A 72,089-nucleotide genomic window follows, 5' to 3' on the forward strand; every position below is an offset into this window, starting at 1 on the left:
AAAATTTTATTAACATCTAAGGCCTATTATAATATGAAAGATTATTTGAATGATAAAGATTGGTAGTTGGAATTAATGTTCTAAATTTTGTTAATGAATATTGTTATAGTCATTTGAATGCTATTGTAACTTTTGTACTTCATCCTGACTTGCACTAAATAACTTATAAAGTTTTACAGTGTATAAAGATTTTTTGACTTTGACTATGCATACCTCATAAGTCATGCTCTGAAGTCTGGACTGTCCAACCTACGCTCCTCACCTCCAGCCTTCCCCCAAAGAGTGCGATAGGCACAAATGCAGCTCCGACCGATTTTACGTACAAAACTTTGACCAAATAGATTTCGTATTCCTTTCTTCTCCTTTGATAAATAGGTTTCGTATTCCCCCTACCTAGAAAAAGCCTATCAAAAAAATTTGATCAGATATTTTCCGAAGTAACGAGTCTATGTCCCTACGTTTTCCTTTTATCTTAAAAACCATTCAATATTGTTTTGTTCTCGTCTGAATAGGGCGGTATAAAAATGGCATTTTTACGATGTTTGAAGAGTCATTTTTTACTTCTGTCGTTAGTTGATTGAAAAAAAAAGCGTTATACATTATCACACCTAGATTTTGTGCGAAAAAATCACTGCTCTAGAAGCATTATCCAGGGAGAAAAAAGAGAAATTGTATATCGCTGCTAGCGTCCCCTCTGAAGTAGAAATTCATAGAATTTTAGGTCTATTGGTTAACGTTATAATTATCCTAAACTTAATTTGTATAAGACTGTATGATTCCTAACTAAACAATATATACAAATAATCGTATGTAATGCAGTATTTTCTTTGATTAACTTGAGTGTTACACATTTAAATAAAACACTTTTAAAGGATTAAAACGCGTGTAATTGTAACGGTTTTACATCAGATGTTTGGTAAAAGAGAATAGATTTCTACCAAGACCGGTACGTGCCATCGACATTAAAAAACACCCAAATTTTAATAGAGAAGATGGTCTAAAATTATCTAACACCTGGGATCCAATAATCTCTAAATTAAAACCCATAACTACACATACCAAAAAAGAAGAGGACACTGTCAGTAAATTTTGCCAAAAACCATCTATATACAGCAAATACCAACTCCGAGGAAATAAATGGCGCTAAACTTAATAATGACAACTATGACAAATACTATCTTTGACTCACTTCATCTGCAGTCCCCCTGAAAACGAGATCTGGAAAGGTCTTGAAACGTCGGGTTAGGGTTGTAAAACCGTTACAATAATTACACGCGTTTTAATCCTTTAAAAGTGTTTTATTTAAACGTAGGTAATACAGTTTAATCTCCCAAGACGTAGATAGAGTTATAGGAATAAGTTTTCTAAGAGCTTCATATAATTAGGGCTGACTCGCAAGTTAGAGCAAATAATAATATAATTGAAATTCAATAACTTCAAGTTATCTTAGATTGATTTGTTTATTGTTTGTATACACATATCATTCTTGTCTGTTTGTAACATTAGTTATCCTGTAATGACAGTTGCTATGTGTGGTAAATAAATAAATTAAGTAAGTATTTAATGTAGAGCTATTATCATTATTTTATAAAGATACTAGTTAAATAAATTCCGGAACATGCGTGATTACAAATGAAATGTAGGCAAAGTATCGGGCAGAATATCATATAGTTAGCTTATCCATTAGGTAGTCATATGTATACACCAAATTTCATCAAGATCGTGTATGCTAGCTAACTTAAGGGTTAAAAAAGACATACTTATTAAAATTTCGGTCGATACGTCACTCGGACAGTTGCCTCAGTTGGTAAGAGCACTCGGACGGAACCCGAGAGGCGCGGGTTCGAGTCCCAAATCGTTCATAAATTTTGGTACAAATTGAACCAGACGTATTATGGAAAAGCGTGGGTAACGCAATAGGCGTTGACTCTCATCTCAGTACTCCCGGTTCGGTCCTCTTTCACCACATACCAACGGTTTTCAAATTCATATGTATGTATGTTTATACCTGGCCAAAATCTATGGTCCTCTTGATTTTCAATCTAATGCCCTTATATATTTTAGGTACCCTTAAATTGCTATAAGTGGACTGTGTATTTGCCATCAGATCATAGATCAGTTTGCGTCGCAATAAAATATTTTACAAATGCCGTTGTGCGTTGTGAAAATGTGCAAAAACAATGCTATAAAGGTATTTATGGTATATGATTATTTAAGGGAGAAAAAATTATGTAACTGGTATACCCCGTAACCGCACACACACTAGCGTAAAGGTGCTTCACTTGCTAATATCACGGCGCGGAGTCTTTCTTTTTTTACTAGTCCGTGGCTTCGCATATGCAAACTGTAGCCTACCTACCATAGGTAGTAAAACATTAGTGCTATCCTCGTTTAGGTTCGTAATGAGGTAGGCATTGCCTATATGATATGCACGCCACTGTTTGCTTGTAGGTACAAATGACAACATTACATAACCTAGGTCGGGGAGAACTACCACAACAAAAGAAAGGATTCAAAAAGTATAACTAATGTACATTTACCATAAGGACCAGCCTACACACATCATAATATATTTTTAATATGACATGACTGATGACTTAATATATATAATATATGTCAGAGAATTAGAATATAAAAGTAATATGGCCTGTATGATTATATTCTACTCTGTGTATTGGGCTGAACTGATGGCGGAGGTTATCTTTCAAAGTGTGTTTGAAGTTGTCACTGTGTACGTCACTGTCGGTGACGTGATTGAAGTTAGTTATTATTGTCCATCAGTGGAGCGCTCATTGAGAAGTCGCATTCGTTATTAAGCTAGCGCCCGCGCCGGTTGTGCGTACTGATCGATTTAAAACCACATGGAGGATACCAACACCGTGACGCCCGATTTTTGATCCAAATTAATCTCCGAGATATATACAGGTACTGACCCACAGAACAGAAAAAACAAGTAGAAGTGGCATCATGTCATGTATACCATGGAAATCAATGTCGCCAAACTCACACATTTATCTAATAAATATTTAATACGCAAACATAATTCCGGCTTTATGATAGGCCTAAATTCACAATCACGAAAAGACCTAAATGCAAATTTATTTACATAAATTTCGAACTTAATACAATTACGCTATTCTCATATTGTTTAAGTGAATATGACAACCTCAGAAGTTTTTCTTAAATTACGAAAAATAACATATAAAAACTTGAATTAATAGGAAGCCTGTAACCATAGATTTGAGTTTTGTCAAAATACCTAGTGTTGTACGAAAATGAATAAACATATCGATAAGTAAGTGAATACTAGAAATGATGTAATCAGGGTTGATAAAGTATGTTATCGATAAAGTACGTCGTAAACTAAAATAATAATAAGCCAATATTTTATCTTTGGTATAGTTTTATTTGAAAGGATGGACAATATTTAGCCCAATTCAAATAAAATTAAGACAGCGTACACGAATAGTCTTGGAAAGTTACAATATCAATATAAAATTTAACTGGGAAACATTACGTAATGCGCGTGCGGAAAGAAAATTTCTAAAACAAGCAGCAAGGCATGATTAATAGACTTATTACCGTTACGTAACTTAATTACGGGCAGAATATAGTAATTATGCCATTATTGTAGCCTATTCATTAGGCGATCATCCAATCTTAGTGCAAGCCAATTTTTATAAAGTTCGTCTAAGCCGTTTTTAAGTTAGGTACCTAAATAGGGTATGGAGACAGACAGACAAAAGATTAAAAATAGTAGAAATTGGTGTGGGAGTTATGAAACGTTTATTTATCACAAAATAATATTACAGATTACAAATACAAAATTTATTTTTCAACACATTTGCTCGTAAAATGTGCCTTATTATATCGGACTTAGGGCATTAAACCGAACTATAACACACACGTGAATACATAAGACTAAACGAAGCATTTGCAGTTTAACCGTTTGTAACCGTAATTACAATATTTTTTATAACAACATAGAGGTTTTATGCCACTGAAAAATTATTTAGATTTTTGGAATAAATGAATGTGTCTTTATGTCAAATAACTTTTATTTTTATCAAATTACTAGCTGACACGACAGACGTTGTTCTGTTATTATATATAAATAAAATAAAGTTTTTTATTAATTTGTCAATAATATATTTACGATATTATCAATCTATATATTACCTAGTTAGTTGTCAAACGTCAAATTTTATGGTTGCGTTCAGAAAAATATATGAAAAAACTTAAGATTTATCAATCTACATAAAAATAATCGGATAGATAGTTAACAACTGTAGCTTATCTACCAACTATAGTTAGCTAAAATTAAGTTTAATTTTTTCCTCCTGAGAAAGTTAGAAAGAATTAAAAATTCTAATTAGTTATTCATGTTAAATTATTCTTTCAATTTGATTTTTGAATAACGGAGGACACATCAAAGGAAAAACAAAATCATTGTTTTCATTTCATTCTATTTTCATATTTTTTCACCTTTTAAACCTTCCCTGGACTTCCGCAAATAATTTAAGACCAAAATAAGCCAAATCAGTCCAGCCGTTCTCGAGTTTAGCGAGACTAACGAACAGCAATTCATTTTTATATATATAGATTTATAATTTACAATAAATTTGTATAAAAAAATTATAATTTTGATGTAGGCTGTATGGCTATATTATGTAATCAATCAATCCTTACATTTGGGGCATGCAAAAAAAATCTTGCGCGCTATTTCCTGTAATCAAACCGATTTATGGAATACCCTTTTTTTTTCTCGGAAGTGTGTTGAAAAAGTGCTTAGGAAGTAGGAACTCGTGTGCTCAGATACTCGGCTGATTTACGCCCTCGCCTGTCACTCGGGTTTGCAACCCACAGCCTCGGGTGTAATGAGCAACTTAGCTAACTTGTATCAATATACTATTATGCTATAATATAAAAGTTGTGAAATCTATGTACCTTGTGCCTACTTAAGGGTACTCTTGTATTAAGTTATAAAGTAATTAGCTAGCCTAACATCTTATAATCATATCAATATTAAAAATCTTTTATGGTTTAAATAAATAGATTAACTTGGCCTGTATGTAAAATGTATCTCACAAGTAATATATAATATTACATTAATTAACATTGTTTATTACGATGGCCAAGTCAATCTATCTCATTTCTTTTTGTAGGTAATCCAACTTTTTTCCTTTCAAGACTTGTGACTCTCAAAAGTGCCACGTAAACTTGTAACACAAACACCAACTGCATACATTACTTTATAATCGCATATATAATATATGAAATTATAATAAATACATTATACATGCGCCTCAATAAGGCTACTGGAAACCCAAGCGCTGGCAGCTATTTCGGTCAACGGATCAGCCTTGCTATCCAACGGGGTAATGCTGCCAGTATTCTTGGTACGCTTCCACGTAATGATAGTTTTAATTTTATGTAGTCGTAGTATTGTAAATATAGTTATAAGATTTGTTTTGATTAAATATATAATATTCAACAGTATTGTACATTGTATTATACATGTTATTAAGTATAAAATTTTTATGATTTCTCGAAGATGTACGATTAGAAAATTTACGCGGACAAAGTTGTGTCATGCCTATCCATTAACCAATCACATGATTTAACTACACGAAACGTGCAAAACGTCCGCCATCTTTGCTCTCATTCCAATTCGCTTTCAATTTTTAGATGAGCAACATGTTGCTTAACTAAAATCACTCCGTGTGAACGCGTTGTCACTGAGTAGCAGCTCTTCCGTGAACTGTCCACCGGCAACGGGGCTCACGATGGCTTGCGATCTTCCTCCTCGAGGTCGCGGTCATCATCATCCCCGCCGCCCGCGTCCCCGCCCCCGCTAGACGATGAGGCTGGGCCGCGCGGCCATAGACTCGCGTAGTTCTGTTGTTCAGCCAGCAACGCCTTTTCCGCGTCGATCACGGCGCCGAAAAGCGCCTTCTTAATGCTTATCTGCGTGTGATACGGGAACCGCTTCGTTGACTGACACATGCTACTGAAGAACATTTCGAGGGGGTCAGGGTGCGCGGAGGCGGTAGCGACGGCGGTATTAGGGTGTGGACCCACATCGGGCGGCTGCTGCAGTCGCGTGGAGTGCGCGCGGCACAGGAAGTCTAGCTTGCGGTCGATGAGCATGAGTTGGTCAGCATGTGGAGTGCGGGGACGCGGACGCGTGCCTTCCGCCTCCGAGTCACTAAGGTCGGAGGAGCGCGAGGCAGCAGGCGGCGCGACCGGCCTTTTACGCGCGTTCATATGCGGCTGAAGGAACTGCATTTGCGCGAGATACTTCCACGAGTAGCCCTTCCTGGCGGCGCCGTGTGGGTCTCGCGCCGCTAGTTCACTCTGTCGCTTGAGGGCGTCGCGGTAGCTGTCCCGCAGCTTCTTCCATTTCAACTTCACTTCCTTCACTGTTCAAGGAAAGAAAATCAAAATTAAACAACGTTTTTGTTTGCTAACTAATCCAACAATCATCTATAACTACGTCTTGCTCAGTTGCTTAACTATAAATGAATATGCCGTTCCTCAAATGCGGATAGGCTAGTAAGGAAACAGGAACGAATGATGACTGCATACAGGGCCCGGATTCCCTTTGCCTGATGATTTGATACGATAGGCAAATTCTACCTAATGTCGGAAGATCTCTTAGTAGGGAGATTGGTTTTCTAACTGATCTTACCTACAACCTGTGTTGAAAAAAATATTATCAAAGAAATTATGCCAGGTCTATTTCACATGAGTACGCAATCAAGTATCAAGAATACCTTACCTAATTACCTAGTCTAATTGTCAGGCACTAAGGTTTTATAGTAGCATAAAAACTAATATTTATTTGTTTTTTAATTAAGAAACAAAACAGTTTTTTACAATAGCAAATATACATAAACTAGAAGACAAAACAATTCCATAAATTAAATACTAATAAAATATTTTTTTAGTTTACAATGGACTATAGTGAAAATAACAAGAATAATATTAAATAGTAACATCAGCTTCGTATTGAGCTATCTTATATTATATATGTATGTACTTACATATACATTTTGTTTTGTTTCTGTACATGTGTTTGCAAATAAATAATATCCCTCTTATATATATATATATATACGTGTTACCTAGGTACTTATCTAAGCGAAGTAAAAATATTTATAATTATAATATATAAATATAATTCTACGTGGGCAAATTTTCGGTGCTCGTCAGTATCACAACATATTATTATTAAACAAAGTCATAAAGCAAATAAAAGAATAAGGATAACATATGAAGTATATACATTTTGTTACTTAAAACAATTGGCAATAATAAATCGGTAATGTAAAAGCTGTTAACACAAATACTATATTAATCGTTATCATATTTTATTACTACTTAAATCATTTTTTTTTTCTATTGACAGAACAGCGTCTATCGGGTCAGCTAGTTGAATATAAAATTCAAAACTGTGCATCAATAGTTATTTATGCAACTATTGTGTAATAAGGGGTATTAAAACACGAATGTGATACTATTATCACATGAGTGTTTTAATACTAAATTATCAACAGTTGCATACAAGACTTTATCTACGCCCAGAATATGAATCCTCTAAAAGATTCTGAAACAGTTAGCTTACTGCTAACATTAAAACACCAGTCTTGGTAGTAACCTAATATCATTCATTACTGATTATATGCAAATAAACTAAGTATTAATGAAACAATTATTTATTTTAGTAGTAATTTACATTTTGTATGGTGCAATAATTAATATTCACTCGAATATAGGTAACGTTTAAAATGAATCGCTCATTTTTTGTAAACAAAACAATAAAAATGGCGGGGATTTTACTTTTTTTTACGGCACGCGACTTCTGGTAGTGTGGAAAGCGCGTAAATAAAAATGTTCTTTTTTTGAAATTCATACAGATACCACGCATCGAGCAATAAGAATGTGGCTGTCTGTTGAAACTCTGGGCATGAGGGGATCGAAAAAAAAACATAGGAGTGTTGTTATGAAATTCGAACATTGGGTGTTTTAATGTTGGCAATAAGCTAACTGTTTCAGAATCTTTAATAGAGGATTTAAAGCATGGGTGTAGATAAAATATTATAATGTACCTATACCTTAATAAGGGTACAATAGCTATCATCAATAAATGCAATCAGCGAAGCTAAACGCGTATTACTTTGGGCCGGGGAGGTGTAGGTAGGTGTCCGCCACTCGGCTTGCACCCGGCCACCTATAATATTATTTATACAAAATGTACTCTGTTGCCACCTACTGCTTGTTGCAGCGCGCTGTCTGGCGTGTGTTTATCTCACCTCATCATTATGTAGGTAAGTAAGTAATTCAGCTGAGTGTAAAACAAGTGTGTTGACTGTTGAGTAGGTGAGTGAGTGTGCTAAATGCATAATACTCCTAGAGTCCTAGCTAGTAACTAGGGCTGCCAATATATGTTATACCAAATTAGTATTTTTGGAATCAGTGCACAAAAAAATATAGCAGACAGGGAATTAGTACAAATCATTTAAATGAATATTTTGATAGGATTTTATTATAAAGGAACCCTTCCTAACTAACATTACAATCTAATTTTAAGTTACAAAACAACATTAACTCTCTTTTAAAGGCTTTTGTGAGGCCGATACTGGCACTACTGCGCTCGTCTCTCCACATTGTTCAACACAGACAATGCGCTCTGTATGCTAATAAATAATAAAATATAGTAGTTTAGCCTACTATATTATACTTTTAAAATAATAGACACTTTAGTAGGATACTATATTTTATAGTAGCCTTGGCAACCCTAGTTAGTACCTACTGTATTCGTGTAGCCGGTCGCGGTGTATAGTGCGCGTCGCGCGATGTTATTAATACCGGCGGGCCTGTCGAGTACGAGACTTACCGGAAGCGAGTTCAGTCTCCTTGAGCACATGTAGCCAGGCCTCATCCTTGAGCTCCTGGTCGCGGTAGGCGGCGGCGCCCGTGTCCCACAGGCATGGGTAGCGGTGCACGCTCTCGATAAGGCGCTCCATGATATCCACTGACTTATAACAAGCTATGTGCCCGGCTGACGGCTAGCGGCTTACTGCGGGGTCGGCGCGGCGCCGCAATTCGCCCGCCTGGCAACAGCTGGCGTGAGTCGCGACTAGCTGGCGGCCCCGCACCACCCCGTACCCCGCACTTGACAATAGCAGCTGCCCGCTCCCGAGCCAGCAGCTTTACCAATTACCAGCAGATTATTCTTAGGCCTAACATTGCATTATATAATTTTATCTACACCCATGCTTTAAATCCTCTATTAAGGATTCTAAAACAGTTAGCTTATTGCCAACATTAAAACAATGTCCTAATAACCATTACATCATCTAAACGAGTGTCGTATTGAAATTCAGTACAACATTATTTCATCCGTTTTCATAAAAACACTCCTTTGGATAATGTTATGGTTACTAGGATTGGCTTTTGTAATCTAAATATTTCAGAGTCTTTTATAGAAGATTGTAGGTGTAGATAAAGTCTTGTAGGTATGCAACTGTTGCTGTTATGTCAATAAAATTAAAATGATAAGTATTTGGGAATAATGTAGTCTAAAGCCATCGGAAATGTGTAATCAATGTTAAAAAATGAAGCAAAAACGTAGGTACCTATTTCAGATTGATTTTATAATATTATGTAGTAATAAAATGATGAGGATTTATAATAATGTGTTTGTGTAAACAACTTTTACATTACCGCATTATAATTGTCAATTTTTTAAAGTATTAAAATGGATAAAGATTGTGATAGAGATAATTATATTATAGTAGATAAACAATCCCATCATACCTACATTATTTTGATATAATATATATATATATGTCGGTTTAGGCAGCGTTTTCGTTGAAAGCACCCAGACTGCTTATTTTTTTCCGGCACCTCCAATAATTAATACTTATCGTTAATGTATACAAAAATGTATACTAAATCTAAACAAATGATATGCTATAACCTTCTTCGGAAACCACGCTATCCATTGGCGCAGCATTAAAATCTATGTTTTTGAGTCAATCGCAAACACACAGACAGACAGATAGGGTGGAGGACTTTGTTTTTTAATATTATTTAGTGACTAGCTAGTGACCGGTGCGCTTCGCTTCATCCACAGTCACACCCATGCATATTAGGTATATCCGTATATACCACAGAAGAGGTAAAAGACATCTCTTTAAATTATTGTTCTGTGGTATATATACAGAGTGTAGCTTATTCCAGATATAAAAAAAAACTTTGAACTGTTATCTAAAGTACGTTCCGTAATCAGTAAAATGATGTCACATTTTAAAAATCCAAAATTTTTATATTAAACACTCCCATTTACATTTAGTATACTTAGTAGAAAGGTTTTAGTTTCTTTATTTTATAAGGTTATTTTAGCTTAGTATATATTAAAGGAAACTGTTTATTAACCTAACAAAGCAATTAAATTATCTTTTAATTGAATAATTTTGTATTCAAAGTGACGCCTTCGTAGTGCGATACATAATATGACCTTTCTACTAATCTCATACTAAATGTATGGAAGTGTTTAGTATGAACATTTTCGATACCTACTCCCCGTTTGATTCTTAAATAATTACTGGTGTCATTTTACTGATTAGGTAGGTAACGTTACTTTACGGTACATTCTATGTCAGTTTAAAGTTTTGTGTTACCTGTAATAGTTACCAAATAATCTCCTTCAAAGTACTTACTATTCGTTTTGCAACTCACCAACAAGGGCAACAACGATATACAGTTTTTTTTTAATTTCTGTCTGTCTATCTTTAAGAAATCGAGTACGAATTGACCGATTTTGATGACAATTGTATATTATACTGACAATAGGTAGGTATGTGATCGCTCAAATAATAGGTAGTGTTTATGATGTTAATACGCCTCATAGTTTAATAATAATTATAAGACATCAAAAATCACTTAGGTAAAAATAATACTAATGTAAAAGATATACATATATATACGTACCTATTTATTACCGTTTACCATACTTGGTAAAAGTTCAGCCTTAAGAAGTAGAAGGAGTGCAAGAAAATATGGTTCCTTTATTTACAGCTTAACAAACTTTACATTATATTTTTATGTCTTTACATCTTAATATATATAAATTACGTGACACGTTGTTTGTCCGCGATGGACTCCTACACGAATGAACGGATTTTAATGGGGATTACTTCATGGAGTGCAGTTTGGTCCAACTTGAGAGATAGGATAGTTTATATTTCGATTTGGGACCCATAATTATTTTTATTTTCAATATTTGTTTTGTATGGACATATTTTCTATGAGAGAATTTAGTGACGCACGGTTTGATAGTTCTGCTATGAAACAATTTCATTATAACAACAGGGAGCATTTTTTACGAAATAAGTCTTGATGTTTTGAAATATTATTGGCATATAAATAAATAAATTAACAATAAATTCCTATAGAACATTTTTTTTTACTATCTGCAGAACAACGTCTGTCGGGGCAGCTAGTACTTAGATAATAATTAAATAAAATTCATAATTGGTTTTAACACATTCTCCTTAAGAAATTTGAGAACTTTATGAAACATGATAAATCGCGTGTATGTGTGTGTGTGTCTGTTTTAGCGTGTGTCGTATGAGCAACTCAGTATTATCATAATTAGTGGTAGTGTTTACATTTATGGGAGTTTCTATTATATGTAACTGTTTGTTACACTGCATGCTAGAGAACTCCGTCCCAAATGGGGCAACTTTGTCTTTCCTTCGTTTGTGTTCATAATTAAATTATATAGTTAGGTATTTAGTTCGTACTTAAATCGTAGTTGCACAGCACAATTAATGTGCACTGGTAAATTGGCATATAAATATTTAATTGTATGTACTTATTAAAAATTATCCGATTTATTGTAGTATCTGTATTATTACTGTATCTAGGAAGATTAAAATATCATTCGGTAATAAATTAATTATTGACATTTTCCCAAAATTATGCGACGTGGAGAGATGTAGAATGCAGCAACGTTTTATTTTCTGATGAAACCAGAATTTCTTTCTTTATTTGGTGAGGACCAACGTCGTAAAGTGCTCAGAAAACCAGTTGAGCGTTATACAGAGGTGTGTTTTGAATTAGATTTATTAGATTGGCCGCCACGAAGTCCACCCGACGCCACAGAATATCCGAGAGTAATTGCTATTAGGGCCGATTGGCCAGTTTCAGCCAGTGGAGGCCACACTCGATATTATTTTTTTAAATTTTATTGTTTGTAACTTTTAGTAAAGAATAATGTCAATTGAAGTAATCTTATTTTTTTACGGCCCTCTAAGAAAATTGAAATTTTTTGTAAATCAGGAAGATATTGAATTTTTCTCAAGAGATCTCTATGTTCTGAGGTCCTAGGAAGCTTCCCTGACTACTCTCGTGAGGCTGTCACTAAGTCTCTCTCGCTGTGTGTGTGTACTCTATCCTATAACTTTTGAACGGTTTGACCGATTTCATCGTTGGCGATCAACGTTCGGACTGGTAGATTTGAAAAATCTCAAAACTACATTTTTTTTTCAAATGTTGTTTTACCGATCAGTTGGTTCCAAAAAATAATCAGCTTTTAACATAAAACTACGTATTGACGCGATTGCGCCTTCAAGGCAAAATCGGTTGATTTGTTCGAGAGATATCCATATCGAAAGAAAACCGAAAAAGTGTTTTTTTGTAATTATTCCAAAATTCTTATCGTTCAATCAATTTAACATTCATTATGAGGCCTTAAAACTGCCTCGAATGCCACTAACCGCGTGAAAATCGGTTAATACATTCAAAAGCTATTGCGGTTTGAAAATTAAATAGTGTTCTATGAAACTTCTATCAAACTTTTAAGCTCGAAGATGCATAGAAAATCTGTTTGAGCTCAGACAGCTCAGAATAATACATAAATTGCATTTCTGAGCTCGAAGAACTCCAAAATATCATAAGTGCAATACAATTTTAATCGCCTAGCTATGGAATTAGCTAGAAGGTGCTGGGTTTTGCTTCAGGGTCAACCGTTCTCCTAATTTTGTTTAGTAAAATAGTTGAAAATCGAAATAATTATATGAGTAAAATCGTAAGAATTAAAATGAAACAAATTAAGATCGATTTATTAGCAAACAAAACTGTTCTTAGATTAGAAAATGATATTTATTTTATTTTGTTGTATCAAATCCCTTTTACAACAGCTGTGAATACTTACTAAAAGTAAATACTTACTCCCACCGTATGAAATGATTTAGTTGTGAAGAGTTATCTTTCAAACTTCCAATTTGACAAGAAGTAAACTGAAATCGCAGGCTGAAGAGCTACTGTTTTAAAGAAAAAAATTATGTAGTATAGATTCTGGATCAGATGTGCAAATTTCATGCTTGCGTCAATGGCGTCTTTGATTTATTAATTTACTTACTTGCCTTTATCTGTGAAATTTTCATAATGCATAATTATTGCAAAATTCTTTCTAATTCAATTTAAAAAAATCTAATTCGAGAGATCTTAGTCTTCAATGAAGAATCCTTCTAAAGATTTTATTTCATTAAAGGTGCGCATGGGCTTGTCTTGCAGTGAAGCTTAGGGCCCATAAAACACGGCGGTAACCGGTATTAACCTGAAAAATTGACCGGAACTCTTCGCGTGATAATGTGCGGTTGACGATGCACCCCTACGACGAGGACGAGGGACCCTACATCTGTATGGAAAGTCAAATAATTCAGCCGGCTAATGATGACTTGAACGTTGAAGGTTAGAGATGCTTCTCATTAGATGTAAAGAAGTCGAGCGGCCCGGAGCGCATTTCTCCCATCGTGCTCAGAACGTCTGCCCCGTTGTCTATCTGAGTTGACAGCGGTGCTAACAATTTTGGCACGGATAACTACAGGCGTACTATGCTATTACCTCTTTGCTCTTTGTTATGCAAGTGAAACTTTAGCTTCTTTACTGGGTGCAGCATACATATGTGATATCTCCGGGGTTACAAGATAATGTGGCGACACAATCACTTAACATCGGGTGACCTGTAACGCTCGTTTGTCCTCCTATTCCATATAAAATAAATAGTACAGTGGGATTCCACATTAACCACTTCTGTATATACCCTTCTACTTATATTTCGAACGAGAGCCCAGTTTTTAGACAATATATGTACGTAAGTGGCAAAAAGTCACTTGCACTGTAGACAGCTTAAAATTATTACTCCATGCTCACAGCTGTTTTGTCCACAATTGTCAAAAATCAGTCAAACAGGTGACAGGTGTGTCAAATGCGAATGAAGAAAGAGGAATGTTTTATTTACTTTTACACTAAATTGTAATCATTTTTAGCATCATATGTTTGTATTTTGTTTACAAAATAAATAGAATGAAAACAATTGTAATGCAATAACTTAATAATTAGCGAGACCTCCATTCAATAAATTAATAATGTTTGGGGTACTACAAAATGTTTGAAATATTGTATTTGATTGAGGGCTCGTCACATTGTGTAGCAAACAAGTAGTGAAATGGATGAACAAGAATGGGCTATCTTCAGACCATCACCAGAACAAGAACAAGAATCGTATGTATTTAACATGAAGTATAAAATAATAAAGTACTCTCTAGAATTTATAAATAAAATATATGTCACCTTTGTTTGTGTTAAGTATTTCTGAAAGAAGAAATTTTGTATTATCACTAATGGGTCTAAACGCATTTCACAATAAAAAACAAAACACATATATTAAACTGAACTCATAAAAAAATAGAAATACAGACATCATTTTATTTCAATATTTTATATGGCAACAGTCCGTTTTGTAAACATACTTTAATAGTAATTTTAAACCATTTACAGGAGAAATGGACTATATTAAGAATGTGGAAAAGTGTTGCAAAGAGTATGAAAGAGAGGCATTTACAACCTCTAGCTACAGTTACGGATGAAATGATACCACTCCATCATCGATACTACTACATGATACTAGTATCAAATCGAAGTTTTAATACCACATTTAATACTTTATTATAGTATCAATACTTGTGAATACTCAATACTAATTTAGTTTTTAACAACATAATTAAATTCTTATGGGAGGCTATGCCAAATTGGCCGCCTGGCTGGCTAAAGTCTCGGCTCAGGCCTGAGCATGATGGCGGCACCAATCAATACTATACTTTCGTTTGAATTAAAGTATCGATACCATATGAGTACTCAGTAGTATCAATTCTTCTCTAGCTACAGTTGCTTATATTTTTGTGATTGATTTGATATTTTACTTGTTAGTTTTATATATTACTTATGTTAGAATCTTATTCAGGTTCTATTATGTAAAGTATCCTACTACAAAAATCTATCTAGAAGCTTTTGAACTGGCGACTGGTATCAACTCTCAAGTGGCAAAACCAAATAATATAGTCTTTACAATTGTTATTTTTACTTTATTCAAAATGGCGTGATTGTAATATTTGTAAATAAAATAGATTTTATGTCATAAAATGTAAAAATGATGAATGAATAATTATTTTAGGACTGAGACAATATTAACTTACCACCAATAATAATAGTATAATCGATCATGTAATCATGTTTACAGACAAGAAGGAAGTGCTGCAGAAGGAGATGCAGACAGAGGTCGATACAGGTATCAAAGTATATTATGTTAAATTATATATTACTAGCTGACCCAACAGACGTTGTTCTGTTCATATTAAAAAAAACTCTTATGGGTGGAATTTCGTAATCTGTTCTTAGCTGACCTCTACTCGGCAAATGGAATATTCCTACCAAATTTCAAGTCTCTACGCCTAATGGTTCCAGAGATATTCTGATGAGTGACTATATATATGGAAATCTCATATATATATATAGATTTTTTATTCACCTCCTGTTCTGAGGGCAATATGTAAACATGTAATTGTTGTTCATACCATTGATAACCTTGCGTCATATTGTTATTGATAATGTTGTTGTTAAATGTTACTAAACATATCATAAAGAGATATTAATTGCTTTTCTTAATTCATACATTTACCAATGGGAGGCTCCTTTGCACAAGATGCCAGGGAGATTGTGGGTACCACAACAGCATCTATTTCTGCAGTAAAGCAGTAATGTGTAAGCATTATTGTGTTTCGGTCTGAAGGGTGCCGTTGCTAGTAAAATACTGGGCTAATGAGACTTAACATCTTATGTCTCAAGGTGACGAGCGCAATTGTGGTGCCACTCTGAATTATTGGGTTTTTCAAGAATACTGAGTGGCACTGTATTGTAATGGGCAGTGTCTATTAATAACCACGAGCTGAACATCCTGCCCATCTCATCACTTATTGTCATAAAAAAAGAGGTCCTAATGGGCATTATGATGTGATAAATATATTGAATGAACCTACTTGAAAGAATTTAGTAACTAAATCTGCACAAAATGTCCTGTTGACTGACCTATTTCTTAGCCTTATTAATGCCATACTAAGTACATAACATACACCCATGGAGCCTTAGCACAGGGTGGTGGCTATGTGGGTACCTCAGCAGTCTTCTGCTGTCACTAAGATGCCGTGGATAGTGTTACTGAGTTAACAATATTTTACTCATTATGTCTGAGTGCAACTCCATTGCCTTTCAGATTTTGGTTCTATCATGGATCTTGAGCGAGTTGCTATTCGACTCTGTCTATTACAATGCAGTGTAGCGACACTGTGTATATCAATCAAAATGGACCCAACTATGTTGTGTTATTGCAGAAACAGGAGCCCCATTACTATTAGACAGGGTGTATGTCTTTACCATCGGGCCTATCACTTATCATCTCATCTCTTAAAAAAGAGAAAATTTAGATGTAATATGCATTTGTCATGTTGAAGGGCTTAGTCCTTAAATCTAAAATGCAACATTACTGTGATTCCTTTGGTGTTGGGTAGAATGGTTTAGGAGAATGTGGGTGGCGCTGCCCAGTTCACATCAAGTTCCATAAAATTTTTAAAACCTTGAATTTGTAGATTATATTTATAATCATTACATTGAAATTTAATGATTTTTACAATGCATAGATGATTATTAGATTATTAATGCTTTATTTATTATAATAATTGAGCTCACTAACATCAAATAACTAGGTAATAGAGAAACTTGGTGGTATAAGGGTTATGTAACAACATAAAATTATTTTGATGTGACAGCTTAATGAACCGGTGTCCCTCCCAGTCGTCTCTCGATGAGTCGTCTCAGCGGCGCGAAGGGGGGGAGCAGGAGGCAAGCGCAGCACACGCCACGCAACTACTGGACGCGCTCGCGAGGTTACGGAGAGATGCGCTGCTCTGTGACGTCAGAATTAGGGTGAGTGGGGCCGCCATCCTGGAACACGCGTAAGAGGAGAGCAAGAGGCTGGCGCAAGACGCGCTCGCAAGGCTCCGCAAAGACGCACTGCTCTGTGACGTCAGAATAAGGGGGAGTGGGGCCGCCATCCTGGAACACGCGTAAGAGGAGAGCAAGAGGCTGGCGCAAGACGCGCTCGCAAGGCTCCGCAAAGACGCACTGCTCTGTGACGTCAGAATAAGGGGGAGTGGGGCCGCCATCCTGGAACACGCGTAAGAGGAGAGCAAGAGGCTGGCGCAAGACGCGCTCGCAAGGCTCCGCAAAGACGCACTGCTCTGTGACGTCAGAATAAAGATGAACGCACACTTATTCGGCCGAATGAGTCGAAAGAGACGAATTTTAAAATTCTGTCTATGAAATCTCTTGCAGATTCGGACGATTAGACATGGAGAAGTGTGCGAGAGAGATTTTTTTATACAGAATTCTAAAATTCGTTTCGTTTAACTCGTTCGGCTCGGATAAGTGTGAGTTCACCTTAGGGGGAATGGTGGCGTCATACCAATTAAAATAGTGTATAGGGCACTTAAATAATTATCACATTTACTTAGCAGGTTGTTATTTATTTGCAGGCGCAGAGTGAGGCGTTGGCAGAGGGTTGTGGAGGAGCAGGCGCGGGTGAGGGCGAAGGGGAGGGAGTGTGGGCACACCGCGCGGTACTGGCCGCATGCTCGCCGTACTTCCGGGCGATGTTCACTCAGTTCACGGAGCGCACGAGGCCCACCATTACTATTCAGGTCTCGTAAGTCGTCCCAACCACAATCTTATCTTTTTATAGAAATACTAGCCCGCCCGCGTCGCTGGGCGAATTTTAAGAGGAAATAAATTAGTGAAGGAACGTTGGGATTCGATAAATAAGTAGCCATAAACCATCTAGGATAAATTTCGCATCGAACGGTGGTAGTTTCATTTCGATTTGTCAGTGGTTTAGCCGTGATTAATCCGAGTCCATTACATTCTCTTCTAAAAGAAAACGACATTTTTTCATTGCCATGCACGAGAAATGGGGAAAAATGCTTAAGACATGTGTGTTGAAGATTGTTTATAGACACACTCATGATTATGGTCATCAATTATAATAAGATCACAGAACTACCGCATTCCTGGACTCTGCAATCAACTCGCGCGTTAACCGTACTTCTTTATGTGATCTTTGTCCGGTACTTGTCTTCTTTTACATTGGTGTCTCTCTTATCGGTGTCAGGAATAACGTTGGTGATTAAGGTTAGCGGTATATAAGGCTAAGTCCTCATTCCATTTATAATCAAATTGAAGAACCTTTTACGTCAAAAAATAACTAAAAACAGGTTTAATTCGAACTTATTCATTCTACCACCTCCTACCAAAACTACGGTTTAGTTGAGAAGAGATTCAAATTCAAATATTTTTATTCAAAATAGGATTTATAATCACTTATTGAACGTCAAAATCTACCACCCATTCAAAAGAGACTGCCTCAGACCTGAGAAGAATGGGCGCAAGAAACTCAGCGTGCTTTTTTTTATATAAAATATGGATTACAATTTAATATCGTACAATAAACATTAATAATTCAAGAGCCTGAGCGTGTTCGCTTTAATCCCAGTCCGTGGTGTCATTAAGAAAATCGTTTATGCTATAATAACCTTATAGATAGATAGAGAAAAAATAGAGAATAAAAATTTCCGTCGTCTTTTTACTTTCACTTATAGTTGAGTGTCCACAGAATACTCTCAAAACATTTTAAATGTTTATATATACCGTATAGTGAGACAAATCACAAACAAGAATTAATTCTTATTAAGAGCATCTAATTCCATAAATAAGCATAGGCTTTCCTGAATTTGACCAGTTTAATTCATCTACTAAATACTTATATCATAACTCATAACATTAGAATATTGTACGGTCGTTTCGAACCCGCATTACGATGTATATAACAAACGCTTAGAATCCGTTCAGAAGAGGTTTCTCTGGCATTTATCCTATAGCTGTAATCTAGCGAAAAAAATTCCTTCTTATACAGGTACACTGCAGTATTTCCACCTTAACCCACTTAAGTCCCGTAGAACTTTGCTCGACAGTATGTTCCTCTTTAAATTACTACATAATATTATTGATTCTCTTCATCTTATATCGGAACTAAACCTCGCTGTTTCAAAAACTCAACCGAGAGCGTGTAAGAAATATAATCCATTTCTCTGTAATTATGCAGGATCTAATTTAGGTTATTTCTCTCCATTGAATAGAATTACCTGGGAATATAATAGTCATCACGATGAAGTCGACATATTTGATCATAACTTACATAAATTTGAAAATACATTAAAACGGTTCTTTCAAGGGAGGGATGATCTCAATCGTTATTTTTCGATAATATTTTGTGTAAATTTATATTAAGACTAGTGGACCCAACAGACGTTGTCCTGTCGGAAATTTCGGACACACGTCTTAAATTTGAAAAATCGGTCCATCCGTTGGGAGGAGTCCACTTAAACACACATGAGCAGGATAATTATATTATATCGACGGAATTGAGAACCTAAACCAATCTCAAATTTACTGGAATACACAAAAAAATCATCAAAATCGGTCCAGCCGTTTAGGAGGTAGTTCAATTGTGAATCTAAACCATTCTCGAATCCTTTTGAATACACACAGAAAGTTTCATTAGAATCGGTCCAGCCGTCTAGGAGGAGTTCAGTAACATACACACGCACACAAGAAATATATATATAAAAGATTGTATTCATAGATATATAATACATTAAAGTTCTTATTTTATTTTGTGACTTAATTTAATTAAATAGCATGTCATTTTCGCCTATAATTGAGGCATCACTTACCATGTGAATGTTATTGTTTTTGTATTATACTGAGTTTATATTAGTGTATACCTTGTTGGCGGAATTTAATAAATAAATACTTAAATAAATAATTAAAAATTAATAAAAAATTGTTTGATGTGTCTCCCTACGATGTTTGATGTGCGAAAGTAGTATTTATTACCAATGTAATTATCATTATCTTATATCTTTAAACGAGCAATTTTTGTATACATATATTCCGAATTTCGGAAACGGCTCCAACGATTTTAATGAAATTTAGTATACATGTAGTTTCGGGGACGAGAAATTGATCTAGCTAGGTTTAAATTTTAAAAAATGTTGTTTACTGTATGTTTTAATGAGAAACAGCTACAATAACATTAGAATACAAAGGTAAATTTGGCCACTATATAGAAGACTGTAATAGCTCAGATGGGACAGAAGACCCCGGTTCGAATCCAGATGTCATATTAGTCGTCCGGATATTAATTATTAATGTTAATACAATTAATGTTCTTTTTCATCAAGTGTACCTAAAAATAGATTCAGTACTTATTTGAAAACTGTTGAGTGGTGTTTTTGTAATTAAATAGTTTTGACACTGTATTTTCCAAATAAAATAACTAATAAACTAATTATCTTCTATAAAGTTTTGTATTAAATTGTGTGACGGTCTCTTCAACAGAATGTTGAGCCACAGGCGTTAGAGGCCATCATCGAGTACGTTTACAACCCGGACTCACTCGTCATCACAGAGGACAACGTGCAGGTGACCTCTTTTTTTTAAATGAAAATACGGGACGAAAGGAGCAGGATGTTCAGCTGATGGTAACTTATTGATACGCCTTGGCCATTACAATACAATGCCGCTCAGGCTTCTTGAAAAGCCCAAAAATTCTCTGCACTAGAACTCCGCTCGTCACCTTGAGACGTAAGATGTTAAGTCTCATTTGCCCAGTAATTTCACTAGCTACGGCGCCCTTCAGAGGAAAATACAATAATGCTCACACATTACTGCTTCACGGCAGAAATAGGCGCCGTTTTGGTACCCGTAATCTAGCAGCAAAGGAATCTCCCACTGGTAAATTTAATTTGATATGTGTCATGCTGATTTGGGCGCTCTAGTATAAAGTTTAAAGTACTGTTCTGTTACTGTGTTGTATATATTTTTTTTATGGAATAGGAGGACAAACGAGCGTACGGGTCACCTGTTGTTAAGTGATCACCGCCGCCCACAATCTCCCGCCACACCAGAGGAATCATAGGAGCGTTGCCGGCCTTTAAGGAAGGTGTACGCGCTTGAAAACCGCACTGTGGAGGACCGCCACACATCCAGATGGTGAGGATGATATCCTAACTTGTGGCGTGTCGTGTGAAGGTGGAATTCGGCGGCAGGAATCAGGTTAAACAGCTCTTCGGAACACTCCCCGTGATAAATGCGATAGACACACAATGAAGCGACTTCTCTACGCAACGCCAAGTGATCCAGCCGTTCACAGAGCACTGGGTCCCCCACAATTCGAGCTGCTCTACGTTGCACGCGGTCAAATGGATCGAGCTGATATTTCGCAGGGCCTGCTCTCGGGTGCGTCCCTAGTGCAGGTAGCCGGCGTGCGTGGAGCATGTTGCTCGTTTCTGTCGGGAGCGCTGTCTCCGGACAACGCCCTCGGAATCCGAGCCTTCGCAGACCTGCACGCGTGCGACCAGCTAGCGCACGCGGCCACCAACTTCGTGCACAAACACTTCCCCGAGGTAGGTTCTTAACTGTATTATATATAACTAACTAGCTGACCCAGCAAACGTTGTATTGCCATATATAGTAATAAAAAAAATGGGGTATAAAAAATAGATGCAACCGATTCTCAGACCTACCAAATATATCGTACTACAATAATTATTGCATTCGATTCCCATCTTGCAAGCCTATAGCGGATTTGTGGATGGAACAGAATAATATAAAAATCGCGATACAAAAATAGTTGTAGATCGAAGACGGGCGAAAACTTGAGGTTGTATGTATTTTTCAATGCTGAATCCTAATAAAATATAAATAAAAACATTGTCAAAAAATATATTATTTAGGGGTGGGTCACCCTTATCATTTAGGGGTATGAAAAATAGATGTTGGCCGATTCTCAGACGTACCCATGCCATATGCACACAAAATTTCATACAAATCGGTTCAGCTGTTTCGGATGAGTTTGGTAACAGACACAGGGACACGAGAATTTTATGTATGTATTAGATAAAGCCACCGAGCAAGAAGACCTTATTGAAATTATATATATAAAAAACGGGCCTAGTGCAAGTCGGACACGAATGGTTCCGTACCATAAAAACGACAAATAAATCACGTTTGTTGTTTGGGAGCCCCATTAAATATTTATTTTTTAAGTATTTTTTTTATAGCAACAGAAATACTGTCTGCGATAATTTCAACTGTCTAAGGCCTCTTTTCCACGTCACGGTTGAAGGGTGTAGGCCGTGAAAAGAAAAGATTTGAAAAGGATCAAACTTGATCTATTTTAAATATTTTGGGAGCACACAGAAAAACGCAGTGAGTCGATGGTCAGTCGCAGGCAGAGAGAATAGACGTTTGACAGAAGTAAAGATAATACAACACCATAGAAAACCACCTACTCCATAATGCTTCGTTTACACTTCCAACACTGGCCCTTAAACGAAGCATTCACAATAACTTACAGTTATATACATTGTGTACATGATATTATGTTATGGTCATTAAACATTAATACAATATTCAACATAAATACATAATGACCAAACAATATTTCACCTAATACATAAGCAAAATCTTAAGTTAAACACATAATTCAACCATAGAACATACTCTAATAATAAATTATGAAAACTTAAACTAAGTTATTCTTAGACAAGCCCAACTGATTTACAAATTTTTCAGTTTTATACTGAGATAAGGGCTTAGTTAATATAACACAAATTAACTATACCTTTATTTATAATTTCCCGAATAAAATGATGCCTGACATCAATATGCTTTGTTCTTGAATGATACATGGGATTAGTACTAAGTTTTTGTGCAGACTGACTATCATTATATATGGAAATCTTACAATTTATACCTAAACATTCAAACAAAAAAGATCGTATAAATAAAGCCTCTTTACATGCATCCGATAACGCCATATATTCAGCCTCAGTACTAGACAAAGCAACCGTTTTTTGCTTCCTACTTTCCCATGATATTGTTGAATTACCAAGTTTAAATACAAAACCTGAAAATGATTTTCTATCTAGTTCATTAGAAGCCCAATCCGCATCTACATAGGCACTAAGTTTCATACCACTTTCAACATAAGTAAGACTTTCCAGTGAAGTTCACTATAACAATCATTAAATTGACTTAAAATACTAACAGCATTAGCTATATCAGGCCTAGTACACACTACAATATACATCAAACAACCTATCAATTCTCTATATGGTAAATTTAGACCATGATTACTATTACATTTCTCAAATTTTTATCCAGTCTCCATGGGGGTGTTGGCTGGTTAACAATCTGTCATGTTAAAACGGTCTAACACCCTACGAATGTATTCTGGCTGACCTAAAGAAAACATACCATTCTTTCGACATAGTCGCATACCAAGGATGTGATGGGCTGGCCCTAAATCTTTCATCTCGAACTGAGTCATTATCTGCTGTTTAATAAAAGGTTTCTCTTTATGGTTATTAGTAAACAAAATAATATCATCAACATAAAGAGCCAAGATTGTCATGGTCCCATCATCATGATTCTTAATGAATACACATGGTTCTGAGGAAAATTTTCTAAAACTCATTTTGTTTATCAAAATAGTATTAATCTTTTCATACCAACTTTTAGAAGCCTGTTTGAGACCATAAATTGCATTATTCAAGCGATAAACCATATGGGGCTTTTCTTTATCTATAAAACCTTCTGGTTGTTCCATGTAGATGGTTTCCTTAAGATCACCATTAAACAGAAAAGCTGTTTTTACATCTAAATGATCTATCTCTATATTTTTCTCTGCAGCTAAAGCAAGTAAAATTCTCAAAGTTGAATACCTTACAACTGGCGAATAAGTTTCAAAGTAATTAACACCATGTTTCTGTGTGTATCCTTTAGCAACTAATCTAGCCTTATATCTAAAAAATTCTCCAGTTAATCCTCTCTTCTTTTTGAAGACCCATTTACATTTGACAGGTCTTTGACCCTTAGGCAGTTCAGTCAATATCCAGCAGTTGTTATCAACAAAAGATCTATACTCATCTGACATAGCGGCTCTCCATCTCTCAGAATCTCCACCCTGCAAGGCCTCTGTCACCGTCTCTGGTTCACCACAATACCAGCTCGCACTGGCTGAGTATGCAGACAGCTCGGCCAGAGAAGCTTCATAGTAAGATTCAGCAGATTCTGAAGAGTCTATTGTCGTTTCACCTGGAATGTAAGTTTCATCGAGCGGATCATCTGATTCAATACTGCTCACAGATATTGGGCTTATTTGTGTAGGCTGCCTGCGACTGACAACCGGCCTTTGCCGTTGTGACCTTATAGTAATATTTCCATCAGATCCCGCATTACTGGGGCTCCCCCTGTCATCACATGGAAATACAGGTCTACTAGGTGGATCAGATGGGTCAGACTGACCATGGGTCTGAGGATTTTTGTGTAGTGACACTTCTACTGTGTCCGTAGGTTCTGGTGTGACTGATTTGTAAAATTCATTTTCCAAAAATGTAACATTCCTAGCTTTTATGCACACCTTAGGATTAGTTGGATTTAGTAATCTGTATCCTTTGGTCTCATCACAATATCCTACAAAAATATATTTATCACACTTTGCATCAAATTTCTTTCTCTTCTCAGCTAATGCATATGCTAAACAGCCAAAAGTTCTCAGGTGAGTCATATTTACCTTTTTATTTGACCATTTGTGCTCAGGCACAGTGTCCCTCACCGCCTTGGTGGGCGATCTGTTCTTCAGGTACACAGCCGTATTCACAGCCTCCGCCCAAAACCGCTGGTCGAGACCGGCATCGAGAAGCATGCATCGTGCTTTCTCTACGATGGTGCGGTTGGCTCGCTCTGCAACACCTTTCTGCTGCGGCGAGTGAGGCACTGTGGTCTGGTGGCGAATTCCACACTTCTTTAGGAACTCCTGAAAGATATTATTAATATATTCTCCACCATTATCGCTGCGAAGAACCTTGACCTTATTCCCTGTCTGATTTTCAACTAGGGCTTTATATTCTCTAAATTTATCAAAAACCTCATCCTTTGATTTAAGAAAATATACATCTACAATCAAGGTCTTTCTACTGTAGTCATCTATGAATGTGAGGAAATATTTACTTCCACTAAAAGATGCTTGAGGCATCGCACCACATAGGTCTGTATGAACTAACCCTAACTGTTCTCTAGCCCTACTAAGCGACTTCTTGGGAAACGGCAGCCTGGTTTGCTTTCCATGTACACAAGAGTGTGAAAGTTGAGTTATCAAAATCAATACCAAGAGCCATACCTTTTAGTAAATCCATACTACGCCTGTTCAGATGTCCCAGCCTGCTGTGCCACACCTCCTGCGACCCCCTGGACTGAGGTGCCGACACTACCTGCTCAGAGTTTGGACCTGTGGACGAGCTATAACATTCCTGCCTAAGTTGAGGCTTATCTAAAATGTAAACACCATTTGTTTGTGTAGCTTGAGCGACAACCTCATCCCCATCTAAAATCCTACACAAGTTGCCCTTAAATGTACAGTAAAACCCTTTTTGGTCATCACACTAACAGATAATAAATTCACTGATAGGTGAGGAACATACAGTACATCACTTATGGTCCTTAGTAGGGGAATTTCTACCTTTCCTCTACCCGATGACATCAATATTTCACCATTTGCAACTTTGACAGCAATAGGAGATTCACTCACATAATCAGTTAATGAATTGAGGTTATTACACATATGATTTGTCGCTCCGGAGTCCACATACCAAATATCACTGCCTTAATTCACTGACATCGCACAAAACAAACTTTTATTCTTCTTCTCTTCCTTCTTTGCTCCCTCAACACAGTCCTTGAATCTGTGCCCGGGCTTTTTGCACCGAAAACAGCGGATAATATTATTCCTCGGTTTACTCACAGCTAAATCCGAATTAGTGTCATCTCTCTCAAGCCTCCGTTGATACTCCTGTGTTAACCGGGCTCTAACTGACTCTGTGGTGAGCTTCTCTGAAGAGTTTTCCAAGGTCATTATGAGCGGGTCGTAGTTGGATGACAGCCCACTCAGCATAATGACAGCCAGAAAGTCATCCTCCAATCCAGCACCGATGTCTTGTAGCTGCTGACCGACGTCGCTTATTTTATTTAAATAAGTCTGCATGTCCGTGAATCCTTCTAGTTTTAATGCGAACAATGTGCGCAACAGCCCTAGGCGCCTCGTTAGACCTTTACCTTCGTACACATTTTCGAGATTTTTTCCACGCCTCGTTTGCAGTTTTTGCGTTTCTAATATGTGTCAACACGGGGGGCTGCACGAGCAAACAAATACGCGCCAGCGTCTTGAGTTGCTTTTTGTCGTCTACACCTTCCGTTTTTTCAACGGCGTCCCACATATCCTCGTGGATTAGTAACATCCGAACAAGGAATTTCCATGTGGAGTAGTCTTCCATACCTCTGTCAATTGTGGCTCGCGATATCGACTCCGCCATTGTTGCGTAGTTGTAGATTTCACCGCCGATATGTTGAGGTTATAACTAACTTGTTATTTAACAAAATATGGATAACTACTATTGCCTGAAGGGCTGGGCCCATAACCTGAAGGGTGTAGGCCGTGAAAAGAAAAGATTTGAAAAGGATCAAACTTTATTTATTTTAAATATTTTGGGAGCACACAGAAAAACGCAGCGAGTCGATGGTCAGTCGCAGGCAGAGAGAATAGACGTTTTACAGGAGTAAAGATAATACAACACCATAGACAAACCACCTACTCCGTAATGCTTCGTTTACACTTCCAACAACGGTTGAAAAAACGTGCGAGCTTGTACATGGCACGGCAAAATCACCGGGCGAGACATTGGCCAGGTACGGGCTAGTAGCGGCGTTTTTATCTGGGGCTGTGTCGGACGTGCTGTGTCATGAATTTTCTTACGAAAAAAAAGATTATCGTTGCTTATTACATATATAGGAAACGGAAAATAGAAAAAAAAAAGGGAAAGACGGTTTTGGATACATCCGATTTTAGAAAAAAGGGAAGAATATGGCCCGTTTCATACCCTTGTCAAGAACCAACTGAGGGAAGATGAAGACAAGTTTTACAATTATTTTAGAATGCAGAAAACTACATTCGACAACTTGCTTCAAAAATTATCCAAGAAACTAAAACATCAAGATACTATCATGCGACAGAGTATAGCGCCCGCAGAAAGATTGGCTGTAACTCTGAGGTAAGTACAAAATCAAATGACATACTTTAGTTTAAAATTATTTATTGCACACAAACAAAATTGTACTGAATTTGAATTATTACTTTAAGAACATATAAATAAAAAATACACTACGCTGAATATGCTACTGGAATGCGGTTCTAAAATCGAATTCGTCTTCAATAGAACCTTGAGAATTTGCCGAGATACTTTCCGCATTTACACTGTGTGCAGATAATTGCGATTCGGGTCGGTAGTGTATTGGCTCCATACCAGAACCCTGTCCAAAATCATGTGAAGACGTCTGTGGACGACTTATTCCAAAGCACGATCTAGCAGCTGTAGAATATCCATGTGACGATTGCGTATTTGAGGATGCTGCACCACTTAGATATCCTTGATGGCCTTGATCCCATTGGTTTGTTGATGTGGGTATATACTGAGAACACTGTCTTTGTTAAATCATTTTAATTATTGAAATTACTTGAAATTGAAACTCTATCATATTTTCATCATTGAACTTGTCAACTGTTTCAGTAATTCCTCGAAAAAAGTTCATACTACGGCTTTTCTCTGTCTCATCTCGTTCTGTAGAATCCATAAATTTCATGAACCTAATGTCAACTTCACTTGGTTCATTTTTAATCTTTTTTAATTTTTTAGCCCTCTGTGTCTCACTCCTTTCACTATTTCCCAATCTTGATTCATTCGGATCTGCACTATCATTATTGAGGCTAGAATCATAAACTTGTTCAGACATGTTAGAATCGGTCTTGCGATGCTCAACAATTTTTTTAGGAACATCATTTCATCATAAAACTTGTATTTTCTTATTTTTTTTGCTCCAGAGCCAGACTTACATTCATAAATTTTTTGTCATATTTTATCAAACTATCTTTCATATTCGTCCACTTCTTCATCACCATTTGCCCTGAAAATAAATAATATATTAATACTCGAGTACGGTGAAGCCAAGAGTTAATTATTACTTAGACCGGTATGTTTGTATTTTGTATGTATGTACATATGTTTGTGTGTAAGTAAGTATGAGTGTGTACTGTGTATGTATGTATGGATGTGTCTGTGTGTATGTGTAATAAAAGTGCATATAATTAATATTTAACCCTCATTTAAAAAAAATACAAATAATTATATGGGTATCAAGTATTAAATACATTAAAATATATATTTACTTATTTACACAATAAATATTCTATAGTTTTTCAGATGAGAGTAATTTATATCTGTACTAATGAGGTTTTGTTTTATATTTCAGGTATCTAGCAACAGGGGATACCTTTACTGACCTACACTACAGCTATAGAATTGGAATAAAAACCATAAGTTGCATCGTACGTGAAGTATGCCACTACATTTGGTTAGAACTCTATAAAGAATATATGAAAATGCCATCTAAAGAAGACTGGCTACAAATTGCTAGCAAATTTCACGAATCTTCCAACTTTCCGCTGTGCTTAGGGGCGGTCGATGGAAAGCACATCAGACTCATTAAGCCAATCGACAGTGGCTCAATGTTTTTAAATTACAAACTTTTTTTTTCTATAGTTTTGATGGCTGTAGTAGATAGCGATTACAACTTTATATTTGTTGACGTTGGCGCCTACGGAAAGGAGTGTGATTCCAGTGTTTTTAAAGAAACACCATTTTGGAAAAATTTAACAAACAACAGATTAAACCTACCCAATACAACACGTTTGCCTGGAACTGATTATGATTTGCCATTTGTGTTCGTTGGAGACGAAGCCTTTGCTTTGCGTTGCCACTTACTTCGTCCATTTGGAGGTCATCATCTCGATCAATTAAAACGAACTTTTAACTATAGACTCACAAAAGCACGAAGATTTGTTGAATGTGCGTTTGGAATTTTATCCAATAAATGGCGCATTTTTCACCGGCCAATGAATGTGTCTATCGATTTGGCAGTTGATATTGTGAAAACCTGTTGTGTTTTGCAAAATTTTATACATAAGCAGGAAAACTTTCAGTTTTATAATGCGAGTGAAAATGAGTCCACCCTTGATTCAGAATCGAAAAACCTATGACGAATGCAGTTCGCGGAAGTTGAGTTGTCTAACGAAGGTCGCCTCTCTTATCAAAACAACTATGCATAAGTAAAAAGTTAATTCAATAAATATCTGTAACTTACCAAACTTGTTTTTTTTCATCACCACTTAAATCTTCAAATGTGGGCTTCAAATGAATAAATACATCTTTCCAGGAATCATATTTAAGCCTCTTATTTTTATAATCATCGACGGTCTTATCCCATATAATAGGCCTTTCTTGAATCAATGTAATTAATAATTCTTGATTTATGCTCATTTTATTACAAAATCGGGAATCAGCGTATGTAAACCGTCACGAATCCGTGCAAACGTCCGGCGCCGTCGACACGCTCCCATAGACTGCCATACAACACTGATGAAAATCGCGCCGTGCGTAGACGCGGCGCGCCGAGGGGCAGGCACGGCGCACACGGCCGCGGCGCCGTGCCGTGGCGCCACCGTGCGCGTCTACTAGCTTTCATAGTAATCCATACAACACTGACGACCGTGCTTACACGCGGCGAATTAACCGTACATTTTCACGGCGGTAAACCGTGCGTGTACAAGATATCTAACTATCATGGCCTCAAGATACAGCCTCGTGACAGACGGACTGCGGTGTCCTAGTAATAGGTTTCGTTTTTCCCTTTGGTGACGTCATCCTAATAAAGGGCGCAGGGCGAGTAACGCACGCCACGAGATATATCTTTATATATATAATTCTTCTGTACGTGTGTTGACAGTGTACTCCTCTACACGGCTGGACTGATTTTAATGAAATTTTCTGTGTGTGATCAAGTGGATTCGAGGATGTTTTAGATTCACAATTGAACTACCTCCTAAATGGCTGGACCGATTTGATGATTTTTTTAGAGTGTTTCAGTGAATTTGAGATTGGTTTAGATTCTCAATACAGTCCACATATAATTCTCCTGCGTATGTTAGTAAACTCGTCCTAACGTCTGCACCGATTTTTCAAATTTAAAACGTGTGTACAGGACAACGTCTGTCCGGTGAGCTAGTATATATATATTTATATACTAGCGTACCCGACAGACGTTGTTCTGTACATAATAAATAAAATACTGTTTTTAATGAACTTATCAATAATATTTTATAACATCAAGAATTAAATCTTAAAAAATTCACCCTGTTGTTATAATTAGATTGTTTCACAGCAGAACTGTCAAACCTTGCGTCAATAAAACCTATAAGCCCTTACAAAACAAATACTGGAAATAAAAATAATTGTGTGTCCCAAATCGAAATAAAAAAACTATTCTATCTCTCAAGTTGGACTAAACTGGACTCCATGAAATAATCCCCATTTAAACCCGTTCATTAGTTTAGGAGTCCATCGCGGACAAACAACGTGACACTTCGTTTATATATATTAAGATATTTGGACTTTATGTTGTGGATGTGGTGTCGGCAGGTGCTGGAGACGGAGGAGTTCCTTACGCTCGACGCGGAAACCCTGGCGCGTCTGCTGGCCAGCGACCACGTCACGGTGAGCACTGTCCATTACGTGCTTCTTCTAGTCGCTTATTTAATAACATAATATAATAATACTGACACACTCTTACACAAATTGTCTAGCCCAAAACTAGGCATAGCCTGTACTATGGGCACAAGACAACGATGACATATTTCATACAATAAACTTACTTAAACATACATAAATACTTATAAACATCCATGACTCGGTAACAAACATACATATTCATTCATATAAGTGTTTGCACTTACCGGTATTCGAACCCGGGACCTCTAGCTCAGTAGGCAGGGTCACTAAGCAACAGGCAATAGGGGCCGTCTATTGTAGACACACAAACAAGCTAATCTAAACTTTACAAAATTAACCAACACACTATCTGCAACATTATGTACCGGTTAGACTTCTTATAGGTGTTTAGCCTGTTGTACTAGTAACAAGAAAGTAAAATAAAAAAAACTTATAGTATTTTTAAATACGATTTTGTTCTCATCAAATCAAATAGAATTCATTTCAGTTACTTTAAAAGAATATACTTAAATCCCATGTAAATAATGGTCCCGTGTAGGGAATAGATATCAGGCAGTTGTTGTCAGCACTAACATTTCAGGCTGGACAGGTTTCCTTTCCGGCATCCCTCAAGGGTCTCTATTGGGACTACTTTTACTCTTAACAACTGCATCACAAATCTATGTGACGCTTTTGCTCTGCATATAGACCCGTCTTGTTTAGAGGGGTATTGTATTGCTAATAATCTAGATCTTAATCCCTATTAGTGCTCGGTCTCATCCTTTAATCGAACATGAAATATAATTTCTTTTGTTCATGCACTTCCTGATTAGCTTCTTAATAGATAAGGATCTGTACGTGACCTCGGAGAGAAAAAATATTTTTATCTACACCCAAGATTCTAAAACAGTTAGCAGCTTATTGCTAACATTAAAACACCCAAAGTCCTAATAACCATTACATCATCGAAACGAGTGTTGTAATGAAATTCAGTACAACACTACACCATCCGTTTTTATAATAACACGTCTTTGGATGATATTATGGTTACTAGGACTGGCTTTTTTAATGTTAGCAGTCAGTTAACTGTTCCAGAATCTTTTATAGAGCATTCATATTATGGGTGTATATAAAGTTTGTCTCAATACCTAATTATCAACAGTTGTATGCAACTGTTATTAAAACAATTAGTGATACTATTATCCCACATTCGTGTTTTAATACCCTTTATTGCACAACAGTTGCATAAATAACTATTACATCCATAGTGATTAATTCATTAATAAACCCTTCAAAGATCTTGGGTCAATAATAACATATAAATACTGGTAAAATATTACATTAGAAGGATTGTTTACCATGTGGGAAGATTGCCGAAGAAGCACATGCCGTTTAGATTTTCAACAGTCAAGCAGCACAGAACTGCTTGCAGCCTTTACGTTATTTGTCTTCTCATCAAGTCGGCAAAATTAGTTTTTGGGGCTTACCGGCGAGAATTTTAATAATATACTTTAATAATATTATATTTACACCTCTTTAATACTAGTAGCTATTTGAAGAGTTGCTTTAGATGGTTAACAGATTCCAAGGTATTGTTTAATTGTTGTTTTGTTTTGTTTTTCATCATTATTTTTAATATTTGTACACAATTTCTGCAACTGCTGATTTTTTGATACTTTGTGACTGATAAGTTATTAACTTTTGTGATCGGCAGGTCCCCAACGAGGAAATGATCTTGGATGCCGTGGTGCGCTGGGTGCAGCACGAGCCCCAGGTATGAGACGCAAAGTGCGGGAGTGTTTAATATCAAAATTTTGGATACTTTTCGTTTGATTTTTAAGAAGATATTGATGTCATTTTTCCATTTTGTCCTGATTAGGTACTTTCGATTTCAGTTTCATATGTTTTTATTTGATATCTGTCATGGTTAATGAATAATCGTATGGTCACAACTTAACGATTATACTATGTATATAATACATAGTTCGACGGACAGATGGCCATTTTTTTTTTTTTTTTTTTTTTTATGGAATAGGAGGACAAACGAGCGTACGGGTCACCTGGTGTTAAGTGATCACCGCCGCCCACCCTCTCCTGCAACACCAGAGGAATCACAAGAGCGTTGCCGGCCTTTAAGGAAGGTGTACGCGCTTTTCTTGAAGGTACCCATGTCGTATCGTCCCGGAAACACCGCACAAGGAAGCTCATTCCACAGCTTCGAGGTACGAGGAAGAAAGCTCCTTGAAAACCGCACTGTGGAGGACCGCCACACATCCAGATGGTGGGGATGATATCGTAACTTGTGGCGTGTCGTGCGAAGGTGAAATTCGGCGGCAGGAATCAGGTTGAACAGCTCTTCGGAACACTCCCCGTGATAAATGCGGTAGAAGACACACAATGAAGCGACGTCTCTACGCAACGCCAAGTGATCCAGCCGTTCACAGAGTACTGGGTCCCCGACAATTCGAGCTGCTCTGCGTTGCACGCGGTCAAATGGATCGAGCTGATACTGGGGTGCGCCAGACCAGAGATGACAGCAATACTCCATGTGAGGCCGGACCTGCGCTTTGTAGAGCGCTAGAATGTGGGCCGGCTTGAAGTATTGCCGTGCTCTATTTATGACGCCCAGTTTCTTTGAAGCCAGTTTGGCTTTGCCCTCCAGATGGCCACGGAATTGGCAATTGCTCGAGATTTCGAGACCCAGTATTCCGATACTAGGCGAGGCTTTAAGGGAAGTGTTCTCGAAGAGCGGTGATACGGCAAATGGGGTTTTTTAGTGGTAAACGCGCAAACTTGAGTCTTCTGGGGGTTAAATTGGACAAGGTTCAACTTACCCCATTCCGCGACCTTCTCGAGAGAGGACTCGATACACAGACACAAGTTTCACCCGGCACTGGTCGACGTTTTCCCGAGAGAGACCTGCATGGCCCGTGTATACGGCATCACCAGTGCTGTCGTCTGCATAGCAATGCATGTTGGCGGTGTCCAACATATCATTGATATGCAGAAGAAACAGCGTGGGAGATAGCACACAGCCTTGGGGCACTCCAGCGTTCACGGGCTTGGGATTCGAGCAATAACCGTCGATAACGACCTGTATGCTGCGCCCAGTGAGGAAGCTGGAGGTCCACTTGCATAAGCTCTCGGGAAGCCCAAATGATGGAAGTTTTGCGAGGAGCGCCTTGTGCCATACACGATCAAAGGCCTTCGCTATATCCAGACCAACTGCCAGGCCTTCCCCCTTGCTTTCAATAGCCGCCGCCCATCTGTGTGTTAGGTATACCAGAAGATCACCAGTCGACCGACCATGGCGAAAGCCGTACTGCCGGTCGTTGATCAACTGGTGACCCTCAAGATATACCAAGAGCTGGCGGTTAATTATGCTCTCCATAATTTTGGAGAGTAGGGAGGTAATAGCAATAGGCCTGTAGTTTGCCGGATCCGAACTGTCTCCTTTTTTTGGGATCGGATGGACAAGGGCTGACTTCCATGAATCAGGGACTACGCCTTTTGAATAAGAGTGCCGGAATAAACGCGTTAGCACCGGCGTCAACTCAGGGGCACACGTTCTAAGCACGATTGGAGAAATGCCATCCGGCCCGCTCGACTTCCTGACGTCCAACGAAAACAGAGCTCGCCTAACAGTTTTCTGTCGGAACTGTACTTCAGGCATGGAGCTCTGACACCGCGGGATGGTCGGCGGTGTTTTTCCGTTGTCGTCAAGAGTCGAGTTGGAGGAAAAAAGAGTGCACAGGAGATCGGCTTTCTCTTTTGCCGTATGGGCCAGGGTGTCATTCCTCATGTGCAACGGCGGCATGGACGGCTGGTTGAAGTTACCAAGAGCAGCTTTCGACAACGACCAGAACTTGCGTGTTCCGGTCGGGTAACTGGAAAGCTGCTCGCCAATTTTGACGACGTGCTTCGATTTCGCACGGGCGATTTGCCGCTTAAAAAATCTGGAGGCACGGTTATATTTCCTCTTCAGAACTTTGCAGTTCGGATCCTTTGAGCCCAGCGCCGCAACCCAAGTTCGATACGCCTGTTTTTTGCAGTCAGATGCTGCTTTAACTGACGCATCGAACCAGGGCTGTGATCTGCCACCGATCGGTACTACAGAGCTTGGTATAAAAATATCCATGCCCTGCAGTATCACATCGGCTACTGCAACGGCGCAGGCACTAGGATCATCCGAAAGGAAACAAACCCTGCCCCAAGGGTAGGATGCAAAAAAGGAACGCATCCTATCCCAATCTGCTGACTTGTAGTGCCAAACGCGGCGGGTCGCTGGTGGTCTGCGACGTTGGCGTCGGATAGGCACTACACTCCTGACCAGGCAATGGTCGGACGTTCCGAGAGGGGCGTCGACAGAGACCTGGTAACCATCGGGATGTGTAGTCAGCAGAAGATCTAATAAGGACGGCATGTGGCTATCCACATCCGGGAGCCGCGTCGGCGACTTAACCAATTGGGACAGACCATACGCCAATGCAAAATTATGCACAGATCGCCCTGCGTAGTCTGTGGTACGTGATCCAAGCCATTCGGCATTGTGCCCGTTGAAATCACCCAAGACTACGATTTCAGCGGAGGGGATCTGAGCAAGCACGTCATCAAATGCCGCTTGAACGCAGCCCATGAGGTGATCCGTTTCTGCGTTACCACTATGGGACCTGTAGACACACGCATAGATGCGGACGCGGTCCTCTAAATCTACGCGGAGCCAGAGAGTAGACAGGCCCCTACCCTCAAAATTGCCGAGACGGCGACAGCAGATATCCTCCCTAACGTACACACATACCCCGGCATGAGGCATGAAATTATGCTCAATTTTGTACCCGGGGTACGTTAAATATGACGTATCGCTAGGTCGAGATATCTGCGTCTCCGTAAGGAAACACAAGGCCGGCTGCGCCGTCTCAAGGTGGTGGTGGACGGCGTTTAAGTTGGAGTGAATTCCCCGGATGTTACAAAAGTCCACATTAAGCGTGGAGCGGGGTGCCGTGGTGTTGCTGCCCTGTTTGTCCTGTGACATACGCGGTACTGTGCCCTCCCCAGAATACGAGGGGCAACCCGAGCGCGAATGCTCGGGGAGGGATTCTCCGGCTCTACAAGAGCCGGTACCCTCCTGGGGTAATTTATTTTTTAGGACCGCTCTCATATTTTGTTGGGGGGGGGGGGGGGGTGAATGGCCTCCGGTCCTCGAGTCTGGCCCGATTGTGCTGACGTCATAAGACAGCAGCGTGACTCTCCCACTTTCAAGGGGGAGGCCTTTGTACAGCAGTGGACGTCTTGTGGCTGATGATGATCATATAATACCGTGTGAATGGTTGGTGGACTTAGGCAACAAACGTCAGAGTAGCCCTTGTATTAAAATAAATGAGGTTCTCCATCTAAAAATACTCTTGAAGGATTCCAAGACACTATAGTAGCGAAAACGTTTCCAAGAGTGTATTTTAGGATTTGATAAGTTGCTAAGAGCAGCTTCTTGTAAAAGGCAAATGGATTTAATTATTATTACTCAGTTACAGATCAGATTACGGATAGACATTACCATAAAGTAATTTATTAATTAATTACATAATTCACCAGTGGGAGCCCTTTGCACAGGATGCCGGCTAGATTATGCGTAAAACAACGGCGCCTATTTCTGCCGTAAAGCAGTAATGTGTTTCAGTCCTAAGGGCGCAGTAGCTAGTGAAATTACTGGGCAAATGAAATTTTTTCAACTTTTGTCTCAAGGTGACGAGCGCAGTTGTAGTTCCGCTCGGAATTTTTGGGTCTTTCAATAATCCTGAGCGGCACTGCGTTGTAGTGGGCAGGGTGTATCAACTACCATTTTTTATACATTTTTATTTTACAGCTCGTAGATAAAAGATCTGTGGTTGGGTGATAATTTGGCTGGTTTTACTTATTCGATATTTTTTTTTTCAGAGTCGCGGGGAGCAGCTGGGTGGACTTCTAGAGCACGTCCGCTTGCCGTTGTTGCCGCAAGACGTGCTGGTGGCCCGCGCTGCGACCGAGCCGCTAGCCTCCGCCTCACTGAGGGTCAAGGTACGATTCATAATCGCTTAGCGGGTGCGAGTTGAGTTGATCATTTCCTACCAACCTCTCGGCTTGGTAGGTCTTCCTCTCAAGTTCTTTGACAGCCTCCCGATTCCTCCTCCTAAAATTACTGGGGCAAATGGGACTTAACATCTTATGTCTCAAGGTGTCGAGCGCAATTGTGGTGCCGCTCAGAATTTTTGGGTTTTTCAAGAATCCTGAGAGGCACTGCATTGTAATGGGCAGGGCGTATTAGTTACCATCAGCTGAACGTCCTGCTCGTCTCGTTCCTTATTTTTATGAAAAAAAAAAGTCGTTCCGTCATGACAGAGAGGTACACACAAGACGTATCCATGGTGGATAATGCAGCCCTTGCAATGTACCTCCACTTGCCACGGTCCTCAGCGTTACGGGAGCATTGGGCTATCGTGGTTTGTGTCGCAGCCTTTATTAGGTCTGTCAACGCGTAGGTGATCGACCTCGTGACCGCTTGGCTTCCACTCGTCGCGGTCGTTAGTAGACGAGTCGTTTCATGGAGTTTTGGTTTCGTGTAACATGCCCAAAGCCTCCCGATACTATGTGCATGATGCGGATATATTGAGTAAACTGTGACGTAACGGATCTATTCTCTCTCAAATTACATTCACAACGAAAAATACAACATCTAAGTATGAAACTCGATACGCCGACCTGAAGTGGTACTACCTAAAATAAGAACTAATTATGGGAGAAATAATTTAATATTTAAGGGACCACAACTCTATAACAATCTTCCAAAGGATATCAAAGAAGCAACTTCACTTAATATTTTTAAAAGAAAATTGCTATCTCATATACGAAGCAATGTTAATCTATATATATAAAAATGAATTGCTGTTCGTTAGTCTCGCTAAAACTCGAGAACGGCTGGACCGATTTGGGAAATTTTGAACTTGAATTATTTGTGGAAGTCCAGAGAAGGTTTAAAAGGTGAACAAATAGGAAAATTAATTAAAAAAAAACGATTTTGATTTTTCAGAAAGCTTTAAATTGATTAACAGACTATTATAACTGTGTGTGTCTGTCAACATCAAATTGAAACCTTATTTAAATAGCCAGGAAAACTCTGTTTTGTAAGTAAGCAACATCATATGTATCGATCGATAATATTAAATAAAATTTCATTCATACCGAGCATTTGTTTTAATAAAGAAAGAATTTCTTTTGTTTGTTCTAAGTTTATTTTATACAAAAGAGTTCTTTTTTGTATCGATTGAGGCAGTACGAAGTCTGCCGGGTCAGCCAGTATCAATATATAATGAAAATGGTCTTTGTTTGAGCCTCTTTCAAGCCTAAACCACTGATCGTATCGACATAAAACTACTAATATTTGATGCGAAATTTATCCTATATGGCTACTTCATTTTCGTATTCCAACGTTCCTTCCTTATAAAATTCACCCAGCGAGGCCGGCGGGAACGGCTAGTATAAAATAAAAATAAAATCGCATATAACTTGTACCACAACCCAAGAACCTGTCTTGAGTTGTTATTTTGTATTAACTATTTTAATAATAATCTTGTTTCTCATTTACTGTATTTGTTTAACGTCATTTGCTATTGTGATATATCACTGTGTCCTCACACTAGATTATTGTACTACATGTTATTATTAACCAATAACTCTTTCTACTAACCACATATTCATGCCGGATAAGTAATTAATACTAACCTTATTTATTATTTAAATTATCTCTCATGTAAGTGACTTTTTTGTCTTAATGGGAATAAAGAATTCTATAAACTGAAAACTGAAACTGTATATTGATGTTCCGGATAGGTGTCGACCGCGCGCACCATTTTGTTAAGGCGACACTAAATGCCAGCGACCTTGAGCGATATGAGTTCACGGCTGCCGGTCCGCCATCTATGTAACAAAGCCAATATTTTCAAAATTCTTGCGTGGAAAACAGTTTATATGCTTACAACCCTCGTTATTCACTACTAATCTATATATAACACACAAAAAAGTACAAACAAACCTACACAAAAAAGTACAAGCTACAAGAATAACTTTTCTGTACCAAAAAAATGCGTCACGCCATGCCAAAAAACTTGTTTAACTTCAAAGAAATGTGGTAATTCAAAAAGGCTCGGCAGTGTTAACTATAACCAACAGCAAGCATTAGCAACCTACAAATAAGACTTAATGATATGTGTAACAGGATTAAGTAGTGTTAATAGCTCGAAATGCTATACTTTCACCACAAAAACTTGTCTAAAAACAACATGTTTGCGTGTTTTCTGCTTACTCTTCGCCTTAAGCCAGGCAGCGATAACGCGTGCACTACGTACTATTAATGAAATAGCCTCACAGACGGATCTGTTTTGTTGCACTCAGGGTACATTTACGAGAGTAGCATTATTTATAATCTAAATAATAATGACCACCTGGGTCTAACATAAATGAAATTCTTCAACATTTTCTGAAAAGAATTTATATATTATATCAAATAGATTTAATTCAGTCAATTTTGTATTTAAATACACGTCCCTAACGTTTCATTTAAATTATTATATGAAATATATCTAATAATTAAACACAATTTTGTAATATTGTTATTATATTTAACACTATATTTATATCTCGGCTTTATACAATACAAGTGACCCGCCCGGCTTTGAATGGACAGTGCAACATTAGTTTCACATCAGACTTGTGTTAGACCATGGGGATAGATTGAACTAAAACACAAATGTATGTTCACACACTTGTCAATACAAACCAACAATTCGACCTTGCGTTTCTGTTTTTTTTAATTGTGGCAACGACATCACAAAATGTATTTATTACGTCACAAGTATTCTTTATCTGTGGGAAGATTCTGTGCCCACAATGCAGCATAGATTTTCTGCAGTCAAGCAGTAGTGTGCAACCTTTGGGTCATAATCTAAAATTTTCCCTTTCCGCCAAGTCGGCTTAGTTAATTTTTTCTGGTGTGCCGGCGAGAAATTATATAAAACACTTAAAGAATATTATATTTATCTCTTTAATACTAGTTGCTATTATGAAGAGGTGCATAAGATAGTTAAGAGACGTTGTTTAATTGTTTTTATTTTTTCAATCAATGCTGGCACAGAATTGTTATTCTGTAAGGTTTTCCTATTTGCTATGTTTAGCAAATAGGAAAACCTTGATTAAATGATTGTTTTTGGGTGATTTTGTAACCAGTTTTATTTAGAATAGAAATATATTTTGCCCAGGACCTGGTGATTGAGGCGTTATCGTTCCACCTGCTGCGGCCAGAGCGTCGCGCCGCTGCCGCAGCTGCGTGCCCGCGTGCGCGACCCCGCCGTCCGCCCGCTGCGCCCCAGGTGCTGTAAACCTTCGGTTTCAACTTGAAGTTTTTCGCAAACGGCCATTCCTAATATTCAGTCTTTCTCCGGTTGTGGCCTACTTCAGATATAAAATCGTAACTATCGTTGAATTTTCTGTCTCAATAAACTTATCTTATCCTTACACGCTGTCTGTCAATGGGACGACGTATAGCTTACTAGACATAAAAGTTTGTATGGAAATTGCAACAGTGAACTGGCGATAAGAATGACTTATCGGATATATTGGGACAGCTTCAGATTATTGACAGATACCAGATAAGACTATCATACACAGATAAGACTACCTTCTACTGACAGTAGAAGGTAGTAATTTATCTCTATCTGTAGAGAGTATATTGGGAACGACCGTAAGTGATAGGAGTGGTCTACTAAGAAGGATGGGTAACCGGCCTCCGGGCCTACCATGAACTCTTATTGCGATTCAATTGGCGACCTAAAATGAACTGCATTGCTATTTCATACCACGACGTCATTAGATCAATCCAATTTAGGTTGACGTCTAATCAAGTCGGAAATTGAATTGCAAACTCTTTCAGTTCGTTCATTCATTCGTACCATGAGGAAATATTTCAACCCAAAATGGATAACTTATGTGTCAAAATAAGCGATATAAAAAAAGTTGCTGCTTTCTTAGCGGAAAGTGAATCGTTTTGTTAATAACTTTTAAAAATATTGAAATCATACATAAAAGGAAAATGAAGAACAACATACTGAAAATAAATACCGAAAATGAAAATTCTAAAGCCAAAGCAGAAAGGCCCCTGGTTATAGCATGTTCGCAAGAACGAATTAAAAAAATGTACTCTGTTCTCCTGTCAAGTAAGAGAGAAACACTTATGCAACACTGTACAGCGTCATCTCGTTCTCACACCGCGGACCACAGATACATTTATTTCGTTAATTTTTCCATAAGCGATTCAAACGCCATTTAGTTATGGTACGAAAATTAGCGATTCAGTTTAGATACCTAAACTGAACTGCATCGGAATTGAATCGCTAATTAAAAGTTGGTGGTAGGCCTTCTGGTTACCTATTTTGTCTAGGAGTGACAAGTTACAAAAGAAAGGGCTTGTCTTCAGGTTGAGGTTATAGGTTCTGGTACAGTCGCGGGGCGTCTCCTAAGGAGACTGGAACCTCGGACCGGCTGTGTGCTTTGAAGGAAGTGTGAAGGAGAAAGTGGAAGAGTCACGCTGCCATCTTATGATGTCAGCACAATCTGGCCAGACTCGTCCGGGTTTATTACCACACTCGCACAGAATACCGGGGTGAAGTAGCGGCCTAGTGCCGCTATGTTTCGCATAGGTTAGTGTCGAGGACCAGAGGCCCTAACCCCCCCTTCACCCGAATATGACAGCGGAGCTTAAAAAGATTTTATCCAAGAGGAGCGTCGTATTCTGGGGAGGGCACAGAACCGCACATGTCCGAGGACAAACGAGGCAATCACACCACGGCACCCCGCTCCACGTGGACTTTTCCAATATCAAGGGAATTCACTCCAATTTAAACGCCGTCCATCACTACCTTGAGACGGCGTAGCCGGCCTTGTGTTTCCTTACGAAGACGCAGATATCTCGACCTAGCGATACGTCATATTTAACGTACCCCCGGGTACAAAATTGAGCAACAATTTTTTGCCTCATGCCGGGGTATGTGTGTACGTTAGGGAGGATATCAGCTGTCGACGCCCCTCTCCGATCGTCCGACCATTGCCTGGTCAGGAGTATAATGCCTATCCGACGCCCGCGTCGGAGACCACCAGAGACCGCGTTTGGCACTACAAGTCAACAGATTGGGATGCGGTTTGCATCCTATCCTGGCAAAGTTTGTTTCCCCTTCGGATGATCCTAGTGCCTGCGCCGTTGCAGTAGCCGATGTGATACTAAAGGGCATGGATATTTTTATACCAAGCTCTGTAGTACAGATCGGTGGTAGATCACAGCCCTGGTTCGATGCGTTGATAAATCGAAGCACATCGTCAAAACCGGAGAGCAGCTTTCCAGATACCCGACCGGAACACGCAAGCTCTGGTCGCAGTTGATCAACGACCGACAGTACGGCTTTGGCCATGGTCAGTCGGCAGGTGATCTTCTGGTATACCTAACACATAGATGGGCGGCGGCCATCGAAAGCAAGGGGGAAGGCCTGGCAGTTAGCCTGGATATAGCAAAGGCCTTTAAACGTGTATGGCACAAGGCGCTTCTCTCAAAACTTCTATCATTCGGGCTTCCCGACAGCTTATGCAAGTGGACCTCCAACTTCCTCACTGGGCGCAGCATACAGGTTGTTATCGACGGTTATTGCTCAAATCCCAAGCCCGTGAATCCTGGAAAGCGCCAAGGCTGTGTGCTATCTCCCACACTGTTTTTTCTGCATATCAATGATGGAGGAGATGTTGGAGATGTCCAACATACATTGCTATGCATGGGCGATGCCGTATACACGGGCCATGCAGGTCTCTCGAGGGAAATCGTCGACCAGTTGCGGGAGAAATTTGTGTTTTCTATCGAGTTTTCTCTTGAGAAAGTCGCGGAATGGGGTAAATTGAACCTTGGCCAATTTAACCCCCAGAAGACTCAAGTTTGCGCGTTTACCACAAAAAAAAAAACCCTATTTATCGCATCACCGGTCTTCGACAACACTTTCCTTACAGTCTCGCCTAGTACGGAATTATGGGTCTTGAAATCTCGAGGGATTACCAATTCCGCGGACATCTGAAGAGCAAAGCTAAATTGGCTTCGAAGAAACTGGGCGTCATAAATAGAGCACGGCAATACTTCAAGCCGGACCACATTCTAGCGCTGTACAAAGCGCAGGCCCGGCCACATATGGAGTATTGTTGTCAACTCTGGTCTGGCGCACCCTAGTATCAGCTCGATCCATTTGACCCCGTGCAACGCAGAGCAGCTCAAATTGTGGGGGACCCAGTGCCCTGTGAACGGCTGCATCACTTGGCGTTGCGTAGAGAAATCCCTTCATTGTGTGTCTTCTATTGCATTTATCACGGGGAGCGTTCCGAAGCGCTGTTTCAACTGATTCCTGCCGCGAAATTCCTCCACAATTTGCACAAGTTAGGATATCATCCTCACCATCTGGATGTGTGGCAGTCCTCCACAGTGCGGTTTTCGAGGAGCTTTCTTCTATGAAGCTGTGGAATGAACTTCCTTGTGCGGTGTTTACGGGACGATCCGACATGGCTTGAAATGTACCTCCAAAAAAAGCGTGTACACCTTCCTTAAAGGCCGGCAATGCTCCTGTGATTCCTCTGGTGTTGCAAGAGAAACTGGGCGGCGGCGATTACTTAATACCAGGTGGGTGGACGGTCGTTTTCCTCCTTTTCCGTAAAAAAAAGATATAAATGTGTGTGGTTCCGATTCTGTGTTGCCGGAACAAATGGATGGAAACCTGGACTAAATTTATCTAGTCGTGGAACTTTCTTTAGATGTAATTACCAAAGGATTATTTATTGTTTTGGACCCTTCAAATGATGAGGTGGGTGATGACGCGGCAGGTGCTGCTGGTGGTCGGCGGGCAGGCGCCCAAGGCCATTCGCGAGGTGGAGGCGCTCGAGCTGGGGAGCGGCACGTGGGCGGCGCGCGCCGAGCTGCCGTCGCGGCGCTGCCGGGCCGGCCTGGCGGCGGCCGGCGGCCGTCTGTACGTCGTGGGCGGCTTCAACGGAACACTGCGCGTGCGCAGCGTCGACGTGTACGACCCCCGCGCCGACCGCTGGGCGCCCGGCCCGCCGCTGGCCGCGCGCCGCTCCACACTGGGCGTGGCCGCCCTGGACGGCGTGCTGTACGCGGTCGGCGGGTACGGCCACACACATACATGTCGGTTTTTATAATTGGACGTAGTTATGCAGAAATGACTCAACCCACACTTTGGAAATAAGTTAAGTATGTATGTACAAAATGAGTTAAGTATACCATCATACTCCTGAAGGTCGGATCTGTCATGTAGTGAAACTGTTTTTTTATTGGATATTTATATGGATAAGATTAAAGCTGACACTTGAAATGGCTATAACTCAAAAGTGCCTTTGTGTGGCTTGAGTCCTTTCTGCTTAACTACGTCCAATTCTAACTATATATCGTCCTCCCGGATATAATAATATTGATAATTTTAGTCAATCACTGCATAACGTATTGCTAAAATACTCTTCTATACAAAATATTGTAATATTAGGAGATATAAAGATATTGGTGAAAATTGTTAGGACGTTAGTAGCTTTACTTTTTTAGATATGCTTGCTTTCCATGACATTCCGCCTGCTCACACTTTCCCTACTCATAGCAAAACGTGTCTCGACCATGTATTGTTAAAGACGAAAAAACATGCTCACTGTCTAATCCTGCGAACTTCCCTTACTGACCATGACAGCGTCGTGCTATATTTAGCCTCTTGGCAACAAATAAGCAACCCCAGGACAAAAAAATGTATCGACAATGTATCCCTATCTTGCGATTTAAAAAAAAACAAATTTTAAGCCCCTTTACCTGTCTCCAAACGTTAATGATGCTACTGATTTTTATATATACGCTTCAAACATTAATTGCATCCAATTCAAGAAGTGTAATAATTTCAAGACGTAAAAAAATTCTTAAGCTATAGGTAACACCAGGTATTTTGAAATGTATTAGAAATCGCGACAACCTGTATAAAAAACTAAAAAAAAAACAACCCAATAATACAGTTCTTAATACAACTTACAAACATACAAAAGATATAGAAACTACTGTTCAAGATTACTTAAAAAATTAAAAATTGATTATGAAAAAAAGCAGTTACAAGGTGCCAAAAACAATAAAAAAATATGGGAGACTATCAAAGAGATCACGTATTCTAACAAACCTCATCAATCTATAAATCTTAGAACTTATATATACACATAATCCGCAACAAAAAAATAATAATATAAACCAATTCTTCGCGTCCGTTGGTAAAACATTGGCTGAGAAAAGAACCAAAAATATTAACACTCAAACTACACCAATTGCCTTAAAATATCATCCCCACTCATTTGTTTTATTCCCAACCAATGTACATGAAGTGACAACAATTATTAATAACCTCAAACCTTAATACTACCGCTGGCCTTGATGGCATTCCTCCAGAAATATTAAAAACCAATGTGGATACCTTATCTGAGCCAATAGCATTTATTTGCAATTTAGCAATATCTACTGGTGAAGAAATCAAGGATTCACCCGATTCATAGGAGTAGGGACAGAGATTGTGTCAATAACTATAGACCTATTTCGATACTCCCCACATTGTCAAAAACCCTAGAACGTATAATTAATAAAAGACTCATCAGCTATTTGGACAAAAAACAGTCTACTATCAACAGCACAATTCGGTTTTAGATCTGGAAGGCCAACAGCTGACGCTGTACATGAACTTACAAACTTTTTAGTTAAAAATATAGATAACAGAAAAAAAACCATCGCCATTTTTCTGGATTTGGCCAAAGCTTTCGACACAGTCTCTGTCCCTATCCTTTTAGAAAAGCTTGATCGTCTCGGGATTAAGGGTATACAACTAAAACCGTTTGAAAGCTACCTCAGTGATAGAACACAATGCGTCCAAATAGGTAATCTGATGAGTAATGAAGCCGCAGTGTATTTTGGCGTCCCTCAGTGAAGTATTCTTGGCCCTACATTATTTTTAGTATATATAAACGACCTTTGTCAACTACAGCTCCCAAATGCTAAAATTAAAGCAAAACTAAAGTTACCTTTGCTGATGACACAGCTTTATTGTTTAGAGGGGACACTTGGGAAGAATTGAGTGCACAGAAGGGCTTTAATACCGTTAGTGAATGGCTAAGTGACAATGTCCTGACATTAAATATAGTTAAAACCAGTTATATTACCTTTTCTCTAAGAAATACCGAATTTACAACCAATCATAATTATAATATAATGTTCCACTCATGTGGTAATTCTGAAGACTTATGTTGTCACTGTGCCAAAATACAGAAATCAGATACCGTCAAGTATCTTGGTATTATGGTAGATAACAAATTAAATTTTCAATGCCACATAGGACTACTAGCAAAACGAGTGCGAAAGTTAATTGACATTTTTAAAAATTTGAGAAATGTAGCTAAAAAGGATTTGATGAAAAACATATATCAAGCATTGTGTCAGCCGATATTAACGTATTGCATCACTTCTTGGGGCGGCGCTACAAAATCACACTTCCTTAAAATAGAAAGGGAATATTTTATTGCATTTAGAATTAATAATCTTTTCACAAATAAAGTTTGAATCAAAATTTTATGAACGACGCGGGACTCGATCACGCGGCTACTGCACGCGAAATAGACTTGAGATATCGCTCCTACAAATCTAAACATATTCATCAACAGTAGTCAATTTCCTAATATGCAAATATTGGGGTTGTGCAGTTTATCAACTGTACAGTTGATCCTGTAGAGTGTAGATGAAGCCACAACCTCAGAATTGAACAAAGCATACAAGATTTTATCAACGATACGTCACTCGAACGGTTGGCTCAGTTGGAAGAGCACTCGCATGGAACGCGAGAGGTAGCGGGTTCGAGGCTAGGGATTATCACTTTAAAATATAACAAGTTGTTAATAATGTATACTAGATTCACAGTCTATCTTTATTAATATTAGCTAATTTTTATAGATATATATATACATTTATTCACACTAATACTGATACTTAAAATCAAAAAATTAAGTTAACCTCAAATTAATATTAAAATCACGGTCACGTAAATCAATAGAAATATAAAATCTCTCACTTTTGCTATAAACTCAGTTAAATTTGAATAAGTATTTTTATTTTATCACTTTTATTATTTACGTCCACTATACTGAACTTTGATTAAAAAAAAAACAATAAGGCGCGTAACCCAAAGTCGTGACGACATTGCTATAAATTTTCTCTCATACGTTGGTAAAGAAGTTTCACTTCTATAAAGTTATTCAGTTACGAAGTGTATGTTTGGAGCGCAGGTTCGATGGTGCCACGGGGCTGAGCTCGGCAGAGGCACTGGATCCTCGCGCAGGTGGCTGGCGTAGCATCGCGTCCATGAGCACTCGCCGCTCTTCTGTGGGCGTGGCCGTGTTGGAGAACCGTCTGTACGCAGTGGGCGGCTACGACGGCGCCTCGCGACAGTGCCTCAGCTCCGTCGAGAGGTTTGCCTCGCGATGTGCATTTACTTTCCTAACACTAAACTGCTTTGTATCGCAGCAATGATTCGTAATACTATCAGAGTATCGTCATTGACGATACATAAGCTTTCTTGTGAGTGTCTACTAGGTGCCAATATAGTTAGATATAGTCATGTAGAGCTTTTCTTAATGGCCGGCAATGCTCCTGATGTAATCCCTCTTGTGTCGCAAGAGAATGTGGGCGGCGGTTATTTCTTAACATTTATTACTTATTCTAGTTTTTATTATTTATGTATTTGTACCCATGTAATTAATATGTTTAAGTTTTCATTATAATATTTATTGGACGGTTTACGTAGTACTTAATGGACTGTATTAGGTCATTTTATTTATTTATTTATTTATTTAGTTATTTAGTAATGAACTACCAACAGAATTACATGTGATACATTAACATTAAACAAGTCTTAGGTGCTAGGGATACACATAATTATATTTATAGGCAGTTACAGCATGTACACAAATACAAGTCGTACAAAAAGTTAAAATTTATAAAATAAGTAAAGGCTAAATAAGGTTATGTAAATGTTATGTTTATACAATAAAAGGTATATAAAAAATAAGAATACAATAATAATGAAAAAATATTCACAATTTTAATATCTATGAATCGAGTGTCTTAATTAATTTATCTTTAAATTTTGTTATATTATCGCTGAACAGATCAATGGACTTGTCTCTACTAATAAATTCATTATATAGTCTACTTAATCGGGGTATTAGGGAATGATGACCGAGATTGGTCCTGTGGGTTGGGTACGTAAAAAGTGAAATAGGATGCCGTGGAGTACGGGGGGGAACCTTGATGCATATTTGACTCAAAAGATCAGTGTTATTTGTGATGCCGTTGAGGAGCTTAAATAAAAATATCATATCATGTATTTTTCGTCTATCTATCAGTGAGTTTAATTTGAAAGTTTTTAGCCACATGATATATGGTAGTTGCTTGTCTTTTCCAATGGAATAAAATTTTGTGAATTTCCTTTGAATGCTTTCAATCCGATCCTTATAAACTTGGTAGCCAGGGTTCCAAATTACCGTTGCATATTCAAGTTTGCTTCTAACTAGTGAAGAAAACAATTTTTTTTTTCGTTTTAAGCTTTTTGAAAGGCTTCGCGTTTCTCAACAAGAATCCCAGCATCTTGCGCGCTGATCTGCAAGTGTTTTCGATATGAACATTAAATCGTAGTTTTGCCTCTAGTGTAATTCCTAGATCACGTACAGTTTCAAGTTTCTGCAGTGGGCAGTTGCTAATTGTATATATGTGATCGATTGGAGAGCGTGTACGAGTGAAGCTAATAATGGAACATTTTGCAGGATCCATGCCATTTAAATTACACCAGTCAGCAATTCTATCGATATCTTCCTGCAAGGATAGAGCGTCATCATGAGTAAGGATTTCTTTTGCAAGCTTTAGATCGTCTGCAAAGATCAAGCATTTTGAATTTATCACACATTTGGTGATGTCGTTTATAGAAATATTGAATAAGAGTGATCCCAAAATTGATCCCTGGGGAACACCCGATGTAACTTTGAATGGTTGAGAACAATAGCCCTTTAAAGCAACACATGAACGTCTTTCCATAAGATATGATGAGAGCCATGATAAAATTGATCCACCAAAGCCAAAGGAGGAAAGCTTTGCAACTAGCAATCTATGATTAACTTTGTCGAAAGCCTTCGAGAAATCTGTGTAAATAGCATCGACTTGTCTACGAGATTCAACAGAACTCATAAAATTCGACAGGTTTGTCATGGTTGATCTGGCAGCGACGAATCCATGCTGGGCTTCCGAGAGCTCGTGAAGAACATGGCGTGATAATATTGGGTGCAACAGAGACTCGAATAGTTTTGACAAAGTTGACAGAATCGAGATCGGCTTGTAATTGGTAATATTCTCACGACCACCCTTTTTATAGATTGGGACAATTCTAGATTGTTTCCATAAGTCTGGGAAAATACCAGTATGCAATGATTTGTTGTAGATCATGCAGATTGGTACTGAAAGGGGGACGGCGCATTTATTGATCAGTAACGGAGGTATTGCATCAGGGCCAGCTCCCTTCTTGGTGTCAAGTCTTTTTAATTTGAAGATGACTTCCTCGACCGTGACATAAACACGGCACAGAAAGTTATTAGATTTAGGTTGAACATAAATATTGACGTTTGGGGGATCTATAGTATCGAAAACTGATGCAAAAAAAGTTGCAAACAAATTGCATACACTTGGACCATCAGTAGCTACCCTGTCATTATAGACCATTTTAGATGGATATGTGTTTGGTGATTGTCTTAAATTTTTTAGATGAGTCCAAAAATATTTTGGATTATTTGCCAAATTATTTTCGATTGATTCAATATTATTATTATAGCATTCTTTAATTAGGCTATTACTGATAGTTCTTAAGGTTTCGAATTTAATTTTGTGTAGTGGATTGTTGTAAATTTTTGCTTTTATCCTTATCTTATTCTTGAGTTTTAATATCGAAATAAGTTTATTGCTGTACCATATAGGATAATTTTTATCTCTAACTTTAGCCTTAGGAACGTGTTTTTCAATTATTGAGTTAAGTCTATCATAAAAAATATCAAGCATATCATTTACATTGTCACAGCAAGCAAAGAGAACTACCCATGGTGTATTTTCTAGATCTTTAAAAATAGCGTCATAGTTGGCCTTATAAAAGTTATATCTTTCAACATGCCTATCTTTAATGTTGCCTACCACATCTGATTTAAGGCTTATTGATAACGGTGGATGATGATCGTCAACTATACTGATGGGGTTGGCAACATTGTTAACATTGATTTGGGTAGTATTTGACAGGACCAGATCGAGCACTCTTTCGTTGGTGTTGAGTATGGAATTAAATTGCTTGAGCTCGTGTTCTTCAATGAAGTCTACAATGATAGAATCCAGACTGCAACAACATGATGGATGTAAGTAGTTTAACTCGGGCAGTTTTGACCATGTTAAACTACCCATATTAAAGTCTCCTACAACAAGAACCTGTTCGTTTTTGTAGATTGCTTTGGAAGTGTTTGTCAAGAAATCATTAAGTGTATCTCTTTTGTTCGGTGGCGGTAGATAAACAGCGCAGATAGCCAAATGGCTTGGTTTATTTTTTATCAGCACATCGACTGTCACCCACAGATCTTCGCAGTTGCTCTCCCATTGCGGTATTCGACTAGATTTTAATTGATTTTTAACCGCAATTAGGACTCCTCCTCCATTTTTTGTTTTGTTTATATTTGTTTTTTTCCTATCTCTACGATATACTATGTAGCGACTATCAATGAACTCTGCATCAAATACACCGTCGTTGAGCCATGTCTCAGTGAATATGAGGACATCGTAATCATTAGATAAGATATTTAGTTTTACATCCCGTATTTTACTCTTTATCCCTCTAACGTTCTGGTAGTATATATTTAGATTGGCGAACTTTAAGCGAATTAAAATAAGAGACTAGACGAAACAAATATTATTAAGATGTTAATTGTTCTAACTGTTCAATATTCCTCGCAACAATAAGTTCAGCCATGTCCGATTTCCTCAGAAACACACGTCCGTTCTTTACCCATACATACTTATATTTGAACCTCTTAGCTGTTATCCTGGCAAAAGCGTGTATTTTCTTTAGTTCCGGGGTCAAGTGATCTACAACGTAGATTGGCTTCTTGTCGCCTCTTATTCCGACATGACTTGTGTTGAGTTTATCGTCCTTATTTTTTTTATTAAATTTAATAACTCCGGCTAAAAAGTATCACGAATGCGTGGGCTTGAGAATTTCACAATAACAGAGCGTGGGCGCGCATTTCCTGGATTTAGTTTTGCAATCCTAGTGCACTTATGGATATCTGAGTCTGCGATCGTACTGCCAGTAACTTTTCCAATTTGAAAGATGATATTGGATAAATTTTCAGATTTATGTTCAGGCAGACACTGGATTTCTAGATTACTCATTCTCGAGTGCTGCTCCATGATGCTTATACGAGTAGTAAGTTCCTCAACTTTGCACTTCAGGTTGTTATTCCCTTCCTTGAGTTCTTTGACCTCCGTTAATTTTCCTTGTAACTCGTTTTTCAGGTCCTCATATTGATTGCTTATAAAATTCATGGAGTCTTTTATTTGGTTCATTTCTTGGAACCTTTGTCTAGTTTTATTTTCTAATATTTTGCTCATGTTTTTTCCATTTTGGATAGCAGAATGTCCATTTCTTCCTTTATTAAATGTTTAACATTATCATGAATATGAATATATAAATATAAAATGGGTAATTGATTCCTGCACCTGAGATTGGGAAGGTGGCTGCGTACGTCTAAGCGTAATGTTGGAAGATGGATTAGTGTTAGTGGGCGTGCTATCTTTAGATATTTTCTTAGTGTTCATTTTTACAGCCTTGAACTGATTCGTTGGCAAATATATGAGTATGTGTTATTGCCCTTAATTTTTCTGTAGGCGCTTTGTTAGTACAGGTGGACAAAAGATGAGGGTACAAGCAAAAATTTTAATGAAGCGGCGTTCGGGTTCGGAATAATTTTGTTCAGTTCTATGGCGAAATGTTTATTTAAACGGTCTCGTGTGTTGTAATGTTATTTATAATGATGTTTATAATTATATTTTCACTTGTAAGTTGAGAGTTTACACGACGGGATTAAAGTATAAAAATGTGAGTATAATTTTGAAGTCACTTAGTTTCTTTACTTATGTTTCGTACTTACACAGATTTCTGTTCACATTTACACACAGATAACGTTCACACATAAAATTTAGAACTAAAGTAACAAATTGAAATTATTATTATTACACAAATTTAACGTATTTAATTAAAAAATTATAAAATGAACGGAGCTAGTTTGCACGACTTTCAACGTATTTTGACATTTTTACAACCGCGTTGGTCGCTACTGGATAGAGAATAACTGTGCTAATTTGAACTATGACTTTATTAAATTGCTGTTAAATTAAGGCTATATATATATTGCTGTTAAAATAAGCCGATCTAATGAATGAGAGCACTCGGGCGCTACTTTGTGTGAACTACAGAATACACAGTCCATTAAGTAATACGTAGACCGTACATTGTGCGGCCGGTACTCGGCAGGTACGACCCGGCCGCAGACCGCTGGGAGAGCGTCGCGGAGATGAGCGCGCGGCGGTCGGGCGCCGGAGTGGGCGTGGCCGCCGGCGCGCTGTACGCCCTGGGCGGCCACGACGGGCCCGCTGTACGCCGCTGTGCCGAGCGCTACCGGCCGGCCGCGGGCTGGAGCGCGGCGCCGCACATGCACTCGGCGCGGCGGAACGCAGCCGTGGCCGCGCACCGCGACCGTCTGTACGTGGTGGGCGGGGACGACGGCGCCGCCAACCTGGCCAGCGTTGAGGTCAGACCTGCCGCCGCCATCTGGCGATCTCTTTTTATGTAAATAAGGCACGAGATGGGCATGACTTTGAGCTAATGTTCAGTGTCGCTCAGATTTCTACAAAAATCCAAAAATTCTGAGCGGTACTACAATTGCACTCGTCACCTTGAGATGTAAGATGTTATGTCTCATTTGCCAAATAACTTAAATGCTACGGCGCTATTCATACCGGAACACAATAATGTTTTCACATTACTGCTTCACGATAGAAATAGGCGCCAATGTGGTATAATCTAGCCGGCAGCCTGTACAAAAAAGCTATGGTAGACCTACGCCTCCCGCCCTATCATCAGTCCCATGTTCCAGGTTTTCGACCCGTCCACGGACCAGTGGAGCATGTTGTCGACCACGATGTCAGTGGGTCGCTCGTACGCGGGCGTGGCGGTCGTCGACAGTCCCCTCTGACCGTCGGCCCCCGCCCCCGGGCGGGATCTCGACCCCATCTACGCGGAGCCCCCCTCGCGGCGCCCCCTCACCTGCAGAGCTCATCAGGTGACTACCTAAACAATATTTTTATCACATCTGCCTGTTATTTTTTTTGACTAACTGAGTGTAAACAATTTGTTATATTTTTAAAGTGATGTTTTAGTGTGTGAGATGTATCGTCATAAAATCTCGTATACGCTACTCGAACGGTTCGTTCAGTTGGGAGAGCACTTGCACGGAACGCGAGAGGTCGTGGGTCCGAATCCCCTATCGTTCATAAAATTTTGTTTTCGAATTTTATTTGTAACTGCTTTTATCTGAAAGCGGGTGGAGATTTATCATTATTCTTCAAAAATCACTATCAAGTAATCGAAATTGGAAAATAAATTAACAGTAAGTAATTGCATTTGTATGATTTATTTGGAACCCGTTTTACATTATGTTGATCGAGTTGAAAGGATATAAAAGAATTTTACGAAGGCCTTAGATTATTAGATAATGTAGGAAATAGTTTTGTTCGTCGTGTGAGTAAATTTTAAAATAATAATTTTCACTACAATAGTAATGTAGATATAGTATGTACTTCCTGTTCCAGTTTTTCAAAGTTTAAAAAACAAAGTTTAAAATAATTTTATTTATTTAATAGGAAGCCCACGTTGTATACAATGTATTACCTTATGGTATATTTACACATTAATTATTTATATTATTTAACATCGTATACCCCATTTACGGGCTAACTCGACATGCAATTAATAACTTAATTAAATTACAAGTGCTTAAAAACTTTATTAACATATGAAAATTTCCTCGTTTACTTACTATCTAAATTACTTTATAAATTAATTAATTACCTACCCAGAAATATAAAAAAAATTAAAACTCTAAACAATAAAGAAAAAAGTAAATTTTATATAAACTAAATTTAAAATACAGCAACTATTATTAAATATGAAAAAAACGAATGATATTATTTAATTAAATGATTTTTAATTTTGCGCTTGAAAATCGATACAGAGTTCCAAAATATGTCCAATTCTGCTATTTTAAATATATTGTTGTAGGACATTACATTTCTGTTAATAGGAGCGGTCCTACCTAGGTTACTCTTTGTAATTATTGGCATAAAAGTAATTTTATTTTTAATATGTGACCGTGCATTTTGTCTTGGAACTGCTAACGTTATTCTGTTTAATAAGTTCGGGCTATCACTATTGAGCTATCTCCATTTACAATTTTATGCAAAAAACAGAAATCTATTGAGTTCTACGATTGCATTGTGATATGGTTTTATAAAGTTTTAAGAGATCGTTGGTATTATTAATTTCTTTTAATATATTGTCCTTGTAGGCTAAGTGTCGTAAGAATTTCTTTTGTACTCTTTCTATTCTGTCTTTATGCACTTGATAGATAGGATTCCATACAACAGAGCAATATTCAAGTTTACTTCTAATCATTGAATTAAATAGCGTTAATTTTGTGGATGATCTTTTAAATTCTTTTGTACTTCTTATTATGAAACCTAAAAGTTTAAGAGCATTACTCACCAGATTATCAATATGTGGTATGAAACTCAACTTACAATCTAGAATGATCCCGAGATCATTTATTTGATTGACCGTTTCTAATATGTTGCCATTTATACTGTAATGAAAATTAATATTTATTATTTTTCTGCTGAAGGTGATACTGTAACATTTCAAATGATTTAATTTTAGATTATTTTCATTGCACCAAACCGAAAGTCTATCTAAATCCTGTTGCATATTAATCGAGTCTTCAATATTATTTATTTCACTATACATCTTGAAGTCATCTGCATAAAGATGGAATTGACAAAACTTAAAACATTTGACTATGTCATTAATGAAAATACCAAACAACGTGGGGCCCAGATTGGAACCCTGCGGAACACCAGATGTCGCAATAAAAGTATTTGACTGGTACTTCCAATAAAAATGAGCCCATCCATTGAATAAGACTCCCACAAATACCGTATGCCCCAAGTTTTGCCAATTTTTGTTTATTAAAATTTTCACAAAATGTTTAGGAGCTCTTAAAGTACATTTGTTTTTCTATGTGTTTATATAATTATAATAGACTAAAAAAAGCACATTCACCTTACTCAAAGGCCGGCTCCTGTGATTCCTCTGGTGTTGCAAGAGAATGTGGGCGGCGGTGATCACTTAACACCAGGTGACCCGTATGCTCGTTTTCTTTTTCATAAAAAAGAATTAGACTGTTCGCTATTAAATTTTTTAATTAAAGAAACTATACCTCTGGTATCTGCTAACAAATTTGGTCGTTCATTTGTGAGACTTATGTTTCTCAATAAATAAAGTAAATAAAAAATACATTTATTACTTTTAATATAATGTGATGATGGAAGCCGGAGGGGGTGAAGGGAAATGGAATTCAGTACTACACTAATAATAAACCACCACAGGCTCGCTTTAGGTAGAACGTCAATTTATTTGATATTTAATTAAGTACAAACACATTTGCAATAAATACCAATAGCGTGTTTTAAAACTACTGTACATTCCAGTAATAGAGCCATCTAGTCATGGCTATGGGAATTAATAGGTAGACTTGAATTGCGGTAACATATATTATGAATGGTTGAATTCAACGTTAACAGTGATGTGATATGTGTTCAGGTGGAGCAGGGTGTGTACGAGAGCGTGGAGGGTATGGGTGCCGGGCGAGGCACGTTGTACCGCAGGTGGCGGGGCGGTGCGGGGAGCGCGGGCCCGGGGGCGTGTCGCCACCGCAACTCACAGACACTGGAGTTTCATGACACGCGGCGTCACCGACATGGTACAGATAATAATAATATATTTTATTTGACACACACTTGAAACATTACATTGCTACAAAAATAAGAATAAAAAAGAAAAATTATAACTAAAACGAACCTAGAACATATTTTACATAACTTTCACAAGATATGATATAGCAGCTGTGTGGCAGTGTGTATCAAAAGGGATGCTACTCAGTTTACCTGTGACAATTGGTCACAGCACTGAGTTTCAGTAGCTCCCATTTGACGCATGATGTCGCGGTACTGAGTAATAAATTATTATGCAATTATAAATATTTATCCCAACATAATATTTTAAAATAAAACAAAGAAAAAGTCCAAGCTAGAACTGTTAATGCCTTTTATTTTTGAGCTTTGAAAATTAGGCTACGGCTACACCCCCGTGAAATTTGGTTATGGACTTAATTAATTTGATTTTAAATCCTCCCGAAATCGACTGTACCCCAAGGCACTAGATTTTTCAGATACACCAAAATCGAGAGTGCCGTACGGCACACTATTCCCTCACCAAGTTCTGACACTTATTTTGTTTATAAAATGGTTTATTTTGAGATATTAGTTTCACCCCAAATTTAATTATTTACTTACTTTGATGTGACTGGATTTAGGAGAGGTTGACTGTTGTTATTTTTTGTTATTTCTGTTCAATGAGTTAATCAATTAATCCAAGAATAAAATTAGGTCTGCCTTCTCCTTGCATTCTGAAGGTAGGATACCTTTATCTGTAATAGGTTATGTTCATTAGCAGTAAGTATATTATTAAGGCGCTACGGATATTACAGTTAACATAATAAATATAATATAATATATAAAATATATATATCTTTATTAGGAACAAACAATTATTATAGCATTAGAAGTAATAAGGGCCAAATTATTCTATTTGTGCCAATACATGGTGCAGCACCCTGAGATTGTGGCTGTGAAGTAGGTACTATACTTTTAATATTTATTGGCAGCAAATGAAAAACACTAATTATTTGTAGGTAAGCTAAAACAGTAATGTATGATAAGGATTTGAAAGTTTCGTAATTATTTATTGAATATTCTGGTGGTAGAGAGGTACAAAACTATGTAATGAAAGAAGGCAAAAACCCGCATTGACAAGAAATTGAATAGAGCAAAATACCTATTTATATAAACTTATTCTTTAATAACAGTAGGTATATTGTTTATTTATTTAAAACATTACAAAATCCACAGAACTTAAATTAGGTTATAATAATACTATTTTGTAGGACTTACATCTAATAACCTATTTACAATATTTATAATAAGACATGATATTTGTGCGTGTGTCGTTTGGTGAGAGTGTGTGTGTGTGTGTGTTTGTGTTTGTGAATTATTCTAAATTTAACCTGCCTTTAGATTTTTATTAACACTCCTTTGTTAAATTTTAAAGAGAATTCCGTTCCAACGAAAGGACACAACTCCGAAGTGTACAACGACTGTTGTACTTCTACGGACGATATAGTGAGGTGTGTATGCCGCAGGTGCGGTGGCGGGCGTCGTACGCGGCGTCTGCGTTGGCGTACGCGGCGCGACGGGCGCTCGCTTGTCCGCCTCGTGCTCCACCATCGACCGCCCGCGAGTTCTTTTAGTCCGCGCACACCATCTGCTACCAGAGAGCCACCATCACCAGCACTCACGCTGCCGGGTAAGCACCGCACCGTCTTTGAGGTATTCATTCTGGGGACTATCTTATTATTATATATTTAAGTTATCAAGTTAGTTTGACGAACAATGCACTATTTTACAGTCTATCCCAATATCCTTATCCATCGTTCAGTAGGGGGTTAAACAATGGAAGGCACAGGAAATTCTTTGCACAGGAAGCCGGCTAGATTATGAGTACCACAACGGTGCTTATTCCTGCCGTGAAGCAGTAATGTGTAAACATTACTGTGTTTCGATCTGAACGGCGCCGTAGGTAGTGAAATTACTGGTCAAATGAGCGGAATGCTTCTGGAATCTAAAAAAATCTTTCCGCACAGCTTAGAGTTAGGGGCTATACGCGTCCTCCACCGAAGAATCGGAATAATAAGAGGAGTTCACGAATGCGACTCCCGGCGGTATGAAGTTATAATGTAAGGTATATTCAAGGCAATCTAAACAAAAAGTTTGAGGACTATTATTCTCTATGTACGATTCAAACTGACGCATATCACTATGTAAAGCAAACTGATAATCAGTAGTAGTTGTATCTAACCTTTACTCAGTAGGCTTTTTGAAATATTTTGTTGTATTTGTTTTTTTTATGATAAGGGACGAGAGCAGGACGTTCGATTCCTGCCCATTACAATGCAGTGCTGCTCAGGATTCTTGAAAATACCAAACAATCGTGAGCGGCACTACAGTTGCGCTTGTTAAGTCGTGTTAAGACTCGTTTGGTCAATAATTTCACTAGCTACGGCGCCTTTCTGACCGAAACACACAAAGGCTTACCCATTACTGCTTCACGGCAGAAGTAGGCGCTGCTGTGGTACCAATAATGTAGCCGGCACCCTGTGCAAACGATCCTGCCACTGAGCTAATAATAAAAAGGAATCTCGCTTTGTTGTACGTCGGTAAACATCTGTGCTACAATTTCGTTTGTTTTCCAGATTGGTGAGCAGTGGTGCTGCGAGGCAGATGAAGACAGCGCCGAGCCCGAGCACGCGCACCCGCTCGCCGAGCCGCTCGTCGAGCCGCGCGCCGTGCTGCGTGCCGAACATGACTCTGAGTCAGACACGGAACCGGATGCGGCAGCTGCCGAGCCCGAGCGTCCCTGAGCTTGCTGAGCATGACCCGGATGCCAACAAGGCCGGCACTAGATGCTCGCCTCGATACGAAATCATATTTTTTATAAGTACTAGTTTTATAGTAAATTTCTATTCTCTATTTTAATATATTAAACTATAATTAACCAATTTAATGATAAATTATAGATTCACCAAGGACGTAGAAAAATCCAAGGACGATTTTGTTTTTTTATGATTTATGATTTTGATTACTTTACGCTTTGTGAGCATTCCTGAATTTTCTGGGGCGGGGCAAGGGGTGGCGAATCTCTACCCCCTTGCATTCCATGGATGTTTATTCTTACTATGGAGGGGGTGCACCGAAGTACCACCTCTACTGCTCTTGATATATCCTTGTATGAACAAAGTAATATAACATTAGTAAAAGCCACAATTTAATTTATTAAAACTGTTGGATAGGTTATGTAATAGCCGCATATGTATATTAAATAGGTAGATAATATTGTACAGTTTGTTTGTTTGTTTGGATACATAGGTCAATTTTATTGTTATACCGTGCAATAATTACATAACTATTGAAATTGTATTATGTGATTTAAATTCGGTAAAGTGAGGGTAGCCTTCATATTGTGTGTGTGACGAGTAAAAGACAACTGAAAACTGTGAACAACTATCAATACTCACATTTGAGACTCATTATATGCCCCTCTTAGTTGGATAGCTGATTATATATTAGAGTTAGCATCTGAATATAATATTATTATGATGTAGCATTGTTTTATTTTATTGAGATACCTAACTATACCTAGATACGGATATTTCAATCAGATAGTCGCGCACGCATAGCTTAACATACTAATAAGACTGAGTTTTGTTGTGCACAGTAATTAGTGCGTAAGATGTGGCGGCCATATTGCGAAAATTGTGTATAGAGATCTGAAGGGAAGGTACATTGGAATCGTTGTGAAATAAGCCAAATACAAACCAATTTGTTCCGTTTGGTCGAGTCATTTTTTTTATTTACGCCTTTCCTAATACCGTAATTGATTCAGGAAAATCAAGTACACCCATATAAACAATGTATATACCACTCAATTAGAAGTAGATTGATGTTGATTTCGGGATGTTACCATTGAAGCCTATGGAAAGTAAATTTTTAGAAAGAGTGATGATAGTTCTAATGAGCCCGAAAACGGCTTGGGGAGCTTCGATTGTATCATTTTGTTAGCAAAACAACGATTGATATTTTGCTAAAAATAACAAAACAATAAACTAAAAAGAGCGTTGGACCAATTATACTTCCTTGAGGGACGCCATACATAAACCGCCAGGGCTACTGGTGATATCATCAATACGCACACACTGAGTTCTCCCCTTTAAATAATCCTCAAATAAATCCAACTGGTGACCTCGTACACCTAACTGTTCGAGCTTTTACAGTAAAAGCTCATTTGATACCGTGTCGAATGCTTTAGCAATATCTAAGAAAATAGTTAGACATTTCTGCTCTGCGTCCAACTTCCCTGCAATAGTGTTTGTTAGCTTAAAGACTGTGTCGTCAGTAGATCGTGTTTTCCTAAAACCGAATTGATCATTAGATATAAGGTGAATTTTTTCCAAGTAATTATGAGTCAAGAGATGATCAATTGTTTATTTTTTGGTGTAAATAAATATTATTTTTACCTGATTTTAATTGATCGCCGCCGATACAATTGCAACGCCAGATCAATCACAAGACTTTTGCCCGCTTTTTAGGAACGGGTACCTAAGCATTTTTTATGAAGTTACCAGTGTCGTATCAAACCGCGAATAACGCGTAAGAAAGGTGTTTCGGCCGTTTTGTTTTACTTACACAATCTAAGTAGGGTTCCCTTACGGCCGATCCCAATATAATATCTACAGATAGAGATAAATTACTACCTTCTACTGTCAGTAATTAGCTGTCAATAATCTGAAGCTGTCCCAATATACCCGATAAGTCATTCTTATCGCCTTATGGTGAGCTATACGTCATCCCATTGACAGACAGCGTGCACGGATAAGGCGAGTTACCGTCGATAAGTTTATTGGGACAGAAAAGTCAACGATAGTTACGATTTTTACACGCTTTATATTAGCTTCACTTGTATGTTTGTAACCGACTTCTTTGGGCGCGATTTTGTCCCACTTTAAACGGCTAGGTTTCGTTCAAACTTTGTAGATTTATCGAGGACCGATGACATTACACTAATTTGATACAATTATTCAATTTTTCAATTGCAAAATATGATTTTTGTTAATTTATATCATTTTTAAATAAATAAATCACTAATAACCGCCATCTAGTAATTTATTGTAAACTACAAAGGAAACGCGCGACATGTTAAGACAGTTCCACAAAATAAAAGTATCTAATTCGTTTAGATGGCGAATAGATGGCGGTGTTTATATTTCCATCATAAATTATTAATGCGTGATTTAACTGAGCTAATTAGTTGGCTGGGAATGACGCTTAAGAGCCTAGAATTTATCTGGACCTCAATATGCCCACCATATGTGGCGCGTAAAGCTACAGTTGCACATTGATGAAAGTTCCTTAAAATCCGCGTTGTGGAGGAACGCGACACAACCTGATAGTAAAGAAGTGGTGTGTGGTGGGATGCGGTGGCAGGGATCATGTCAAACAGTTCATCGGAACACTCCTTGATAAAAGACATCGAAGGGATATCTCCACGCAGCACCAAGTGATCTAGCGACAATTTGATAAGCTCTGCGTTGCACGCGGTAAAATGGTTGGAGCTAATCCTGGGGTGCACCAGATCAGAGATACGAGCAGTACTCCATACCTATATAGGTGGACATGCGCTTTTTACAGCACTAGATTATAGGCCGGCTTGAAGTATTGTATTACTCTATTTATCTATTGGTAGCCGCCGGTTTCTTCTAAGCAAATTTAAGCATTACCTTCCAGATGACCCCGGAATTTATTCGAGTTTTTAAGACCCAGTATTACAACACTAGGTTCATGATACAATAAATGGGGCTTATTTATTTATTAGTGGTTAACTGAACGTGGAAACTTGCGTGGAACGTGGAGCAAGTATAGTTGGCTAACTTTTCCAACAACCTATGATGGAGCCCAAACTATGTACATCATTACGTCACCATTCTTGTTGCACTTCCGACCAAAATTGGGTCGAAGCAACATAATATCTTTGATGACATTTGAAGATGATTACGAGGGCGGCACTGAAAATTTCGGGAATCAAGGAAGTGACATAACATTACTATTTAAAAATGTATCTATTGCTTTTCGAAGTATTCTCCGCGAAATTTGACGCATTTTTCCATACGATGGAACCAATCATTGAAGCAACTATTCCATTCGGAAGTTGGGGTCTCCAAAATGGCCGTTTTGTAGGCGTCCACAGCTTCTTCAGGTGATGAAAATCTCTGACCACGCAATTTATTCTTTATTTTAGGGCAAGTATAGAAATCATTTGGGCTTTGTTCGGGGCTGTACGGCGCATGATCTAATAATTCTATGTTTTCTTGCTCTAAAAACTCTTTTGTTCTGTGCGCGGTGTGAGAACTCACATTGTCGTGATGGAGGATGATGCAGCGGTTGCAGTTCTCTTTACGGAGTTCAGAAACAACCTGTGGCAAACAAGTGCTAGCATACCATTCTGCATTAACCGTTCTTTGTCCCTCAAGAGGAATAGTCGTAACATGGCCGGTTTTGGCGACAAACGTGGCCACCATTTTTTTTGCAACACTCCGTGAACGAACAATTTTTGTTGGCCTTAACTCATTTTCGAATACCCAAACTCGTGACTGGTTTTTTGTTTCGGGTTCGTACGCGTATATCCAGGATTCGTCACCTGATACGATGTTGTATACAGCATTTGAGGATCCTGCGTGGAATCTTTCGAGTTTCACATGTAGATCTTCCTCAATCAGCTTACGCACAGCATCAACGTTTTCTTTGGTGACTGCAGTTTTTGGACGACCGTGACGGGGATCATATCTGAGCTTGACACGTCCACGTTGAAATTCAGCAAACCAGCGATAAATTGTGGTTTTGGATGGGGCTTCATCACCAAATGCAGAAATCATCCGGTCAACACACTGTTTTTGTGTTAAACTACTTCGAAAGTCATAATAAATCATCCCTCTAGAATTTTCTCGAGTCAATTCCATTTTCTCAACGACTAAACAAGTTCGACAAGACCTTGTGACAAGACCGAGAATCTTTTTTTAAATAAATAAATGGTATTCCATTTTTAAAACCAGGGAGTTTTCAATTAAAAAGATTTTAATATGACAGGAACAGTGGAAATATTTCATTGCCGATACTTTTAGTGCAGCCTATGTAAGTACCTATAAATAAAGTTTATTATTATTAAAATATTTTGCTGAATTAGTGCGTAATCATACGTGTGAAATATAAAACAACGAAACGCAAAAATAAAACAACGGTTGAAGCACAGTGTGACGTCAAAGTCTCGACGAACATTATCACTGGTATGCTTCCTAGATATTTTTTCGGTAGTTAGCGATATATTACATTTTATGTTGGTTTTTTATAATTTAATGATCTATATTATTATTATTTACAATGACTGAAAGTGGATTTGTTTAAAGGACAATTAGATAAACTTCAAAAAAAGAGTAAAAGCAACAAGGTAATTATGTGATAATAAATATATTTTTAAGTTTTTCTCACATTAATTTGTGAAACTAAACATTACCTATAATTAATGCAGAAAATAATTTAATTTTAATTACTATATCCATTGTTTTTTTCTGTTATTGATCTCAACGAGAATCATATGATAATCATTATTAAGTTTGCATTTTTAAAGTAAAAAACAATAAAATCATAAACTAAATAAGAAATTACTTATTTATTAAACTCACATCAAAATTGGCACCTTGAATATATACCACAACAATATTAGTAAGTTGTTGGACTTTGGAGATACTTTCTCTCTTCTCATTTTTTTTTGTATGTAAGAGAGGACAAACGAGCGTACGGGCATCTGATGTTAAGTGATCACCGATACACACATTCTTCTGCAATACAGATGAATCGCAGGAGTGTTGCCGGCTCCTTAAAAAGTGTACGCACTTTTTTTGAAGGCACCCTGGTCTTATTGTCCCGGGAACACCGCACAAGGAAGCTCTTTTCACAGTTTCATTGCACGTGGAAGAAAGTTCCTTGAAAACCGGACTGTGGAGGAACGCCACACGAATGTGCCACAATTAAACAGCTCTTCGGAAAACTCCACGTAATAAATTGCGGTAGAAAACACAAAATTAAGCGACGTCCCTACGCAAGTTATCAAGCGGTTCACAGAGCACTACGTCCCCGACAATTCTAGCAGCTCTGCGTTGCACGCGGTCAAATGGTAACTGTTTACACCACTTTGCTCGGATAGTTGGGACAAGAAAAATACATATCTAGTGCACTTTTTGAAGTATTTTTAGCACCAGACTTTTAAGTAAGTTTTTGCCAATTATTTTATAAATCACAAAATGTAATAAATGTTACTACACTTCACCAGAATTGTTACAATTTTTTTACACACAATGACGTACTATACTTGTTTACACAAGGCAATCCTGACCCGGCAATACCGCGCGCCCGCTCATTGTATGAATTATCATAATATGTAATGAAATTTCATTGAATGAATTAGTTGTATTGCGAATTTATAGGTATTTCTAAGTATAAAAAAAAATTCCACATAAGCAACCAACATATCATAAGCAAAATCTTCTCTGAAACACGCTGCATCGAATAGTACACGAATGATTCTGATCGGATTTGAAGGAAATAACCGGCCATGCATTTATTAGTACAATATAGATTCTTGAGATAGACCTGCGCAAAAAGACGCGTTTGAAACATCGAAATATATTGCCGGAAATGAATATTTATTTTTTAATTGAATAAGAATGTTTTCATCTATAATTTGATGTGTTTAAAAACTTTTAGGATGTAAAAGATCAAATTTAAGTTTATTTAAAAACCATGCATTGTTTTTAGTACCCTATTGACTTTTGACAATCTCGAAGATTCCTATAGTTAAGATCCAAAACTAAATTTGATTTTGTTACATTGGGGCCAACAATAACATACATTTAAATTGGTCCTTAAACGATGGAATTCTAAGGTAAACAAGGTTGGTGAAAATTTTACGTTTACGCACTTTACGTTTTGTAAAGAATACAACTCTAGTTTTTACCTACTGTTTGAAACGTAAATAACCTAGACTTATAAATAAATATTGGAATTAAAAACTGAACTGCAATCACTTATCGACTTATTTATCTGTGGTAATAGTTTGTTATCGTCAATGGAACAATTTCTCGTACTTATCTCAAACTTCAGTTTTTAATACTGAATTTCAGATTTTGGAACTGGAATTCGTGACACATTCACTCAAGACATTTTTTTTTAATTACATAAAGAGTATATGTGTCATTTTCATCGACAACGGGCCAACGGAAATGTTCCTGTAGAAAATTTGTGCTTTCTTTTAAAAAAACTCGACAAGTAGTTTTATAAGTGCTCTCTTGACCTGATACCTGATGCTTACAATTTTAAAGAAATTGAAACAGGTGAAAAATTGAAAGTGCAAGATTCCTGACCTTGTAGTCACTTCTCATTTGTGATTCTTTAATGAGACCGAACCGTTGTCTGAAGATATTTATAACTGTTGATGAATAGTGGATCACGCACGAAAAGACCGTCCGAAAATGGTCGGTCGGGCTTAATAGATTATGGCAAAACCCGGGTTAACTCTCGATTAGGTGATGCAGTGTGTATGGTAGGATTGGAAGGGAATTGTTCATTGTGAGATTTTACCGCTATTACCAGTGGGAGGCTCCATTGCACAGAATGCCGGCTAAATTATGGGTACCACAACGGCACTTATTTCTTCCCTGAAGTAGTAATGTGCAAGCATTATTGTGTTTTGGTCTGAAGGGCAACATCTTATATTTCTCAAGGTGACGAGCGCTAGTGTAATGCCGCTCAGAGTTTTTGGGTTTTTTAAGAATCCTGAGGGGCTCTGCATTGTAATGGGCAGGGCATATTACCATCACTTGAACGTTCTGCTCGTCTCGTCCCCTACTGTCATAAAAAAGGCAGAATCATCGATTTCGATTGCTTCTGCCAATAACTGATAAGATAACTAGAAGTTGAGAGAAGAGGGCCGTAGTTAACCAATTGAAAGAGCGTGGTCTGTCATCATTGTGTGTGTGTGTCTTTTTAGGGAGTCACAAAGCTTCATTTTTGTGAAAAGAGTGAATACTACAGGGAAAGTGCACCAACACGCTTTATCAGAAGTCAAACTTGCAGAATTTATAAGAGCTGAACTCTTCTAACACAGGTCTGAATCCCTTAGACTACAAACTGTGGTCAGTTAGAGAAGGCATCATCTGCTTTAAACGACGCGCCGATATCGAGTTGCTTAAGAAATCTCTAGAACACGCAGTGAATAAATTTCCCATGAAAACAATGCGTAAATCTATAAAATTAATAATTTTTATTTATTGCTACTGCTATAAATTAGACAGATTACCATTAAACTTAGTAGGTACATTACTGCAGCGGCCAGCAAAAGAGGCATTGATGGACGAACGTGTACATACGTAGGTTAGTCCAATGCCTTCTTGTGGTCAAGGCTTGTATAGTACTCTACGCCACCAGTGGGAGGATGCCGGCTATATTATGGGTATCACAACGGCGCCTATTTCTGCCGTAAAGCAGTAATGTGTAAGCATTATTGTTTCGTTCTGAAGGGCTCCGTAGCTAGTGAAATTACTGGGCAAATGAGACTTACATCTTATGTCTCAAGGTGGCGAGCGCAATTGCAGTGCCGCTCAGAATTTAGGCAGGGCGTATCAATTACCATCAGCTGAACGTCCTGCTTGTCTCGTCCCTTACTGTCATAAAAAACTTTTCTCTAGAACAATAAAAAAGGTGGTATCAAAGTTCACACTCATTGTCTTCAATTAAACTCATTTTGTCAAACACAAATTACTTTTTAAAATCAATAACGTCATCGAAAACAATCTATTTTCCGCGTGAAGTGTTTATTAAATTTTTTTCATTAATGCATTTTTAATTGTAACAGAAGTTATGGGCCAGTTATAATGTAACTGACCCAGATTCGCCGATGTTGTCTCGAAGACATTTTCCGTGAATGCATTTGTCTAGTCATTTAATTCAAAATATTTATTGTTTTTGATAAAATTGTTGTATTTACGAACTGCCACGCTTACGCAACCACAACATCAATAATCATCATCACTTCAGTTATTTTCACAGCATCATGACGTACGGTATATTACTATGGGGTCATGCTGCTGACATTGATATAGTGTTTGCTCTGCAAAAGAAAGCAAAAAGCTGTTCGTGCTATATATCAGCTTGGTTATAGATAGTCTCTCAAAGAAAAATTTAAAGAAATACATATTATGACTGTTCATTGTCAGTACATTTCTGAAAATTTAATATATGTTCACAAAAATCGTCACCTTTTTGCTCTTAATAGTGATTTTCATTATTATAACACTAATCACAATAAGGGATTGCTTGTAACTGGTTCTAGTAGGCTTCATAAGATACATAATAGCTTTAAGGGTAAATGTATACACTTCTATAATAAAGTCCCAGCCACTGTTCAGGCATTATCTATAAATAAATTTAAATGTTTTATAAAAAAAATGGCTCTGTCGTAAATCCTACTATCCTATATTACTCCACTGCTGAATATCTAAATGATCGGACAGCCTGGGACTAGATTGTGATTATTTTATAGCGATAGAAATGACTGTACTTGTATATTTTTATTGGAAAGAGCGCAAAAAAAGAATGCTGGGAGAGTTTCTTGCGCCGCTTCTTCTCTCACAGAGTGCCATTTGTTTCCGAAGCGGTAGTAGTATAAGAAATGACATCAAAAAGAATTCTAAAGGAGTCAATTTTGAGAAAATAAATGCCTTTTATGCCTAATAATATCGGCACTACAGTCAAAATGTATGAATTAAAAACATTTATAAAAGACAACTTAATTATTGTCATCGAAGTTATCGTAAAGCATTTATTCTGCTATTGCAATTCCTTGTTATGATCATTATTCAGCGTATTGAAATATAGTTTTGAATAGTTATTGAAATATTATTATATAACGTTCAAAGTATTGTGATAATGCATTGTGCTAAGTGGCCGAGTGCTAATATTGTCTGTACATCAATACCGTTATGACGGCTCATCGTGCGCTAGCGACAGAACGTCTTGTAGTTAGAAGGGGGGAGGCGGAAGGAGGAGGCATTGTGATAGTCTGTGGTCGGTAGCGCCGGGGGCTACCGGTATCGTGTGCTCTGTGCTGGAACTGCAACAGTTGTGCTGCATTTTGTGTGTTAGTAGACCCCTGTGTTCCGTACTGTGGAGTGTTACACGCGACGTGTGTTTGTGTGTTGTGCACTCAGTGCTCAGCGGACACGAGGCGCTCTGCTGCTTACCAGGCCACCACTACACCACGGTACTTAGCGACAGGTGTTCAACATAAACAAATTAACGTCACACACTACTTAGTACTTACAAGTAGGTGAAGAGGTCGCTTGCGCTTACGACCTTACACGACTCTGTGGACGATACAAATACTATTTGTTTTTTTTTTTCATAAGATAAAAGGGCCGCTTAACTCTTTGCAACGTCACAGGAACAGCGTTACCTATGAGGTACCAACTATTATATACAGGGTGTTATCGTGAAGTGTTACCAGGCGATATAAAAAAAATTAAACTGATATGATGCGTGACCTAATCATTAACATGACTACTAATTTTATACTACTAAGTGTTTATTGTCAAATTTTGGATAATTACTGATTGGGTAACGTACTTTCGATATCAAATAAATATTAAAGTTTTTTTTATACATGTAATAGTTCAGAATAATCGCTTGGTCACAATTAACGATCACATCTGTATATTCATTCCAAAGATTGGATGCACGTGTTAAAATATATGTGTAATTTTTTATAAACAACATACATTAAATATGAAAGTTAACATTACGAGGAAGGAGTGAACGCTCCGGTGGCCACTGGTGTTGGCCACGCTTGCTGATCTACATACACCCATACATACATACATGCCGCGGAGTAGTACTTACTGCTCACCTGGACGAGATAGAACTGCCGTCGATATATCTTTGTATTGTGACAAATGGTAGCGGTCCTGGTTGGGATCTACACCGCTCATAGCTCGTCTCGAACACGACGAAACAGAAAATTTTAATCTCGCGACGACATGAGCGATACCACGTTAATTTATATAATCTGTTCAGCCCATATTCATACCAGTGGCAGTCTCCTTTGCACAGGATGCCGGCTAGATTGAGGTACCACAACGGCTTTTTTTTCTGCAGTGAAACAGTAATGTTGTGTTTCGGTCTGAACGGTGCCGTAGCTAGTGAAATTACTGCGCAAATGAGACTTTACACCTTGTCTCAAGGTGACAAGCGCAATTGTAGTGCCTTCAGAATATTTTAGGTTTTTCAATAATCCTGAGCGGAACTGCATTGTAATAGGGCGTATCAAGTACCATCAGCTGAACGTCCTGCTCGTCTCGTTCCTTATTTTCATTAAAAAAATCCAAATTACTTGCGGTAGTACCTGAAGTGCAATTTGTCTTCAGGGTGCGTAAAGTGAATACAAAAATACATCGATATTTATCTTTGATTTTTGAGAATAAATAAAATTTGCAAGGTGCCAGAGATCGGGATTATATAGTGAAAGACTCATTATCTCAACCTCCATAGTCCAAACATTCTACTGATCGTCTGGTGGCATTCGCGAACGCCATTTGTTTCTATGACGACAAAATATTACATTTGTTGATGCCACTCATCATGCCCCAGTCTCGTTCCTCCTTTTTTTATATTTGTGGTGGAAAAAAACATAACTCCTAGGGTCTATTGTGCCCCCTGCTTGTGCTAGCGCACCAGCCCTCAACCCCTTATACCTAAAAATGATAAGTGAAAAACGAGGCTACTAGGGAACGTTTGCCCTTACTAAACTGAAGTTTAAGTAAAGTACATCCTCAAGCCCTTATTATTAAGAGGCGTAGGATCCTCAGACGGCTGGGCACGTCCTCTGCCTTAAGTAAAGTTAAAGTGTCGTCAAATAGTGGAGATTATAACTTTCAGTGTTACCCTTAATAAAAACTTATAACTAGCTCATTAGAATCAATTCCGATGAAAGAATTATTTTAATTTTAATTTATAATTCTTCGAGAATCCGATGATTAGACTGAATATATAATAATTTCATTATAAAACTCCATCAAACTTTAATCGCGATTCTGAGACTCTTTTGAGATCCTGCGCAGAAACAAACGAAAATATTTTATATTATTTTGATTCATATTATATTATATTTAAGGGCATCACGCGAGCAAAGCGCCGACTAAAGGCTATATTACTATTAGAAAAATGTGAAATTGTTTGTTTTTTGGACTCGCTTAAGTACACACGTTGTTAGGGTTACAAAAAAGAACATAATATCTTTTTATCATGAAAATTTTAAAAGTTCTCTGGAACTTTTTGTACCCGAAATTCCTATCCGAGGGAGCAATACAAACTTTCGGATCCACATTATAACGAACAGCGGCGAAAGACACCTATGACTGAAAGATCATATCCAAGGTTCTCGGAGTGGCTTGAAACGACTTTGGCATTATTTGTCAAATACAAGATGAAGAACGCTGTCTAAGATCTTTACAAATTTTATAATTACATTCACAAAGTGACTTCCCCTTAACAGAGACATGAAGAAAAGTGTTAGGGCCGCTATCCCAAAAAATCACAGATATAGCGCATAATCGGAGCCATTTCTTATCGGTTTATATAAACCTTTTATTTAAAAAAAAATATGTATATGTCTACAGAATATGAGAAGAAAATTCATCTTATATAAAAATTGCGAACGAAAAGAATCACCAGTTACCAACTTTTACAGATTGACACAAGTTCAAAGTGACGACAAATTAAAGATGTCCTGTTATGCTATACTGTACTGAAACAATGACATGCCTATCTAATTTATCTGCATTTACTACTGTCTACATTCAAAGAACGGTTATACTAAAAATAACGGAAAAGAGTACAAATTTTATACCTGGAATAGTTATTCTCGTATAATGACAACATTGTGTCAAATTGGACCGTAGCAGTTTAAGTTGAAGTAGAATTACTTATTAGCCTAAGCTAAGGGAAGATTGTAATGCCAGTGGAGTAACATTAAAATAATCATTTTATGTTCCCTAGAGCGGAAAGATAATGTAACAATATAGATATCATTTTGGGGTCGCAGAGACTGAATTGGCATCATTTTTAAAGCTAAAATGGCTGGCGGTTTCTACGGTTTTTGGATCGAAAACAAAATTAAAATTATTAATATTTAATATTAGGGGATATCGACCACATCACTATAATAGAACAGTACTTTAACGCACATACACACAATTTACTCGGCCGCTAAGCAATCTTGGGAAGACAAAACTATTGAGTTGCACGCCTTACATTGCCGAGTCTAGTCGTTGTCCGAGCTAAACTAGCTGCGCTGTTGCGTCGTCAATCTTTTTGTATGTACAATCCCTAGCGCTCCGCCCAGACGTAGGTAGGTATAAATTTCAAGGAGACCGCTGAGTTACGCTACTGTTCCATTATATTATTAATCCCAGCAGATTGCAGCCTTTATCAGATTTTGCCTTGAGGCTGATGAAACGCCTCTTCATCTCCTCTGCGATTACGACCCACTAGGGCATTAGCTTAATACCATCCTAGGTGACTACACTCTGCTCCCAGATGCTGTT

At 38.0% G+C, this 72,089-nt stretch overlaps 2 protein-coding genes and 1 pseudogene across 3 annotated transcripts; 1 reads left to right on the forward strand and 2 right to left on the reverse strand.

Annotated features, from left to right (window-relative positions):
• Nucleotides 1–3,754: 3,754 nt before the first annotated feature.
• On the reverse strand, nt 3,755–9,162 carry LOC126965326 (uncharacterized). The gene is made up of 2 exons (XM_050808869.1): nt 8,900–9,162; nt 3,755–6,422 (listed from the first exon to the last, which is right to left on the reverse strand). The coding sequence occupies exons 1-2, from the start codon at nt 9,027–9,029 to the stop codon at nt 5,782–5,784; spliced, it is 771 nt and encodes a 256-aa protein (XP_050664826.1). The 5' UTR covers nt 9,030–9,162; the 3' UTR covers nt 3,755–5,781.
• Nucleotides 9,163–14,271: 5,109 nt separating this feature from the next.
• On the forward strand, nt 14,272–59,985 carry LOC126965284 (ring canal kelch homolog). Of its 2 annotated transcripts, XR_007729512.1 has the most exons (17): nt 14,272–14,577; nt 15,593–15,640; nt 17,175–17,331; nt 17,940–18,104; nt 20,860–20,943; nt 21,747–21,926; nt 31,110–31,184; nt 32,893–32,952; nt 37,110–37,229; nt 40,463–40,573; nt 44,106–44,404; nt 47,586–47,768; nt 52,913–53,189; nt 53,535–53,720; nt 56,315–56,474; nt 57,972–58,135; nt 59,082–59,985. XR_007729512.1 is itself a non-coding variant. In XM_050808797.1 (12 exons), exons 1-12 carry the CDS (start codon nt 14,522–14,524, stop codon nt 47,606–47,608), a joined length of 1,398 nt encoding a protein of 465 aa, XP_050664754.1. In that variant the 5' UTR covers nt 14,272–14,521; the 3' UTR covers nt 47,609–47,755. The 2 variants fall into 2 exon arrangements, 1 of the variants encoding a protein (XP_050664754.1); XM_050808797.1 differs by lacking the exons at nt 52,913–53,189; nt 53,535–53,720; nt 56,315–56,474; nt 57,972–58,135; nt 59,082–59,985 and having other exon boundaries at nt 44,106–44,424; nt 47,586–47,755.
• Nucleotides 27,599–30,059, reverse strand: LOC126965317 (uncharacterized; annotated as a pseudogene).
• Nucleotides 59,986–72,089: the final 12,104 nt, after the last annotated feature.

Source organism: Leptidea sinapis, chromosome 7, assembly GCF_905404315.1.
Source record: "Leptidea sinapis chromosome 7, ilLepSina1.1, whole genome shotgun sequence".
Lineage (NCBI taxonomy): Eukaryota > Metazoa > Arthropoda > Insecta > Lepidoptera > Pieridae > Leptidea > Leptidea sinapis.

Coding starts and splice junctions, on each gene's coding strand:
- LOC126965326 (XM_050808869.1), bottom strand. CDS start 9,029: ATGGAGCGCCTTATCGAGAGCGTGCACCGCTACCCATGCCTGTGGGAC. Junction 6,423..8,899: donor GGAGACTGAACTCGCTTCCG/GTAAGTCTCGTA, acceptor TTCCTTGAACAG/TGAAGGAAGTGAAGTTGAAA.
- LOC126965284 (XM_050808797.1), top strand. CDS start 14,522: ATGGATGAACAAGAATGGGCTATCTTCAGACCATCACCAGAACAAGAA. Junction 21,927..31,109: donor TGCACAAACACTTCCCCGAG/GTAGGTTCTTAA, acceptor TGGTGTCGGCAG/GTGCTGGAGACGGAGGAGTT. Junction 44,425..47,585: donor GTACGGCCACACACATACAT/GTCGGTTTTTAT, acceptor TTTGGAGCGCAG/GTTCGATGGTGCCACGGGGC.